Source organism: Ailuropoda melanoleuca, chromosome X, assembly GCF_002007445.2.
Source record: "Ailuropoda melanoleuca isolate Jingjing chromosome X, ASM200744v2, whole genome shotgun sequence".
Taxonomy (NCBI): domain Eukaryota; kingdom Metazoa; phylum Chordata; class Mammalia; order Carnivora; family Ursidae; genus Ailuropoda; species Ailuropoda melanoleuca.
The window spans coordinates 84,479,362-84,551,450 of NC_048238.1; the positions used below are offsets into that span (position 1 = coordinate 84,479,362).

Here is a 72,089-nt window from a genome sequence, read left to right on the forward strand (position 1 = left end):
CCTTCATACTTAGAATAAAATTCAATCTTCTTAATATTGCTTCCTAGGCCATTGCAAGATGACCCTTTCGTTTATGTTTCTAACATCATCTTATTCTACTCCCTCCCTAACTATCAGGCTCTTGCCACACTTGGATCTTTTCTACTCCTTGAAGATTTGAAAAATTTCTGCACCAAGACTTCTGCCACTGGAATTCTGGGTCTCGGTTCAAATGTCCCCTTGTCATAGAGAACTTCCCTAAACTCATTATTCACAGGGGACAACCTCAAACCCCTATATAGTCTCTTATTTCTCACATCAACTTATATATTAACTTGATAGCACATACCACAATTTACAATTAGTTTGCTTTATTTATTTACTTTTTTCATTTATTATTTCACCGGTGGGACATAAATAGCAGGAGGGCTGGGAACTTTTCAATATTTTTCACTTTTTGTCCAATGAGCCTACTATGTGTCTAATAATTATCTGTCAAAGGAAGAAAAATGTATGGATCTGATGATGATGAGAAAAGTCTAAGTTGAAACTTCAGAGCTGTGATTTGAAGCAGTGTTTAAAATTATGGGCGTGGATAAGCTCATCCAAAGACCAGGGTTCTGAAGACAAAACTGGGAAAACACCAACTTCGGGGCTGTGGGCTGAAGAACAGGCAGTTCAATGAAAGATAAGCCCGAGAGCTGAGAGGAACATCAGTAGAATTTGATATCACAGAAACCAAGACAGTATGGTGTCAAGGAGGGAATGGTCAACAGAATTAAACACTGCTGAAAAATCACGTGAAAACTAATTTTGGGGGCACCTGGGTGACTCAGTAAGTTAAGGGTCTGCCTTCGGCTCAGGTCGTGATCCCAAAGTCCTGGGATGGAGCCCCGCCTTGCAGCTGAGCAAGGAGTCGGCTTCTCCCTCTCCCTCTACTCCTCCCCCTGCTCCTTGCCCTTGCGCATGCGCGGGCGGTCTCTCTCCCAAATAAATAAAATCTTTTTTTTTTTTTGAAACTAACTTTCAAAGTATCCACTTGCTTTTGTGCTGAAGTAGGGACTGCTGGTAACCTTAACGGAGAATTTTCACTGGGGTTTTGGGAAGTAAGAACCAATGTGCAGAAGGCTGAATGGTGAAAGGAGCACGATGACGTGGACAGAGGGTAGACTATTTTCTAACGGGAAGAGAGAAAGGGCAGGATATAGGGTCGAGGGAGGAAATTATTCTGAGCAGAGAGGGAACTTGAACAGGTTTACTGTATGGGAGAAAAAGATCGAGTAGCACAGGAGGTGCTGGGGAATACGGGGGGCAGGGTTAAGATAGAAGATGTATTGAAGTGGCTGAGGAAATGGAATAGGAGGGACTAGGGTCTGGGGCAGGAAGATAGGGTTGAGCAAGGAAAGCTGAGGGACCTCACGGCTCAATCACTTGATTTTCTCGATGAGAGGAACTCCAAGGTCATTTGCTTAGGACGAAGAGGGAAGAGGGCGGACAGCTTGGGACTATGGACAGTTCGATATCGCACCTGCGAGTTATGGAAGAGGGCGCTGAACCAAAAAGAGCTCCCCCTGCACGCACTCACCCGACCCCCGGGTCAGAAATTCATCCCGCGCGCCTCTGGGTGCTGTCCTTCAGAAGCTCTCGGGAACGAGCGGCGTCTCTGGGCTCATTGCAGTTTCTAGCACAGTCGCCCACCCGACCCGTCCTGTAGGTGGTGTTCGCCAAGGAAAGTGGGCAGAGCGCAGTGCAGCCGCCAACCTGCCAGCCAAGTAGGGGGCTCTCTCCCGAGTGAGGCAGGTCCCAACAGGCCTTGCGGTCATGACTCAGAGCCCTACCTCTGATGCGCTACACAGCCGCCCCGAACTAGGCTGGTGTGGTGAGTCGGCTCCACGCTTTGTTAGGAGAACCAGTGGGTGAGAGAGGAAGCCGGCAGAAGGGGAGGCCAGGACTGGGCGAGGACTGAAGGCGGACTGGGTGAGGGGGGGGGGGGGGGGGGCGGATCCGTAGGCCGGCGTTGTTTCCAGCGGCAGGGGTGGCCGGATTGGCTGACTAGGCCGCAGCGGCCATGGCCTTAGATTTCGGGGACCCCAGGAGCGGTTTCCGCCACAACAAGGTGGTGGAGTTCATCAACGAAGAGGTGCTCAGTAACGGCGGCGGCCCCGACTTCTACCAGACCTTCTGCTCGAGGCCCTGGAACGAGATCGAGGATGAGCTGCTGTCTATCGTGGCCGACCCTCAGGTGCCGCGCGCCGTCAAGCGGGCCTACTCCTGGAGCGCGCTGGCCTTGAGTGTGCGGGCGGCCACCAGGCAGCGGGAGCAGCTGGAGGAGCGTGAGATCACCACGTGGGCTCTGGCCTCCCAGCTGCAGCTGCTGCGCCAGGAGCGTGAGCAGGTGGTCTCGCAGTTGCGGAGCGCGCAGCACGACCTGCAGCGGGCGCAGGACGAGCGCGATGCACTGCGTGATCAGCTGCTGCAGGCCCAGAGGCAGCCCCAGTGGGTCGGGTCTCGAGCGCAGCAGCTGGTGACAGAGATGTGGCCCCTGAATGCAGAGGAGCGGAACGAGGTGCTGGCCGCCGCCCGGTTGCAGCGTGAGCGGGACGTGGAGACCCGGAGAGAGGAGGCCCGGACGGCCTCCACGACAACAGGTGTGCTTTACGTGCCAGGACCGCCGCCGCCGAGTCCCTGGGCCCAGGTTGTTCAACCCTCTCTGCCTATGCCGTTCCTCATGCCATTCCAGGTGGCGTTTCCCTACCCACCACCTCCCCAACCCAGAGTAGTTGCAGAAGCAGCAGCAGGAGCAGCGTATCCACCCCAGATGCCTACCGGGATGGTCTACCTCCCCAGCACGTGGCCTCTGTTCAGGCCCCAGGGGGAGATAGTCGTGCCGTGGCACCAGAGGAGCCAAGGCCAAGGGGAAGGTCCTGCAAGGACCCCATTTGGCATAAACCCCTCAGGGCACAGCTGGAGCCAGGGAGACTCGATGAAGCAACAACTGCAGGGACAGATGCCAAGGCAACCAAATGGTAAGAAGGCCTTTGAATCCCAGCAAAAGGAGAAACCTGCCTCCGACCTGGGGAGGAGGGACGGGGACTGCCTGTGGTGTACAGCGTGATTAATTTTTCTGGACACTTGGCTTGTGACAAATGCAAGAAAATCTAGATACTAACTTTGACCCCAAACAAGCTCCTCACTGAATTTAGGCATGTAGAAAAGAGTGGGGACATATCCCAAAGAGAAATCAATTTCTGGAGGCCCCCTTCTGATCAAAAACTTTTATTTACATCATAGAAAAATAAAAAATGCCCCAAATTTTCAGTAGCCTACCATCAAGCAATAACCATTTTTAGCACAACACTAGAGCTATTTCCACAGGAAGATCTCTTTCCCCAGTTTCGGATTATACGTGTGTGTGTGTGTGTGTGTGTGTGTGTGTGTGTGTGTCATGTGTATTGCTTTAAAGAAAGATGAGACTCTCGCGAATATGTTAATGAATCGTTTAAAGGAAAATTTTTCCAACTGTGTTTAAGTTCACAGGTGGTGGGCTCCGGATGGCTTCTACCAATTGGCTGACTCCCTGGAGAGGCTGACAGGATGAAACATTCTTTTTCTCTTTTCTGTATTCTCATTAACCTCCTCTCTCCCACAGTAGCAGGTCTTTGGCTAAGAATAATCATGCTTTTAGAACATACGCACATTACATTCTAGGAACACCGCTCTTCCTTGAGAATGCTATTGCTATGGTGTAAACTGCAGCAGTGTTCGTATTTGTTTCTTGATTTGTTTTTACGAAATTCATAGCCGAGGGCCTGTTCTTTGTGTCTTTAAGCTCCAGAAACTTTGTATGAAGCCGAAGAAACTCCAGCTCCCAGTGTGTGAATGAATCCTCACAAAATACCTTCTGGCTCCCAGCAGGCTTCACCTCAGTGAGACCTCAACTGGCTGGAGCTAGTAGAAGTGTGAAGAAATCAGGGAAAAGGAGACATTCTGGCACACATCTTGAAACAGGGAAAGCAGACAATTTTGGTAGAATTTGATCCTTCTGTTTTGGAAAAGGGATTGACATTAGATTTCAAAGGGTGGTTGGGAGGGTAGTATTAAATGTTAGAGATTATAGCAAGTTTGTTGAATTTTGTTCATTGATTCATTGAACAAATAGTTATTGATTGCCCAGTATATGTTAGGAACAACAATTACATGTTATTCTCTGGTGCACACATTATAACTCAATTGGATGAGTTTGGTCAGATGACAGAAGAGCCTCATTTGGGATACCATGTACACCGGGGCTGTCTCCTTGGCCTAGCATGTAGTATGCCTCTTGGGTGAACCCACTGAAGTAACACCAAGATCTATTTGTGTGATGCTGGAGGCAACGTCAAAGGCACTTTCATGGAAGGACTTGAATGACGGAACCGCTTGGCACATCAGTCCCCACGGAGACAAACAGGCAGTGACAAAGATCGGGGAAAGTAGCCTCACAAAAGTATAGGCAGGACCTTCCCGAGACTCCTGCTGGTTTCCTCCCTTGAAAAGAACTGCTATTTTCCTGGTTGTCTGAAAGGCCATTGGGTCGTCTTGAAGGAGGAGAATGTTGGCTACACACTCGACCCCTCAGCTATGGGCCACCACCATCCCAAGCTCCTTTCCAGTCAAGATGGATGAAGAGCAAAATGATTCCAAGGGCGGACATCGTGCTGTGGATGGTGCTTCTCTTGGGAAGACTAGTTGGATCAAAAATAGAACTGGACTGGGACAAGCACTTTTGGGAATGTTCTCTTCCATTTGGTGTGTTCTCCGCAGGCTCTCTGCTCCCCCAAAGCAGGTGGAGCCCAGGGGTGGGAAGTTAGATGGTCTCCAGCGTGAACTGAAGTGTTCTCGAGTTCCCCCGTGAAATCCCGGCTCACCAAGCTCAGCCTGTCAGAGGTGTCCTGAGGCTAATAATAAAGAGTGTGCACTGGCCCGCTGTGTCTTCTGTGTGGTTTGCGTCTCGGGGAAGGTGTGCTCCGAGGCGGCAGTTTAAACTCACCCCTTCCCACCATCCCACCGAAGTGAAGGAAAGTTCGATCGCATTCGCTATCCGAGGGCCTCTCCTCTTCCAGCGAATTACCCAAGAATGGGAGGGGGATCAGCATCTATGGGGCCTTCGATCCACTGTGAACGTCCCTGCTCCCCCTCACTGTCCCAATCCATGTGGTCCCTTGAAGGTGGGCATCTCCGCTGCTCTTGGGCCTGTGAGGCCCGACAGATGAGGTGGGGAGGGGGCTTCTGTCTAGGCTGGGAGCCCGAACGCCTGGTGTCCAGCCTCCCTATGTGCACCAAGAAGCCACTTCCCTGAGGCCCTGTCTCCCTGAGGCCCTGTCTCCCAGACGCCCCAGCAGAAATCTCCCTCCTGCATTTCTGCCCTGCAATGCATGGTCCCCTCCCTCCTATGCATAATCCCATTAAGGTGCTCAGGATTCTGGAAAACAGCCAGGTTTAGACAAATGTTCCCTGAGGCCAAGGGTGGGGGAACCTGGCTGCCTGCTTGGTATACGGACAGGGATGGGGCAGAGAACTGACCCTGCCCCACCAGCTTCCTCTCTCCTCAGTCCTGGTAACCAGGAGGCCTTGCTTACTGGAGGGGGGCAGTGGGAGGAAGACCATCAGGGACATCAACCTCAAGCTAGGTTTTCTGGGTTAGGGGCTGGTTTTGTGATACTCCTGTGTGTGCCGATAGCCCCCCGGAATTCTGGGAGGATGGGGCACAGACGCGACTCAGGAATGTTATAGGACATTTTTATCTGATGGTTCTCAGTGTGGTTTCTGGACCAGCAGCATCAGGATCACCTGACAACTTGCTACAAATGCAAATTCTCAAGCACCTCCTCAGACGTGACTCCAGAAGTCCAGGGAGTGGAGCCTAATAGGTGTTTCTGATGCCCGCTGAAGGAACCTGTTTGTAATTCATAGTGTAATGTGAACAAATCACCCAGGATTTCATTATGGTTGGTTCATTTAGGGCTTCACAACTCACTCCGATGTCCACTGGAGTGTCTTTAGGTCTGAGAGCAGACTCATCCCTGAACATAGCTCTTCCATAGCCCAGTGTGATCACCCAATATTTCAAGGCTGCCTTTCTTCATAAAAAACTTCATAAATCTTTGGCTAGAATTACTGAGGCTGGCTCTCAATTATCCCTTCATTCTGGGCTGGGCACATGCATGTAAAACCAGGAAGTTTAGTTTACGGGAAGAGCCTGGGCTTTGGAGCCAGAGAGACCTCGGTTCATATACCTGTTCTGCCATTCACTAGCTGTGTGACCTTGAACAGACCACTGAATTTCTCAGATCTCCAAAAAGTGTTGGCTTCCTTCTCCTACCCTTGTTGCTCTGCTCTGTGATGATGAGGTAATGGGTATAAAGGATACCCACCGGATGCCTACTCATACACCTGAGTGCCTACCAGGTGACACTTTATGGCCATTATTCCACTGGTGACTGTCACAGGTCTGTGAAGTGTAATAGATTCCTCTGTTAATAGTTCTTCAAGGAGGATATCGTACTCCCATTTTACAGTTATGGCAACTCAATAACTTACCCCAAATCATTCAGCTGGGAGTTGGTGAAGTGTCGGTTCTCATCCCAATCTGCCCAGCACCAAATTCCATGCTCTTTCTACTATAATACCATAATACCTCAAACTTCTACCCTTCCCAGTTAATAGCAGTTAACAGGGGGGCGCCCAGGTGACTCAGTCGGTTAAGCGTCTGCCTTCAGCTCATGGGTCCTGGGATCGAATCCAACGTCAGTCTCCTTTCTCAGTGGGGAGTCTGCTTCTCCCTCTCTCCCCGCTCATGCTCTCTCAAATAAATAAAATCTTTTAAAAAATAGCAGTTAACAGGGTCTGTCAATGCCTTGACCGATAGAATGACTATAATGAAAGGACTTGAAGTCACAGAGGCAGTCTGATGGGGAGGGAAATGGGTGGGAGATGGCAAGAGTCAGGCTTTGGTGGCCGGGGAGTGTTGGTGATAGAAAAGAAGGTACTAGAAGAAGAGGATTGTGGACATACCTCCTAGAGGCGTCAGCCTGATGAAACCCGCAGAGACAGAGATACGGAAGACGGAGCAGCATGCAGTGGGGGGCTTGTTCCCAGCCCCACTGGCACAGAGCCCCTGGCCAGCCACACTTCTACTCCCGATCACCTCTGCTGCAGAAGGAATGGCTCCAATCCAACACTTTCCTGTGGGACTTCTGCAGGCAGCACGTGGAAAAGTGTAGAGATGGGGAGAGGCAGCTCTAAGATGTCCCAGGAGACGATGACAGGCCGATGGGAAACATGCCTCTGCATCGCTCTGGGGCTGGCAGAGCTGTGCACAGAGCATGGTAAAGGCCGGGTGCCTGGACTAAGGAACAGCGTAAAACAAATGCATTTGTCTTTGAATTCAAACATGCTTCAAATGAGGGGGAAGTCCTGGTAGGAGTGGAGGCTTTGTCCTCTCACAGAGCTGGCGCTCATCTCGGAACAGAATGCCAGAGAGCACCACGGAGACTCCAGACCCACTCTCTTGGGGAGTTATCTTCCCGAGGCCCTTTCTGGTTATCGAAGCGAACTGGATTGACCCAAACAGAAATATCAAAAGCAGTTAAAACTGCCCACAATCCCAAAACCCGGAGGTGACTGCTGGTTAGACTTTAATGTATTCGTTTTATATGCAGACAGGCATCAGATCTACCGACCAGCATAGGGTACATGCTTTTTTTTTTTTTTTTTTTTTTTTTTTTTTTTTTTTTTTGTAGCCTCCTTGACTGCAAAAGTAGTAGTTCCAATCCGGAGCCCCCCCGCGGGGGGCTCTGCACCCAGCATTGGGGGAAGGTGGAATAAAAGGGAAAAGCACGTCTCGCGTCTTGCGTGGCAGAGGAGCAGTGACAGATAGAGATTTATTTACCGAAACAGAATCGTGGTACACCTTTCTTGCCAACACTTGCTTCTGACTTAACAACAGTAAGACATGAACTGTCTCATAGTCATATCGAGAATGTGATTTTAATTTATTTTATTTTATTTTTTTATTTTTTTTTTTTAAAGATTTTATTTATTTATTTGACAGAGATAGAGACAGCCAGCGAGAGAGGGAACACAAGCAGGGGGAGTGGGAGAGNGATTTTAAATGGCCGTGTAACATTCTGTCATGTCAACATTTCAATTTGCTTAACTAGTTCTATCTTATTGGGCATTGGGATTCTTTTCAATTTTTTTAANATTTTAAACGGCCGTGTAACATTCTGTCATGTCAACATTTCAATTTGCTTAACTAGTTCTATCTTATTGGGCATTGGGATTCTTTTCAATTTTTTTAAATTTTCACATTCAACACTGTATCAGTATGCACCATTTTCTGTACCATGGCCAAGAGTGAATGTCATCATGAAAAACATCCTAACTGGTTTGAAAGATCTCTTGCTTTAATTTCTATTTTTTTGCCTACCTGGACGATGGAACATTTTCTTCAAGTTACTTATTCAGTTTGTATTTCTTCTATCATGATTTAACTATTCACGTCCTTATTCAAGTTCACTCGTGGAACATTCATCTTATCTTGTTTTGTATTTGATAGTATTAACCCAACCTTTTGTCATACTTAAGATTGCGAGCATTTTCCCTTGTCTGTAGTTTGTCTTTAAATTTGTGCCTGGTGGCATTTTGATGATCAGAAATACCACATTTTTATATACTGAGATCTTTTCCATTGGCTTTTCTTCTTTTTCCTTTATTATTAAGAAAGTATTCTTTAGGGGCGCCTGGGTGGCTCAGTCGTTAAGCATCTGCCTTCGGCTCAGGGCGTGATCCTGGCGTTCTGGGATCGAGCCCCACATCAGGCTCCTCTGCTGGAAGCCTGCTTCTTCCTCTCCCACTCCCCCTGCTTGTGTTCCCTCTCTCGCTGGCTGTCTCTATCTCTGTCAAATAAATAAAATAATAATGGACTTTAATTCTAAAAAAAAAAGTATTCTTTATTTTGAGGTAAGATGTACAGCCATCTATATTTGATTGTTATCTTTTATAGTTTTCAAAAATTTAAGTAATCAATCTTGATTTTCGTACTTATTGTGAGGTAGGTGTCTAAATGTAATTAACCTTGTGTCTCAGCTTCAGTGTTTACTCTTTCCCCACTCATCTGAAAAGAACATCTTTAACACACACACACACTCTGTGTGTATGTTGCCTGTTAAAACTGCTAGTCTATTCTTATTCCCATCTAACATTTGATTCTGGCTTTATAACACATTTTAATAAATGCAGTGCAAGTTATCACTCATCTTTTTCTAAACTTTCAAGGGAGTCATCACCTGTGTATTCTCTCAGTTGAAGCTTCATAATTTAACCCTCTGTTCCTTTGAGTCCTGGATGTACTGCCTTCATTTGGATTCTGTGAGACTTACCCTATAACTTCGCAATTCACTCCTCTTTTTTTAAACCTACTTTGAGTAAATTTCCATTCCTAAGGTTTTATCTCAGCCCTTATCTATTTCCTGTGTCTGTGATCTTGTCTAAGCATTTGACATCTATCATCTTTAGAAAGAAGACCTTGCTCTGTATCATTAAAAAAGCCCACATCTATTGCCTTACTATGTATTTGGTGGCATCATGTTATTTAGTTCTCTTTAAAACCCTACAGGGGCGCCTGGGTGGCACAGCGGTTAAGCATCTGCCTTCGGCTCAGGGCGTGATCCCGGCGTTCTGGGATCGAGCCCCACATCAGGCTCTTCCGCTATGAGCCTGCTTCTTCCTCTCCCACTCCCCCTGCTTGTGTTCCCTCTCTTGCTGGCTGTCTCTATCTCTGTCGAATAAATAAATAAAATCTTTAAAAAAATAAAAAAATAAAAATAAAACCCTACAAGATGGGGGGCGCCTGGGTGGCTCAGTCGTTAAGTGACCCCAGGGTCCTGGGATTGAGCCCCACGTCCAGCTCTTTGCTCAGGAGGAGCCTGCTTCTCCCTCTCCTTCTGCCTGCTGCTCCCCCTGCTTGTGCTCTCTTTCCCTGTCAAATAAATAAATAAAATCTTTAGGAAAAAAAACCCTACAAGATGGGTAACAGTATCATCTCCATTTTACAGATGGAGAAACCTTGGCTTAGAGGTTAAGAAGTCCAAGGTCATATCGCCACTGTGTGGTAAGAGATAGGATTTAAATTCTGTTCTCACACACCTGCCATGCTCTACCATACAGCATTTAAAAGAAAGGAAAATGAAAGCTAAATATGGTTTGCTTTAAAAGCGAAAATTAGAGCAACCAGAGAGACAGACTTCTGTTTTAGGAACTGAAAATGACACAAGAACCAGTAGGTCACACCAGAGGGAGGCCATCACGGCACAGCGCTGAGAGGCTCTGGCTCCGACTGCCTGGGTCTGAATCCCAGATGCGTTCCATGGATGAAAGGTAGATGGTATAATCCACGTCCAGCACTCTCTCTAGTGCCTGGCATGTTATCAATTCTCAGATGCACATTTGTTCATTTGTATACCTTTGAAACCAATGGGGTTCTCACATTCAGTTTACCTTATTTTAAAAAAATATTTATTTGAGAGAGAGAGAATGAGAGAGAGCACAAGCAGGGGGAGGGGCAGAGGGAGAAGACAACCCCCCCCCACGCTGAGCTGGGAGCCTGATGCGGGATTCGACCCCAGGACCCTGAGATCCTGACCTGAGCTGAAGGCAGATGCTTAACCGACTGAGCCACCCAGGTGCCCCTCACAACCAGTGTAATTGGCATACTTATCTTACAATGGATGGCATCTTAGAACTGATGAAATAAAGTATTAAGCACTTAACGTTTAACTGTGACACAAGATGACCACTCATACACTCAGGAACTATTTATTCCGTGTGAACTATGTGCCAGGCACCATTCTCGGGACTGGGACAGAGTAGTAAACGCAGTAAAAACCCCTGCTCTCAGGAAGTTTCCCTTCTAGGGGGAGCCACACATGAAACACAGACTCACAAGTAAAATGTGTGCTTTGTCAGATGGTGCTAGGAGATGAGCCGTGAGTGAACAGAGGAAGGGGCGCGAAAAGCTGGGGCGGGAGTGGAGGTGCTCTTTTAAATACAGTGGTCAGGGAAAGCTGCACTGACTGGGAGACGTGTGAAAAGACAACTGAGTGGGATGACAGGGTGAGTCTTGAGGAGAGCTAGAGGAAGATCCTTCCAGGTTAAGGCAGAGCAGGTGCACAGGCCTCGGGCACCCACAGGGGCTTTGAGGACCAGCAGGAGGGCGAGTCTGGCTGGAGTGGCGTGAGTACAGAAGAGGAGTGGATGTGGGAAGAAGGGGGAGTCCCAACTTTAAGTATGTGGGTACAGATTTCCCGAAATCTTCTCAAAAGGGCTCTAAATCTGAGAGTAGGAACCACGTACCGGAGCTCAGAACCACCTAGCAAGGACTGCCAGCTGTCATGGCTACGCGGCACTTAAAGCTGGGGGACGGCTGCCAGGGGATGGCATTAATTTAGGCAAAATGAAGAGAGAGACAGTTCCATTTAGTCTCTTAAACACACTAATGCAAAGTCAAAATGATTCACGGTGCAGAACAGTTTGAGGGCAGAATGATAATGATATGTGATCAGAATAACTACATGAGGCTCCTCTGAAAAAAGTGACATTCAGGGCTTCCCATTACCGAGGAGACACAGCACAAACTGGCCTTGGCTTGATCTCCCAAAAGGCGTGTTGCCACAGCATCTGTCCGCCCCTCAAGTGGGCTGGACAAAACTCAAGTTATTTTAAGAATATTGAACATTTATAGGGTGACCACACACAGGATAGAAGAGTACAGAAGCCAGATTTCGCTAACCATTTTATATAAGGCATGTGTTTGTTTTTTTAATCTACTGTTCCTTAGAAACCACAATGCATAGTGGTTAAGAGCATGGTCTTTGAAGGCAGGCAGAGCTGAGCTCAAATGTCAGTTTCGTCACTGACTTCTTGTGCGACTTTGGTTAAGTAGCCAAGCTAGTGACGTCACCTGTGAACTGGGAACCAGCTGCGAGAACTCAACGAAACGACGTGGGTCAGGTGCACAGCTCTGGAACTGCTCACAGCAACTACAGCTGCTTTTTCCTGTTAAAAGTGCATCGTATTCCAAGAGGTCTCCTGTTTCTTACGCAGATCTCTCGAAACAAAGGGATTCAAATTTACACTGCCATCAAAATACACAGAGAGTAAGAGCAGAGAGAAGGAGAACATTTCCTCAGAGGTCTAAAGGCAGTTCTAGCATCCAGACCAGACACACTGAGCTTAAAAAGATGAACCTCCGCGCTTTTTTCCCAAGTGGACTTTTTGGATATACCGTAACCCTCCCTGCTACATACAGAGAACCACTCTTCTCGCTGTCGTCATGTTGAAGTGCTTCTTTCCACGCCCCGTGAGGTGCAGAATTGTGAAGTGGAGTCAGTGAAGGAGCTGAGACAAGAATGACGGCTTCTACTGAGAACCCCCTGGCCAGTCCCTCAAATGCAAGTAAGGCCTTCTTTTTTTTTTTCTTTTTTTACTTAACAGCCATCAAACGTCTAACAATCAGAAAGTGAAGCCCTATTACTGAGGAGCCGTAGAGCGCGCCAGGGTTCAATTCCATCTGCCACCCACAATGCACCCTACGTAAAAAGGAGTGTGTTGGCACTTAATCCGATGATAGAACATTTGAGCAGCAGAGTGGGTTATAAGGAATTTAAAGGAATCTGCAGAAAATGGGTGTCCCGTCCTCCGCCCTTGCCACATCCCCGAGGTGTATCTCACTCTGAATGGAATGAACTTCACCGATGAGTGCAGTTCATCAAGGAGAAACAGACACATGCTGAAAGTCCATTTATTCAGAAGCTCTTACATCTGTTAAGATTTCCACATTTTCTTTTCAGTGTTTTCTTGGCATTTTCACGACAACATAGGCCCCCGTGTTTGAAGTGTCTGTGCTAAAGGTTCCTAACGCCTTCTTCCCGGTGGCACTTGGTTAATTTGCAGACCGATGCAATCATATGATTCTGACTGCCAATTCAAGAGACTAGAATTTGAGGAGCTTAGACTATACAAACAATCCAAGCTCTTAAGGCTGAGCACGTGGAATAAAAATGAAGTTATCCATAGTGATATGGATTGCATAATCTTTATTATCTTTGAATCCACCGGTCTAAAAATCACACAGACCAGATTAAACAGGAATACCACAGTATGCTTTATTTTGCAGGTATCAATTAGTTCACTAGATTAATATATCCAAAACTTTAGGTCGCAGCAAGCATCAGTTCTTCCAAAGCAGCTTAGGTGAAAAACAATCCTTTCTATCCATGAGTTCAAAGTCCTAATGTCTGATCCACTGTTGTACTGACAGAAAAATGAACTCAGTGAGCAAAGCTAATTGAATCCTCAGTTCATGGATTTGGGGCTTCCCATATTTTACTGGAATTAAAGCAGTTTTTGTTTTAACTCTCCATGAATATTTTGTCTTTTAATCTTCATTCTCAAACAAGAATTAAACACGTCTGCTAATGATCTAAGATAAAGCCATGATACCTAATGAAGAATTAGCGCTAATAGTCTCCTACCCAGAAGGTAGAAAACTTTTAAGTGAAGCCTTAATTTTGAAAGTATCTGAATTTCCAGTTCATATACTTAGCAAGATCACAAGCTGATTTACATAATCTGGCTTTCCGGACAATCATCTCAAAAATATTTATTGAAATGAAGCCACTGTTCTTTATGGTGCCATCATTTTGACCAAATAACAAATAAGCAATTGTTTTCACAGGAGAACGTTTTAAAAGAAAACTTTCTTTCCATACTTAGCAAACAGAGGAGAGCTTGAATCTGCAAGGCAGAGCTAGAGTGTTCTCAAGAGAGATGTAATTGAGCAATCTGACTCTATGCCACGTTGGAATAGATGCTTTCGAGATGAACATACAGATAAAACAGTAAAGAAAGATCTTGATGAAGTTTCTTCCTTTTTAACAAAATGTTCTAATTCCAGTTACTGGCAAAGAGTTCTGGCATCAGCTAGCGGCAACAACACAGTGGCGAGCATCTGCATTGTGCGGAGAGGTAGATTGGGACTTAATCCTTGGATTTAATAGCAAACTAACTTTATTTAAGGTTTAGGCTTCATTTTTTAATCTGTGGAACATTTCTGAAGAGAAGACAGATCTTTGGAGACTTTTGTTTTTAGTTCGAGAGAAAACGGCTTGGTAAAATAAACATCTGCCTTATGCTAATAACAGGTATGCAAAGTAGCCACTTGGGCCCTAGAGAAATACAACACTGTGCTTCCAAATCAAAGGGCAAGGCAACAGCCTAGCCAACCAAGCAGGCCCTGGGACGAATGGTCTCTAGGACCTTACTCCAGAAGCCAGAGCCATTAGAGGTCCCTACAGGGATATAAGCCTCTATCAAGATAACACATTTACAGTATAATCCCAGTGCAGATTTGGCTAGGCAGCAATCTGACTGATGACACTTCAGGGCCCACTAGCCTCTAGGGTTAGCATTGCTGCTGCAAGAAAAAAGAAATCAATACATTAAAAAATGTCAATTAGAACTTATTCATATAGGGAATGGGAGAGTGCAGGAGGCCCATGATGTATATTAGTTGTTTTTGTTTTTGTTTTTGGTGGAGGATGAATTCACTCTCTGGACAAGTTAAGCCTCTGAGGAAAAAAAATTCTACATTATAAGCCTAAAAAACCATAACCCATCCTATATCAACGCTTTAAAAAAAAAAGCTGAAGATCTTAATTCATCCTTCAGCATAAATATCAAGTATGAGATAATCAATATATTCCAAACTCCAGAAGGAAAAAAAAAAGACATCCTGATTAAAATATAGTCATCACTAACTTAGGTAATGAAGAAAACAGGCAGACTTTTGCTATTAAGCACATATTGTAAAGCCATTTCTTTTTTCTTTTTCTTTTTTTTTAAAGATTTTATTTATTTATTTGACAGAGATAGAGACAGCCAGCGAGAGAGGGAACACAAGCAGGGGGAGTGGGAGAGGAAGAAGCAGGCTCATAGCAGAGGAGCCTGACGTGGGGCTCGAACCCATAACGCCGGGATCACGCCCTGAGCTGAAGGCAGACGCTTAACCACTGTGCCACCCAGGCGCCCCTCTTTTTTTTTTAACAGAAAAATACTAAACAGATTTAAATAATCCTGATCAGGAGGTGAGGAAAGAAGTCTTATTATGAACCAAGTTTTATGCTTGCACCAATGAAAAGGAATTCATTATGTTCTTGAATTTATTTCCCCGAGCAAGTTAAATTCTCTAACAGCTTTGATTTTGTAAATACCATCAACCAAAGTAGCAAAATACAAGTAGCTGCACATATAAAATTATTCTTCAGTAGAAATGCTTTCATAATTGAATCCAGAGGCTCAAAGTCATTATTTACTAAAAAAACATACTGTAAGCCACAATTTTTCTTCCAATTACACTTTAACAAAGGAAGAAAAATAGAAAAAAAAAAGAAATTGGTCCTAGTACATTTTTTTCTTAAATAAGTGCTACTCATGCCCAAGTTAGTTAGCAATTCACTGAGGTTAGTCTGCATACTTAAACAATCGATAGCACAGCATTTCCTGGCATCTAACCAATGGAAACGTTAACTTCTGATGGCAAAAAAAAAAAAAAAAGCACTAGGTTTAATTGATTACACAGACTGATAACCAGTACGACTTTTCCTTCTTCCAATCATATAGGAGATAAAGACAACAATTATAAGGAAGCCCAAGGCCACACCCACTGCAACGGGAATAAGAAAGTTGAGGTCAGAGTCAGCAGAACATTCTTCAGCTGTTAGAAAAGAACAGACAGAGAGCAAGGAAATTAGTAAGGAAGGCAATTAGGCAGAGACGAGCCAACAAGAAACAAGCATTTTGAAAGCGAACATAGATTAGTCTTTAATAGCATTACCTGTATGTCCCTATTTTCTGGATATCCACCCAAGTATTTCTAAGGAAACGATCCTCCGGTATCTCCCATTATTACTTCATCTCAAATCACACCTAATTTCCTCAGTACAAAAAGCATAAGGTAAGGGACGAACAAGAAAAGATTTGTGCTCAACTAATATGGGAAGATTTTATGTTTAATTGCCTAACGGCACCGAGTAAAAGAGCAATCGTCTACACTTAACACCCCGCCCACGTTTTCCCACTCCCTTTCTCCCTTATCACAACTACCATCAACATGGAAATAATTCTGTATCAGTAATAAAATTTAAGCTAAAAAGGACTTAAGATCAAGAAAATGCAGTATAATTTTCCCCACACACAGGCATTAGGTAGTTGTCAGGTTACACGTGATTATTTGTAGCTAAGCAGTGGCCGAGAACAACGGAATCCCATGCATCGTAGTCCACTCCTGGACTACCAGGAAGGCAGTCTGTAGGGAGATTTTGAGCTTCGGACTCAGAACCCACTTTGAATCTTGACTACTTCCGTAACTAGCTGAAGGACCTGGGTCAAGGTATTTACACCGGGCCTCATGTTCCTCATCTGTAAAAGGGGGATATTCATGCCTGTACTTCAGGTATTTGAGGATTAAACACAATTCTACTTCTAAAGCATCTGATACACATTAGGTGGTCAACACGTGTTCATTCCCTTCTCCTTTCCTGCCACGTCTGTGATCCCATCCAAAGGTTAGGTTTTGAAGTAGCAAATAGAGATCAAAAGCCAATATTCAGTACTTTCAAAAAATACCTAAAGCTGACATCATGTGTTACTGAAAGTACAGAATCTCAAAGTGCCCCCTTCTGAGCTCATAATTTCATGTTTAAACTAATTATACTAGTTAGTGACTAGATTTCCTTGGGACAACTGTTACCGAAATGCTAATAATGGTATTGCTGCCTACTGGATATGTAACCTCAGTGAAGTCACTCCCTTTTCTGTGAAATTATAGGGTTAGAGTCAATAATCTTTAATGTCCTTTCCCATATAAGCCTAACGTGATTAACAAGATGTGATATTTGGTGTGATTTATGATTGGGTGATAACTTGCACTTTTTCCTCTAATTTTATCTTTTGTTCCCCTTGCATTTTTGTCATTCATTAAAAACACAACACAAAACAAAACAAAATCAATTGCTAAGGTTCCGAGTACATGCATTTCAGTAATGACTGTAGCCTTTATTGGAAGGATTCAGCATATTTCACTGAAAGCCTTCAGAGACAGACAGATAGCTGGGTACCAAGATACTGTCATCAGTGAGTTACAAAAATTCTGAACAAGCCAATATATACACAGAATGAATTAATAAAATAATCACTTCAATATGAACATCTGCTCCAGTCCATTGATTAAGCTTCCTTCTTATTTGTCTATACATTCAGTATCTGTGCTGCACTTATGACAAGGAGTATGCTTCAACAGGGGCTGATTATCTAGCTCATTTTCATGCCAACAGCTTCTCTCTACCCCCATTCATGCTCTGCCCCATGGGGGCCTTCTTGAGGAAGCAAGAGCCTAGCTGCTATGCTTCACTGCCTCCCTTCTGAGATTGCTGGTAGCTTACATTTCATAAGTACCAGTCTGATGACAACACTAAATAGATTTTAATGCTCTAGAGATCAACAAGATGAGGTAGAGAAACACAACACAATCTGTCCTAATTAGTTCATAGAATATTTCTATCTTTCAATGCTAATCAGGCATCCAAAGAAGAGAAAAACACACGAAAAAAAAAGGCAAGTGGTTAAATATGCTTGAATCTTCGCAGTCTCTATCGCTGAAAAAGAATTTTTCGAAAACTCTAATTCTGAAGCCAGTTTAAGTTCTGTTGTGGCCTCTTGGGCTGTTTTTTACCTAGGGAAAAATCACAAGCCTGACATACTGACTTCATCCTCAAATCAAACTCAGAGAAAACAGCAAAAGTCACATAACCTAAAAAATGTTGATGGTTCTGAGGACATTTCAACTGAAAACCAAGTTTGAGTGTATCTGATGGGTGTTTATGTCACATCGATATTTATTTAATGAACTATATGCAAAAGTACTGTGATGAGCTTAAACCCGGATAGTTCTTATACATTAAAACAGAACACTGGTAGTGAAACAATATTTATTAATTCCATTAAAAGACAACTACATATTTTATTTTTATAATGGCCATGTTATAAGTTTAATTAAGGCATCTTAGGTTAGGATCAAAATTTGGCCGAGGCCTCTTAGGATAGACCTTAACGCGCTGCACACCAATGTGTTTTTAACCAGTTTGTCTTCAGGACCAATGAATACAGTATTTAATTTTCAGTTGAGAAAAGAGAACAGTTTTTATTCATAGAGACTTAAAGTGCTGGGACTGATTTAAGAATTAAAGTTTCAACATATCAATCTTAAAGAGCAACGTGTTTCAAAATGGAGAGGCAAGAAAATCTCATGTGCGTGTATTTTTATATCATCAATGAGACTGCAGGTTCTAAAATTGCTCATATCCAGCGTTATGGCGCTTGAGACCAATAAAGTAAGCCAGCAACACTAGAATAAGTACTCCTGCCAAGGCTGCTCCCACCGCAATGGGCACAAGGAAGTTGTCGTCATCTGCACTGCAGTCTTGAGCTAGACGTGGAGAAAGGACAATTGAGAACAGAAACAATGACACAATTTCAAAGCCGCAAATGTTAACACACATCTTTGCCTCTGACACCAGGTCACCAGGCATTGGCATTCCTTACCAGCAAATGAGAGATTCCACAAAAGTGATCCTCCAAGGAACCAAATCATACCGTTTTAGGTACCCTCACCCCCCCACCCCTGCAAAATACAGTCATTTTGGATGAAAGACAGATTATCAACCGATCACCTACTTCCCAGATTTCTTAAACAGAAGATAATGGATAAATATAATAAATCTTTCCTTGATCAGGCTGTGGGCTTTCAGGGGCAAACTGTTCATGGCACAGTGCCCCGGAACACTGCTGCTTGTGAAATATTAGTGAAATGAACTGAACGGACGACGACACAAAGCAGACATACGAACCCCACGCAAGGCACTCTGGGGTCCTTCAGTGGAAAAGAGAGAGAAGCTGGCCCTGATGGCATGACTGTGTGTGTCTAGTGTGAGTCAGACAAGAAAACCAGTGGTTATAATTTTGAAAGGTGCTGTCATAGGGGCAGGCAACGCGCAAAGCGTCACGAAGTGTTTCAGAGACACACTCAACTCAGCCTTGTTACACAAGACATACTTGGAAAGAGGTGACACTGGAGCCGAGTCGTTAAGGATGAGCAGGAATTAACCATGCAGGCCATGGGGGAAGGGCATTCCAGGTACAGGAAACAGCACAGACAAAACTACCCGGAGGGCAACGGAACCCAGCACTTCGGGGGAAATGCAGGCGGGCTGGCAGAGCTGGGGGGGATCGAGAGGTACTCGGGGCTGGAAGAGAGGCAGGACAAGGGTACCAGGACCAGCTCACAGAGGCACTGTAGGCTCTAGGCACTTCCACCTTACACTGATGGAAGGAGGAAGAGCACGGTGGGATTTCAGGCAGGATATTTGTAGAAGCCACGCCAACCGGAGGAGACTGGAAGTAAGGAGGTACCTCTATTGCTAGAGGCCAGAGGACCAGTAATATGGTCCTGACCTGGGTGAATGAAGCGCAGATGCAGAAAGGGACAGACTAGAGAGCCAACTAGAAGGCAGAACTGGCCAGATGGATACTGGGGGCGTGATAGGAGGTAATAAAATGGCTTCCAATTCCCCACTTGAGTGATTATGTAGATACTGGTGCCATTCACCCTGATAGGGAATACAGGAGGGAGAATGTATGCATTCCGTTTTGTTTGTAGTTGTGGGGGAGGGAGGGGCGGGGAGGGATATGCAGAAGAGGGAGATGTTCAGTTTTGGATCTTCTGGGTTTCAGATGCCTGTGTCCCTCCTAACCAGGTGGCTGATGAACCTAAGTGGTCATAAAAACCAGGGACACGTTTGTTTCTCAGCAAGGGCAAACAGAATCTGAAAAGGATCAGAGACAACCCTTGGGAACACTCATATCTGAGGAACAAAGGAGCAAGACAAAGAAAAGGCAAGTAGACAACCGTGCCACAGAAGCCACGGAAGGAAACGGTTTCCATTAGCATGGGAGAGGGGTGAGAACTATTAGAGAAGCCTGTTGGCTGTGAGGCAATTCACTGCAGGTTTAGGAGCAAATGGAAAGTGATCGGTTAGGAGATCAAGAACTTGGGATGGGGAACATCCGGGGGTCATCCCGAGAAGTTCAGAAGAAGAGAGGGCACGAGGGAGGGAGTCAGAAGGCGAATAGCGGCAAGGAAGGGTATCTTCAGGTGGAAGAGACTTAAATGTGTTTGTAGAATGAGGGCCAGAGCCACGGAACGATGGACTGAAGCCAACGGTGTGAGGTCTCCCGGGAGGTAGGTGACATGGGATTCCAGAAGCCCGGACCAGGAGAAGCAAAGCCAGGGAGAACAGAGCAGAGGAAGGGATGGTGCCTGCAGATGGAGGTCCATCTGCAGAAGGCAGGCAGCTGGGATGGCAGCTGGGATGCTGAACTACATTTCTGTGTGCTAGGCTTTTGCTAGCCTCTGGGGCAATAACTGGGAAAAAGATGCAATCCTGGAGTTTATGGACTTTATGGTATTGGCTTTGACTGCCAGCTCAATGAGCTTTTTTACTTGCTTCTTGGTTCCGTTAGAAATCCATATAGCTGAGATTGCCACGTGTGACTTGGGAATACTTGGTGTTGAGAGTACCCAGTTAGCTGACTCCTCCCCTTCAATTTCCCAAATTACCACCCAGCACATAAACTATCAGGTGACACGAACCATAAAGTATTATGCCTTGGATTTAATATAACTTGGTTTATTCATTAGTAGATTAATTTCTTATTCTGGCAACGGATTCACAGTCCTCTCTCCCAAATTGGGTATTTGACCTAGTACTGAAATGACTTTCATAAATACTGCCAATAAGGCTTTCATGTAAGACAAATATTCCCAGAGTAGATCAAAAAGGCAATTCCACTAATACAAAGATCTTTCTAGATGCTGTCACTTACTTAAAATGCTCTCAATTAGTATGTGAAGTATTAATTTATAATAACTATTGATTTTATGAATTCAACCTTTAAAAATTCTTTAGGTAATGGAAAGACATTTTGGAAAACAGTAATTTTAATAGGATTACATCCTGAAGAAAAGAAAATCTCATTCTGTAATCATTTCTACCTGATTTATTTGCATAATGTACACTGGAAACCATATTGAAAATATCTGGGGGGGGAAGGAACAGTGTGTATGTGGAAGAACTTAATGATTACAGAAGCAGTGAAGATTTTTAAAGATAAAAAGTTTCGTGGCCACTGAAATGTCAATGTAAAGTTTCACGTAGATCAAAAATACTGTTAATCCTCATGTTTCTGTTAGCTCAGAAATTTTTCAGATGCAATTTTTAGTGTGAGTTGGAAAGTCGAAATATAGATTTGTAATAAAATATAAAACTCATCTTAAATACCAATTGTGTCAAAATCCCTCTTTGGAAGAATCAGCATTAAGAATCATATTCTTATGTGACACCCTATTATATACCTTTTAGATCTACAAACTGTTTGAAGTATATCACATGAACCTGAAGATACTTGAAGCTACTCAGTATTACCCAAACATGTCTCTACCAGTTTCAAAAACAAGATACGGTAATTACTGATGCAGAAAGTTACCAGAGTAGAAGAGATGGGTGCGAGAGAGACAGATGAGCCCAAGACAATGTAATCTTATAAATATCTGAGTCTTACAAGAATTCCTCCTGAAATGTGCAAAAACTTCAAACGGTGTATTTTACACTGTGTATAAAGCATGTCCTTGATTATAACTAGTAGCTTCTTACCAGATTCCTTCTAAAAATACTCACATTTTTGAAATGGAAACTATCACTCACAGAAATTAAGAGGAACAGGATTTTAAAGCCCTCGGCCCTCAGACGGAGAAACTGAGACCCCAGAAGTTAAGTGGCTTGGCCAAAGTCACATGGCAGCTAGTCTCAAGAGTTGGGAGTTGTGATGATTAACTGGCAGTCACTAGCTTAACGTGGGGTAATCCAGACGAAAGTTACTAGCAAGGTTGCCAAGTTTTTGTGTGTGCGAAGCTATGGGAAAATTGGAAGGTTAGAGTATTTTAGGATGATCTGAGAGAGTGACTGCACACAATAGCTATGTATACACACATACGTACCAGCCTCAACTCAGAGGGGTCGACAAAAGTGAACAAAGAGATACTCAAGCTTTTCCTATGAAATGCATATTCCAGATCACTGGTTCCCTGATTGGCTCCATACCAGATCCCACTGGGGAGCTTATTCACGCACACGTGCACACACACGCAGGCACATGCGTGCACGCACACAGGCCCAGACCTGCTAAGTGAAATCCTCTAGGAACGGAGCCTGGCATGTGAATTTTTCTAACAAGCTTCCCAGGTGATTATTCTGTCGCCAGCCCAGCATCAGTACAGACCTATCTATGTATGGGACCACTCTTCCAGATGGTAATACACAGAATATTCTAGAAATAATTTAGTTCCACTTCTAAGCTTTTCAAAAGTTCTCCCTTTGGGAAGAAATTGTCATTATGTAGCATACAGAATTTTTACTTTAACCAACAGGAAAAAATGTGAGCAAATTTCCTTAAGAAATAAAAGAATCTTTATTGTTTGTTTTAGAAGCAATATGTTGAGCAAATGGACAGGCAAATATCTAAAGAGCAACACCATACATCGACTAGTGGTTTAAACATTTGAGGAAAAAAAAAACATGAGAAGTATTTACATGGACCAGTTTCTTTATACAAATAATAAAACATGAAAAACACCCAGAACCAAATAGCAATGTTAGACCATCAAGGTGTAAACCCAGTAAAATGAACAAAACTATAAACGCTACAAAGAACATGTGGCTACAGGAAATAATAGTGTATATAAACTGGCCCATGTAAAATACAAAAATATTCAATGGAGTCAGATTTTCTACAAAACAGTGCTAATTAGAGGTATTTTAATATGAATCCGGTATATAATCTAAGTGTAAAAACTTTTAGAAACGTTAACAGCATTAAGTTAGTGCCGCCCACTTGTGCTTCCAATTTTCATTTTCAAAAAAAAAAAAAAAAAGCTGCTTTGTTTCAACTCATGAGAACTAACGTCCATTTTCTTATAAGCATTATCCATTCATGTAAGGTTAACAATCCTACGCTAGAACATTATTTAAGTAAAAAATAAGTTTTAAAAATCAGGTTTATATTTAGTCTTCAAAAAGTGCCTTAAGCTGGCAATGCAGCTCAATGTAGCTCTAAGGGAAGGGCTGGTCAGGAATCGGATTTTGAGCCAGTAAGAATTTCAGGCTACTGTAAGCAGAGAGCAAATTTCAGTGGGAGAAAATATTTACCACTCCAATAGAACTCGAAAGATACTTAAGAGACACACACATGCTAACATGCGACTGCCTGTGTGTGTGAGGTGTGTAGAGCTAGACTACCCAATTAAATCAACATCAGTAATAGTCTGGAACCCAGATGTCCCATTCTCTAGTGACAATGGGGGCACATATTCTCCCACCCCCAAAACACAAAAACCTTCCATATGCAGCTGCATATTAACAACTCTTTAATATTTACTCAGCCATTCCAATACCAAAAAAAAAAAGAGAGAGAGAGAGAGAGAGAGAGAGAGAGCTCCTGGAAGCAGCAAGAAATACTTGATGTGTTAACTATCAAGCTGAAATGTTTTGCTTTCTCCTATAAACATTAGGTGCTGCACGGTAAATGGACAATTGGTGCATTTCCCCAGAGCACAAAACCGAACACAAAGTACATGAATTAATAATGATTCTACCATAATGAACAACAATAACGTTAAGTTTTGATTAGCACAGAACCATTTGAATGTGAAAGCCAAATTAGTAAGTGTTGTAAATATCAATGCAAGCTGGAAACAAAGAACCTTTTAATGGACTAAGAGAAGACCAAGACTTTTGGGTTAGGTGCAAGTTGAGTAGATGCGCTTCTTTATCTGGGTTTAGGACATTCTGGCATTTCTTCTTAAAGAAAGAGAAAAGGAAAGGAGAGAAAAGGAAGAGAAAGGAAAGGAAAGAAAAAGAAAGAAAAAGAAAAAAAACACAAGAAAAGAATATAACACACTACCGCCAACAAGGATACTGCAAAGCTAAAGAGAAAGAAACTACATTCATTCTAGCAGTGTACATGGAGGCCAATTTACAGGTACAAACGACTAATGCCTCATATTGGCATGGCCTAGCAATTATCTCTAAACCGCCTAGAAAATGGATTGAAATGCCCAGTTGGAATAGTCTTGTGTCTTGCCATTTTAAAGACTGAAAAATCCAGTTTTTTTAAAAGGATTAAACAAGATTAACACCTATTCCAAAATGTATACAGCTTTTATACCTTTCGTCATTACAGCCACGTTAAATACAAGAATATTCAAAAGGCATTAGAAAAGCATTCATTGCTAAGAACATAATACTAGACTCTGTTCAAATCTACCGGCATCTCTCTCATAGGTCAAATATGCAGCAATGCCAAAGTAGCTAAGTTAACCTGCAAACAAAATCACAAAAAAAACACCAAAGGAGCAAGTACAAATCCACTGTAGGGTACAGTCTCAATTTTGACTACATGCAGGAAAAAAACCTCTTTTTGAAAACTGTTTTTCCTAAACTGTATATTTCTAGTCAGAATACATAAAGTGAAAACACTGAAATACTAATTCAAGATAACAGAAATAGAACCAATGATCCAGGTGATTTTACACATGCTTTTTGCCGTAGAAATAACAGTTTTAAATTCCATGGTTGGGGAAACCAAAATCATGTGACTAATTTGTAGTTTATAGTTTTTAGGGTGTTTTTATTTATTAAGTTTGAAATCCCCCACACCATCCATTCTAAAATCAGAACTGCAACTAGATATACCTGAAATTGAACAGTATTGCATGTTGGAACTTGTACTTGCTTTATTATTTTGTAACAGAGATCACATATCGATTAGTATTACAGAGTCTGATATCCGGCATAGCTTTTTCTTCTGCCAATTAGGTAAGCAATCACTATAACGATAATCAAGCCTGAAAGACCAGCACCAACTATAATTGGTATTAGAATGGTGTCATCATCCAGCGAACACTCCTGGGCTGTAGGTGAGAAAAAGTGTGTAACAAATAGTGAGTATAATCAAAAATGAATGTCCAAAAGTAAAAGATGTTGATTCAAAAGTCAGAAATGCTCTTACAAAATCAACTTTAAGTAATTAAGACAGGTATATTTTAATGATAAAGCTACAGAAAATTATAGATTGTTCTAGAATTAAAATCCTAAAACTTTTCTTTTGTGTATGTATATTTGTATGTATGAATACATACATACTCATTTGTATCTATGAGTAAACACACACATATGTGTATGTGTTTCATATTCCAAGTCCTTTCCAAAATAGAGGAGTGAAGAGGGGCACCTGGGTGGGGCTCAGTTGGTTAAGTATCTAACTCCTGGTTTTGGCTCGGGTTATGATCTCAGGATCCTGAGATAGAGCCCTGCATCGGGCTCCATGCTCAGCAGAGTCTGCTTGAGATTCTCTCCCTCTCCCTCCACTCCACCCCCAGCTTACGTGCACGCACTCGTAAATAAATAAATAGATAAACAGAAAGATATAGATAGATAAATAAAATCTTTTTTTAAAAAAAAGACCGAGACCGAGATAGCGACAGAGAGCGATAGCGACAGAGAGCACGAGCTGAGGAGAGGGAGAAGCAGGCTCCGAGCTGCACAGGGAGCCCAATCTGGGGCTCAATCCCAGGATCGTGACCTGAGCTGAAGGCAGATACTTAACCGACTGAGCCACCTAGGTGCCCCAATAAATAAATAAATATTTTTTTTTTTTAAAAAAGAAAAGAAATGAAGAGAGCTAATTCTAACCCATCTCTACATAGCCGGATCAGCCTCTTAGTGCTAAAGTGATGTCTTTTGGAAACTGAGAACAGATCAGAAACATTTAATCATAGGTTTAGAACCATGCTGGCTCTGGAATCTTTCAGAGCAGAGAGCAAACTATAGCCTGGAGGCCAAATCTGGCCCAAGAGCTAAAAATGACTTTTCCACATTTTTAAATGGCCAAAAACCCCCCAAAAAAACAAAAGAAGAAATTTTGTGACACATGAGCATTACATGAAATTCAAACCTCCGTATCCATAAATAAAGTTCTATTGGAACCCAGCCACACTCATTTATTGATTGCCTGTGGCTTTTTTCGTGCTACGACAGGAGAGCTGAATAGTGGTGACAGAGCCCATGTGGTCTCCAAACCCAAAACACTGACTGTCCGTGCCTGACAAACAAACTGCACAGCCCCCGACCTAGAGCATATGATCTTCGTGGCTACAGAAGTCAAGAAACTTTCTATTTCCAGAGAGTGGTCTGATCCAGTAAAATCCACTCAACGTCTTTGACCTGACCGCAAGTCTACTTCCTCCTCCCGCATAGTCAAGTCTTAGCAGTGTGTTGTATCTACAGGTACCCAAGGTCATGAACAGATTACATGCTCATTACCAGTATTAAATATTACACATTCCTTTAGGCACCATTTTTAATTCGACATATATAAAAACCGAAGTTTCAAATTCGAGATAAATAATGCAGCTCATCGCGATTACAGCTGACTAGATAAACAGACTCAAGCTGGTATCACGCTGCAAAGGATTTTCAATTCTAATCACAAATCTGGACCTAAAACTAGGGTAATGGACGGGAGCTAGATAAAGACTCAAAAATAAAACTATGAAAGGATCAGAGTAATTGTACATAAACAAAACTGACAAAAGGGAAAAAGAATTCTTGAGAAAAATTTCTAAGTGTGATTAACCTCTCTAGTCACGAGAATGGTAGGGGGAAGGTCCCAACTTATTCTGGCCTAACCAAGTCAGGCTGGCGATCCAGCGCCACCGTGAAGATCCCGGCGGCTCACGGCGTGCTCGCTTTTAAACGCAGCTGCCACATTTCCTTCTAAACGACAGCATTAGTCGTTAAAAAGGATGTGCATGGTTTGAATAGCTCTGCTCGGCAGAGCTGTGATCCACAAACCCCCAATTTTAAGTCATCAGTTTAAAAGGACAAGTCAATTAAGGAAATTTATGGACTTTTTTGGGCCTACGTGCGTATTTTAATCTTGTAATGCCAAATGCACCTTTCAGATTTGTAGAAACACACTGCCATGAGCCCTCCACAAAAAGTTTCCTTAAAAATCTGATAAATACCATCACGAGCCCTCAGCGGATCCTCCGAAAAGCCTCATGCACACTAGCATATGCTTTTAAAACACCCCAGATCACTTCGGCTGGCCAAGACACTGTCCCTGCTATTTGAAGCTTGGCCTAACTGTAATCCTGTCTTAACAAAATAAGACCAAACTGCTTTTATCTGTGTATGAAAATATTTCCAATGAGAAGATGGCCCCCAGAGAACAGATCCCAGATGCTCAAACCTGCCATCCTTCCCACAAACTAAAACCTAGCGGGGAGTGTCTATGCCTTAAATAAAGCTCACTGAAATTTTCCAACGGTTTTAAGAACGTGGTTGCAAATGGGTTTCAGATCCACACACAAAAAATCTACTTTGAGCAAAATGATGGGCCGAACAACGGAGTTCGCAGAACTTGCTCAAGGCTACACGGACTCTCCAACAGTCACAAGAGGTGAATTCGTATTTCTCTATTTCAGTGCTTAAATTTCCATGAGCCAAAGGAAAAGCCAACTATTAGTCAACGTAAGAACATAAATTATTGATAAAACTTGCTCGGTTCTTACCTGTAGAATATTTTCCTTCCATCACATTGAAAGGCTGAACCCTTAGCTCAAAGGTATTTATCTGAAACGCTCCAGACACGGAAACAGTCTGCTCTTTGTTGCACATATAAGAACTTCCCAGGGGGGCATCCCAGTAGCTCAGATTGTTATTTGCGATGCTGAAAGCTTTAAAGAAAACAAACATGTTAGGAACTTTTTTTTTTTAAGTAGGCTCTACACCCAACGTGGGGCTCAAACTCTCAACCTGGAGATCAAGAGTCGCAAGTTCTACCGACTGAGCCAGCCAGGCGCCCCTGTTAGTAACTTCTTATTCTATCAACATAAGAAATGGGACAGTCCTCAGAATTTTTCAGTGAAGTATAGGAGCCTGGGGTACAGGGTCTACCAAAAAAAGCAATTCTTAAGACCACTAGGTTTCCTATCTTTCTATAGATGTTGCTGTGGTCTAAAAATCAGTCACATCCTTAACTATTATCCACCCTATTCGAAAATGAGGGAGACTGAAAAGATAAAACACTATGGTTCTCAATTACTGATGTTTGGTTGTGGTCAAGGTACAATTTTCACATAGATTCTTCTGTTCCATTAAATAGAAGGCACTACTTGGTAACAAAACAACTATGGTTTCTATTCCGTCAGTGTAACCCACTCTCTTCCCCCAAGGCCAATGCTGTGCTTACCAGAGCCATTAACCAAGTACATGCTGACATTCACCTCCTTCAGATAGAATCGGTTTTCATTTTTCTGTTAGAAAAAGAGCTTCCAGTTAATCAACACATCACAACTGTCCACAGGTACAGTTAATATCTACAGACGAAAAGCAATCTAATACTGTTATCCAGAAGATAAAACCATGGATTAGACCCGGACCAACAGAATAAACTGCAGCTAAGTAAGATGTGACAGAATCCTTTTTTCTTCTGCGTTTTGTTTCCAATTTTTGGACCAAGGGCATAGTCACGTGGTTCCTTGACACTCAACCATTCATTCCCTCATTTTACTCCTCCTGTCACTTGCTGAGCCCTTGCCTTCTCTAGCCTGGATCATGACAGTCTCTCTCTCTCTCTTTTTTAAAGATTTTATTTATTTATTTGACAGAGAGACAGCCAGCCAGCGAGAGACGAACACAAGCAGGGGGAGTGGGAGAGGAAGAAGCAGGTCCCAGAGGAGCAGGAGCCCGATGCAGGCTTCGTTCCCAGAACCCTGGGGCCATGCCCTGAGCCGAAGGCAGACACTTAACGACTGAGCCACCCAGGCGCCCCTGGATCATAACAGTCTCTTAGCTGGGCTCCCTCCCTGCCTGGCAGCCTCTCCAGCTGGGAGCTTTCCTTCGCCACTATTATCTTTGTGAAGCATGCATTGATGAGCCAGCCATTCTAATATGTTAGTGCTTAGCACGTACAAGGCAACATATCTCAGGGCTCCAGGGAGCCAGCCCAATGAACCGGGCTTGGATCCTGCCCCCACCGTGTCTGCAATCTGCCAGCGAAGATAAGATAAATACATAAAGAAATAGCCATATTGCAAAAAAGACAGCGATAAATTATAAAAATTAAAAGAAGATAGATGACTTCCAAGTAGGGGAGAAGCAAATCGATACAAGCTTAGGCATGCTCCATTTGAACTGGGCCGAATTCAATTAGGAAATAAGTAGGAAAGGGTATCCGGGAAGGCAAGTGCATGAATAAAGGTAGCCAGAAAATAAGCACCATCACAAGTACGCCAGAATTTGAAAACTTAGTACCAAGCGATATTCTTAAAACTTCACGTGAGGGCACCTGGGTGGCTCAGCCGGCTAAGCGTCTCCCTTTGGCCCAGGTCACCATCCCAGGAACCTGGGATCGAGCCCTGCGTCAGGCTCTCTGCTCAGTGGGTAGTCTGCTTCTCCCTCTCCTTCTGCCTACTTCTCTCTCTCTGTCAAATAAATAAATAAAATCTTTAAAAAATTTTACATGTGAGGTGTCACTGAATAATTGTAACACCCCATTCTGGGATGGGGTGCTCAAAGTATGGCGATGTTAAGTGATTCTCCCCAAGGCCGTAAGGTTAGTGGTCAGTGAGGTGGGATCTGAACCCCGAAAGTCTGGCTGCAGGGCCGACGCGCTGGTTGCTACTGTGCTCTCCTACCTCACGGACCGCAACGTGCACAGGGCAACCTGAGAAGGGAAAGGAGGGGACATAAAGCCGGATATGCAGGTTCAGCTGCATGGCAGGGGGCAGCAGAGGGGGAGAGACTTGAAATAACCTGCCCTGGAACTGAGAGGTTATCTTGTTGGTAAAACAGAACAGCTGAAGCTTTCTGAGGAGGAGCTGTGCTTCGGGAAGATTAAACCAATGCAGAAGAACACCGACGGAGGAGAGGAAGAGGAAGGACTAGTTGGGAGGCTGGGCGGTAAGACGTCATGCAGGCTGGACTCAGGCAGAGGCAGTGGGAAACAAAAACGGAGAGGACAGATGCAGAGAAATGTCAGGAGGAAGCACAAAGAAGGACTTGACCACCTCATTACACCTCTCCTCGCCTGGCATTCAAGGCTCCCCTCAATTTGTCCCAACTACTTTTCCACACCTTTATTTCCCTGAACATGCCACGTGCCCCATTCTCCCAGCTGGTCTTGACTGTGTTCCTTTTTCCAGAAATAACCTGTACTTTTCTGCTTACTCCCCTTATCTCCATTTGTACAAACCTGACCCATCCTTGAAGGCCCAGCTCAAATGTCATCTCTTCCGTTAAACTTTCCTGACTCTCCTCCACCCAGAATTAACCACTGCCTCCTCTTTGTATTTTCTTCTGGTCGCTCACTCATCCCACCTGGAATGCACCTTCCACGGAGCTCTAACTGCCCACAGAATCCGGTTCAAAAGCCTTAGCACAGCATTCAAGGCCTTCCACAAAAATGGTCATTACTTGTGTATTTCTATCTTTACCACTAAACTGTGGGCTTTTTTTTTTAATTTTTATTTATTTATTTGACAGAGAGCATAAGCAGGGGGAGAAGGAGGCAGAAGGAGAAGGCAGCTCCCTGCTGAGCAAGGAGCCAGACCTGGGGCTTGATCCCAGGACCCTGGGATTGTAACCTGAGCCGAAGGCAGATGCCCAACTGACTGAGCCACCCAGGTGCCCCTGGGCTCTCTATTAATACAGGCCTTCTTCTTTGAATCCCACCATGGCATCCTGCACTTGACACACTCGAACTTAATAAATTCTCCTTAGAAGTGACAGGGTTAAAAATGGGCCCCAGTGAAGTCTGGTGATGTTACAGGTGTTTCCTAATTTTTTGAAGTGCCTAGAGCATGGTTAAAATGTCACTATTTAGGTTTTTTATTTTTTTTTATTTTTATTTTTTTTAAAGATTTTATTTATTTATTTGACAGAAATAGAGACAGCCAGCGAGAGAGGGAACACAAGCAGGGGGAGCGGGAGAGGAAGAAGCAGGCTCATAGCAGAGGAGCCTGATGTGGGGCTCGATCTCACAACGCTGGGATCACGCCCTGAGCCGAAGGCAGACGCTTAACCGCTATGCCACCCAGGCGCCCCAAGGTTTTTTATTTTTTAAAAGATTTTATGTATTTATTTGAGAGAGAGCCAAAGATAGCAAGAGACAGCACTAGTGGGGAGGAGAGGGAGAAACAGACTCCCCACTGAGCAGGGAGCCAGATGTGGGGCTCGATCCCAGGATCCTGGGGTCATAACCTGACCCAAAGACAGATGTTTAACCGACTGAGCTACCCAGGTGCCCCAACATGTCACTGTTTTGAACTGCATTTAAAATAATCTGTTGGGGGAACCTGGGTGGCTCAGTCGGTTAAGCAGCTGCCTTCGGGTCAGGTTATGATCCCAGGATCCTGGGATCGAGCCCCACATCACTGGGCTCCCTGCTCAGCGGGGAACTGGCTTCTCCCTCTCCCTCTGCCTGCCGCTCCCCCCTGCTTGTGCTGTCAAATAAATTTAAAAAATGTTTTTAAAAAAATGGTCTGTTGGGCAAATTAAATATTGTAATTATTAAATATTTCCCCAGAAAGGTCAGAAGAAACCATGTTTCTTTTAGGACCCGACCACAGCTAGAAAGAGCAAACTCAATCACTCCAAAGGGAAGGAACCTAAAATATTACTTTCTTCATTCTTACTTATAGTATAATCCCTATGAAATAACTTTAAAAGAGAATATGTCCAGGGAGGCCTGCTCTTACCACATCGAAGAGGATGAGCCTGACCAGATGTTTTTAATACTAATCCTCTGGTCATATGTGTACTGTAACAGAGGAATGATTTCAGTGCTGGTAAAGGGAAGATTTTTATAAACCTTTCTCAAATGTAATTGCCTGATATAATCCTCAATTATTCTGCATATATTCCATAGAGAAAAAAGGCTTTAGACTAAAGATACCAAGTTCGGACTTGAAACAAACACCACATACCTAATTTTTTTAATATATCAGATGTTGAGACTGTTTCCCCATCCCATATATAATAATCTGATTTTAAAGCAGAACTGTTTTTTAATCTACCTATACAATAACTCTTAGTTTCAGAACTGCTGGCAGTTTAACATTTTCCCTCATTGATGGCTGTCCCCTTTCCCATTCCCATTGCTAGAACACGTACACACACACACACCCTCAAAAATTATGGGGGTAATAACTGCTTCTGAGAAGGTAGAAATAAAAGTCCTCAATGATGAATTTATGCTAGCAAGAAGCAGAGCACATATGCTTAACCTGGAATATTCTCTTTAGGGTTCAGCCCTTCATGCAAGCATGAACAACAAAAACCCAAATGCTACCATTATAAACTATCCTGATTTCATGAATTTATGCATGTTAAGTACTTACACAGAGCCTTGTAGATGGCAAGTACTCAATAAAAGTTAACTATTATTACAGTATAGCCCCCAAACCCTAAAATATTAGAGTAAACAAACACGAGTTTTCTTTCTTTTTTTTAAATTTATTTATTTGACAGAGATAGGGACAGCCAGTGAGAGAGGGAACACAAGCAGGGGGAGTGGGAGAGGAAGAAGCAGGCTCATAGTGGAGGAGCCTGATGTGGAACTCGATCCCAGGACCCCGGGATCACGCCCTGGGCCGAAGGCAGACGCTTAACCGCTGTGCCACCCAGGCGCCCCAACAAACACGAGTTTTCTAACCAGTAATAGAGAAACATATTATAGAAATTACTTTTTATCTTTTGTAATACATAATATGTAAATATATAGGCTTTATTATTAAATATTATTAAATATTTCTATATCGGACAGATTAGAGAGGGTTTTTTTTGATGTGGGTTAATTCTTGCTCCTACCCCGAAGTCTATATAATGGCAGAACAGTACCTTTGGTGAACACGAATCTAAGACAATGCAAGACCACTGAGGTGACTCTGAAGGACTAAGAGGGATCAACGGACTCCACGTTATAATTAAGTAGTGCCAAAATGGAAAACAGAGCTAAATCCCTCCCTACGCACACATAGCTACTCAGACTTTCAGATGTGTGTCTAAGAAAACGAACCTCATCTTAGAGAAAGCGGTTACTCACCACAGCAAAGACGAAGTCAAGATACTTGATGTTGCTGCCGTTCAGCCGAAGCAGGGCAGTCTGAGGCTGGCAGCTGCCGGTGAAGTCAGTCGTATTGGGGTTGATGTTAATAACCGAGACAACCTGTAGGGGAAGAAGAGGGACAAAGGTACAGCTTAACCACAGGAGTCCACTGCAAAACCTTATACTCTTAGTAAGCAACTTCGGTGGAGAACAAAAAATCCTTTTGTCTGGATACTTAAGTTTATGGTGTCTTACTTTCAAACAAAGTTGGCCCAGGCCCTCAAGCTATGACTCAGACAACTTAAAAAAAAAAAGAAACGAAAAACAAGAGGGAAGCTTCCTCAGTAATGAGGCAAATGAAAAGACACATTTTTATGGAGCATAAGAGCCATCTGTCTAGCTTATTGAAGTCCAAGACTCTGGAAACGGGATCTGTCCGTCGGCACGCCCCCTGGAGGCTCCGTGGAACACTGCAACCAGAAGGGCCGCCGCGGACTTGAGCGCATCGCTCCCGTCTGAGTCAGCGAGGAGAAACAGCTGCACTTGCCCGTACATCAACCTACACTGCGGTGCAGATACAAATGTGAAGGAGTTCTATTTTAAACAGAGATAAAAACCAACTGTCTGTACTCTGAGCTACTGACGGTAAACAGAATCTAAACCCCAAAGAGTCCCTGAAATGGCTAGGTTTCCCGCTGGCCAAGACAACCCCTTGACAGGGACATTAACTCTTCGTGGTTACAGTAACTCCAAATTCATCAGACCTCAACAAGTCCACATCAAATCTACTTAAAACAGAATCAGTCCAGGGGTGCCTGGGTGGCGGCTCAGGTCATGATGGGGGCGGGCAGGATGGAGCTCCACTTCAGCTCCCTGCTCAGTGGGGAGTCTGCGTCTCCCTCTGATCCTCCCCCTGCTCGCACGCTCTCTCTCTCAAATAAATAAATTTTTAAAAATCTTTAACACAGAACCAGTCTAGTAACACTACTCTTGGGCCAGAGGTAGGATATACCATATTTGAAAGGCCATACGAGAAGAACGCATCAATAGAAACAGAGAACAATACCTTATTGTGTGTGAAGTTCAGCTGCAGCCCCATGGTAGCCAGAAGGCAAGTACCATTGCTGTTATTAACCGAGTAGGATCCCACCTCTGGCTTTTCCCTTGGAGCGGGTGTTGCAGTAGGGGATGGTGCAGTGGTGGGGACGAAAGGCACCACAGTGGTAACAGTTCTATCCTTTTCACACAGAAACTCTAAAGAAACCACCAAAGCACAAAATAAACCAAAGTGGCCCTTTTCTTATTTCATAAGGCGAGGAAAGAGCAAACTATTTCTCACAATAGAAGTCCCAAGGGTTATATCAGGGGAATCAGGCAGAGGTTCCCGAACCGCTGCTTCAGATGCCGACAATCTCTAAGAGTTATGACACACCAGACACATACAAACGCTTTACCGACTTTCCACTTTACCTACCATACACTCATCTCTTTAGACCCTGAAGTCCCCTTATTCCCAAAGAATGTCACCTGCCCCTGATGTGAAAATGAGAGATTTAAGTTTGAAAACATTTCACTCCTGTCCTCTTCTTTCCCACACACACCATTAGAAGGAAGGAGAGTGTTTACCAGAAAAATGTTTAGAAATCATTAAAGGGTTTAAATACAAATGAACCTTTTATTTGTATCACCCCTTCAGCAAATCAGAGGCATGACAACCTCTTCCTAGGAAGTGCTGGTAGGTTTTCGGAGCTGGTGAAGGAGAAATTATGACGTTTCCTTAAGGTCATATATAAGTTACAAAAGCAGTTTATAAAATTCAAGATTCAAACACAAAAATCTCATTCCTAAGCTGCGGTCTTGGATCATCAAATGCTAAAGAGCTGATGATCAAGCTATTTGAGGATTTGCTCAAACAAAGATTAGGTTTGACCAGCTGAAAACACTATAGGCCGAGCATTTGTTAAAACAAAAACAAAAAACAACCACCCCACAACGTGTATATCATCAACTTGAAACTGCAAGTTCCAAAAGAACAAGAACTGTGGTTATTTACAAAAACTTACAGTCCAGTGTAAGCTACGAACACGTCTTAGTACAGAAATGCTTCCAGATAACAACTTCAATGACAGCCAACTGGTACACTCTAATCTTAAATTGGGATCCAAGTATATATACTTGAAGAGCTCACCTTTTGTGCTCACTGTGCCATTCTGGACAAAAGCCTGTACGTGAACATCCCAATAGTGCTGGACGACATCATTCTCCTCTAAAGTTAATAAACTATCGCACCTGAAGATGTTGTTCAAAGGAATTCTGATTCCCACAGACTCACGGACGGTCAAAATTCCTATAAAACAAGATGAACACGAGCTGTTTCCAAGAAGGTAGGAGAAGAGCGATCACGTAATTTACCTGTAGACTTTCTTCTCCTTCTGTCTGCCTGCCTTCCCCCATCCTCAGGTGACACAGGACATGGCAGGTTCAGGCAATGACAAATTCACTGGTGCTGAAACACAGGGAGTAAGAAGAAAGACGTGATGGGGGTGAGGAGGGAAAGCGGAGTGGCAGCTGGCCATGCGATGAAGGAAACTGGAGTTGAGGACAGGTGAGGCTTTATTCTGTTAGCAGTGGAAGGTCAGCTTCCGTTTTTAAAGCTGGAAATAAATCACACACATATAGTTTATTCTAAAGGAGATGGCAAAATTGTAGGAGCTAGGCAGGGGAAAAAACTCTTTAAGGAAGTCATTTAAGAGGGAAAGTAGTTAGGAGGCTGCTGCTCTGGTTGAGGCAAAAGGTGAGGGGGCTGCCTAACTAAATTAAGATGATGAGAAGCGGCAGAAAGACAGCAAAGAGGCCAAGCTGAAAACACAGCTAAGGTCCGGTCAACAGGGCTTCATGACCAAAGGAGGAAGAAAGACAGATTCATCAAGGACTTTAGAGTAAATCCTTCTCTTTGTGCTACTACCCCCAAGTAAGTTACAGTTACTAAAATGAGCTTCTGGAACCTGTTCCTGGATAGCATTTCAAGACTACTTCGTTTTAGGAAATCTTCAGAATGTGAAAGGAGTAAGTTAAAGTCAGTCTGTACGGAGCTTTTATTATCATGCTTATGGTGAGACCTCAAAAGACTGTGATCACAATTCCACCCGGATGGCTTAGTTTCTTTCGGAGAAGCAGCAAGGAAGGAAGGGATACAAGGTCCTTAATTTAACGGGCCGCCTTCGGGGCCTCTCCATCATGTCGTAAGGCAGCCCATTAATGCTGTCTTGGCACCCCCTAATGGCCAAAGGGAAAAAAATGTAAACCAAAGAACTAGAACATTTTTTCCCCAAAACGGTTCCTCACCGTTAACAGAAGTGAAAAGGTATTTGAACTGTCTTATATAGACAGACCTCAAAAACAATCTACAGACATACTGGAGTTCTAGGAAACGATAATTTTTTAAACTATGTGTTATTTATGAACATGTACAGATTAGTCAAATATAAACACACTGATAGGAAGGCTCCACCCCCAAATTCCTGAGAATGGCTGCCTCTTGGGAGGCAGAGAGGAAAACCGCTCTGGGAGTGAGTACAAAGGAAATCTCAAATGTATCCGTAAAGTTTTATTTCTTTAAATAAATAAAAAGATGAGGCAAATATGAAAAAATGGCATTTATAAATTCTGGGTAACGGATACACATAGGTCTATTATATTATTCTCTGGACTTTTCTGTATTTTAATCATGAAAAAATTTTTAAAAGAAAACAGCAGCTTTCAAAGTAGCTTCAGTTATCAGATGCCTAAAAATAAAACACTAAATTATTTCAAAAACAAGTCCGTTTAAGAAAAACATTTTAAATTCCAAACAGTTTCAAATATCTTATTACATAGATGCTAGTAAAAAAAAAAACTGCATCCGCTCCTCATTTAAAATAAAGAGGAGGAGAGTGAGATGTTAATTTTAGAGTCCAGAGTTTTTCCATTCCAATCTGTCAGATCTGTCCTTTTACCGCCACCCCCTTGGTCTAGGCCCTCACTGCATCATCCCTTGGTTACTGTAACAAACAGCCTTCACTTAAGCTGGCATCTCGGCCTGCAGTCTCCTCACTTCCAAATCAATCCTGCAGAACATTCTTTATAAACTACTATCTCTGCTTTTGTTATGTCATTCCCCTGCTTAAAAACCTAAAATGGTTCCCCAGTGTCTACCCCATCAAGCTAAATGCCTTTCCTTGGCTTCCAGGACCCCCTATAATTTAGACCCCTTGCACCCAGCCAACTTGATTTTCCTTCTGCTACACCGGCGGCCTCCATTTTCATCAGGCAGCTCTCTAGCTACTGCTGCACATGCTAAGCTTCCCCCTGCTGGAAATCCTCTGCTCATATTCTCCGCCTGACTCAAACTCCCCCATTAGCCTACTTTCAGCTCAGGTCTTTCTCTACACCAAGATTTCTCACTCCTCCAGCACCCGCCGCCATCTCCTTTCTCTCCGCTCCCAAGCAGACCACTGGTGAGGACACATTCACATCAGGCACTCCTTAACCACAGGCACTCACAGACGGGCTCAGGAAGTGTACGCTATCTGCAAAGTTTGCTCTGTACCCTGAGAGAGACGGTGGACAGGCTTCCCTCATGTCGCCCCCCCACAAACAAAACCCCACGACGACAACAAATCACACTGATTTCAGTGCTTTCTACTTTTGCCATCCAACTTGGAAAAACAATTTTGCTCTGACTCCCCAACTTGTTTTCAAACTCCTTGAATGTGAGGGGCAAATCGTAGACTAGTTCTAAAGGACAATGTAGGGCACAAAGCTAAATATATCAAGTAAACCATAACAGACTTGCTTTGGTTATCCTCTCAAATGAAGAGATTAGGAAAGAGAAAACTAGGATTGATTTCCAAGTCTCCGTCCATGTTACCTCCCCAGTTTTGCATGCACTCATTCACTTCTGGGTCCTGAAAATAGGATCTTTTGCTATCCATACCTCCGAATTAGCCATTCATCCCCAGGGCTGGCAAGTGAAGCCCATGTGCCTGTGTTTCTGGGGTCCGAATGAAATGCTATCTGTGAAAAACGCGAAGCTACTACGGACACCATGTTAACCCAAACCTCAACAGAAGGAAGAGAAAGTATTGTAGCTCTGACAAAATTAAAATCTCCACTATCCGTGCCTTCAAAACATTTAGTACAAAAAAATAAATCTAGTACACATTTCAGTTCTAAGAGTGACAAGAACGCCTTACTTCCAATGCTTTTCTAAGTTTGTTTTGACCTGAGATTGTCTCGAAACAGCAACGAATGTTGACTTCATTCTGCCTTTAATTAATCGTTTACTTTTCAGTCCAAATCCTATCTAAATGGTAAGAAGATCTGAAGATGAAGCATTTCTGCTGATCTCAGGTTACTGAACTCATACAGATCTAAATAGCCATTGGTAAAGGATTTTCTCATTCAACATTTGTTGACTACCCACTGTGGAATAAAATAAATAATAATAGTGAAGTGCACGGAACTCTGTAACTTAACAGACTTTATTTCAAACACCAGCTCACCCACTGACAAGCTGTGTGACCTCCAGGAAAATCATTTAATCTCATCAAGCCTCATTCCCTTTACCTATGAAGCCGAGATAACATCTATTTCCCGGGCTTGCTGTTAGGACTGAGACGCAGCGAGTCACACACTTAGGGCACCCCGTGGTACAAAGTAAAGCACTCAAACGATGACAGCAAATATCACCATGTCGAACACTGCTGTACATGGGGTGACGAGGATACAAAGACATGAACTTTCCATCCTAGTTAGGAAGACAAACACGCATGAAGATGATTTTTTAAATTATTTACATCTGTATTATGAATATAAAGCAAGAGAGGGGTGCCTGCGGGGTGCAGTCGGTTAACTGTCCAGCTCTTGGTTTCAGTTCACATCGTGATCTCAGGGTCATGAGATCGAGCCCCATGTCAGAGCAGGGAGTCTGCTTGGGTTTTTCTTCTCTCTCCCTCTGCCCCTCCCCCCGTGCTCTCTCTCTCTAATAAATAAATAAAATCTTAAAAAAAAGAGCAAGAGAACATAACACAAATCTAATTGGTAAGCTTACCTTTATCTTTAGCATCAGGAAATGTGGTGTTATCACTAATGTTGTAGGAAAACGAGATGTCATCAATTGAGTAAGTATAAGTAGACTCCTCCTTCATAAAATTCACAGTCCAGGAAAAGCCAGATCCAAACTGCATCACTACTTTGGGATTGTTCTGGTCATCCCCACAGATGCTTCCATTGTATGTTGCAGTGCTGAAGTCTGAAATGGTTACAGTTTTCTAAAAGAAAAAGAAGTTCGGGGGTAAGGAGCCAACTGGCAGTGATGGGCACCAAGCATGTGCAGAGGATGCCCCAATTCAGTCTCCGTCACCCCCCCCCAATGGCCAGGCTGCCCACTGCCTGGCCCATTGTGTAAACCAGTCTCAGATTCTTCACCTCCATACCAGGCCTCCGGACAAACTCATATATGTCGGAAAGGAAAAGGAAAACTGGCATGAACTTCTGTTCTTGATTTAAAAAATAAAATCAGGTTATAAGCAGGCAAGACCTTAACTAAAAAAAAAAATAAGAAGCCAAAAGGATTGAGAGGATACCCCCCCAAAAGAGATTTTAACAGCAAACTATAAAAAACGGGAACGCTTTGATGTGTACAAGTTAAAGCATTACAGATGCAGTCAGACCTGAATGCCAGTCTTCGGATCATGTGCCCTTTATCAACTCAAGAACAACTCCAAAGAACCCATGAAATAAAATACTCCTTCCAACACTGAGCAGAATACCTTCAGGTATGTATGTTTTTTAGAAACCTGCAGAATTTAGGTGTTAAGTCAGTTAACATTATGAAATCTTATTTATATAAATGTATACAAAGGATAAAGGGTAGAATGGAGTTCCTACTGGAAAACTCAAAAAGAAAAGCACTTACGTAAGTTTTGCTTGTAGTCTCATAGTGTATTGTGAAATTCATCTGCCATTTTGCATAGAGGCAAATGGCTTTTTCTGAGTCTGTCACATTAAGTTCCAATGCATAAGACGAGACCGCTCCTACATTAGAAAGAATAAGATTGTAAAATTGTACCACAAAAACATACCTAAAATAAAAAGCTCTTATCCACCACTGCAGTTCCACCAGCTGTAAAATGAAACGACTTTGAATATATATGGTATCTTGGTGATGGTTTTTCTTTATATTTTTAGCGGAATCCTATCGATAAAGTTAGCATCACCCCTTCCGGAAGGAATGGTTACTTGACCTAGGATGCTTAGGTAATGGCACAGACCAGTGACATTTGCCTTTTGCCACCTAACAGTCATACCCACATTCATCTGTGCCTTGCTAGTTTTGCCTGTCAGGACTTCTGTTCTTAAGGTAAATGAGCTTAAGGGGAAGCCTGGGAGGGGTGTTAAACTGTGTCTCTCATTTGCAACAAGGATGAAACTAGAAGGTATTATGCTAAGTGAAATTAAGTCAGAGAAAGACAAATACCATATGATCTCACTCATACGTGGAATTTAAGAAACAAAACAGATGAACATTGGGGAAGGGAGGAAAAAATAAGATGAAATCAGAGAGGGAGACAAACCATTAGAGACTCTTAACTGCAGGAAACAAACTGAGGGTTGCTGGAGGGGAAGGGGCTGGAGGGATGGGGTAACTGGGCAATGGGCACGAAGGAGGGCACTTGATGGAATGAGCACTGGGTGTTATATGCAACTGATGAACCACTAAATTCTACCCCTGAAACTAATAATACACTATATGTTACCTGATTTTAAATAAAACAAAACAAAAACACAAAACCCTGTCTCCCCCAAACCAGCCAGTGGAACTTTGTCAAAATTATGACAGGCTGGATGTTCTAAGGTCTTGCTGCTTTCAATTCTGTCACAAGCTATGTGAACTAGGACACACAGATGTCTGGGCAAACTATTTTATTCTGATATGAAGATGTGGGATAGCTCTTCGTAAGCATGTGTACCATGTGACCAAAAGAACAGAGTTTCAAAGGTTAATTTTTTATAAATGTAACATTCATCACTTTGTTTTATTTTAAAATCCAATTGATTAGGAAGGCTGATGAGTGTTTTGACATGGACTCAAAGTCACTTCCTATGTTCTCAACCTCCTACCTCTTCAGGCAGAGAAACCTTACAGGGACAGAAAAGCCTCGGGACTCTGGAGCTAACCTGGCTCTGATCTACACGAGGCTGAACACAGGAACATTACCCATTAAACTGAAGAGCCCGGGGACTCAAAATACTATGTGCCAGCAAACACGCCAGCAGCATAAACGACGGACAACCATTTAAGGATTTTCTTCATTGTCTCACACATTACTCAAGGGGTGAGCCTGTTTCCTGTTAAGACAGATGCGTATCCTTTAATGATACCTGAGCAGTCCAGCGTCATCTGCAAGTAGGGACACGCCACAGACTACAGAGCGTGAAGTCCGGAGAGGAATCCCAAGAAGGCACGCCTCGGCAACAGCTTTCCAGTCATGCACAAAAGCCGATGGACGTTATGCTCCACAGCCCAGGCTGCCTTGCAAGGCTGAGGATTACGCTAAAGCCTGTGGTCACTAAGTGCCTAAATGGACTGGCCAAGGCTTGAAACGACCTCGTGAGGCCTAAGTAGGTTTCGTAGCCGTTCTTTTCTAAGTACGATATGGAATGGAGGAGCTGTCGTGCCTGACCCAAGGCTATCCTGCAGCGGTGCTGAGAACTCTGGCTTCTAATGTTTCCTACCGCCTGGAGGCCTGCTTTTCATACGCTGTCTCTCTCGGTCTCATTCCAAGTCCCTAGCTTTAACATAACCTCCTTGCATGCAAAGGATTCAAAACGGCTGGAAATAACCAAGAAAAGCCTCACACGGGTTCATCGTTTACTTTCCAGAGATATTAAAGTCACAGAAGGAAAATGGCAGAAAATGGTGACAGCACCGACATGCCCCCGTGGGAGACCTCAAACTTCATGAAGCAGAAGGCACAAGGTGTGGTTCAAATTTACTACTACACCAATTCAAGAGAGCCTAGCTGACCTGAAAACAGAGAACTGAGAAATGCCCTGAGGGCTCCAGCACTTTCTGTTCTGGTGCCTTCCCCGCCTTTCTCCCAGTGGGAGCCACCCCTTCCCTCTACCTCTCCCAACTGCACCGGAAAGCACTTTCGCTCAGTTATCTATCACCGCACCCTCAAAAACTCCCAAACTAAAACTCACTCTTCTGCTTCCTCCAAATGGTCCCCTTCTCAACCTCTCTAACTCTCAAGCAGTCATTCCCTTGGTGAGGTCCTATTGATGTGTTTCCCCCTTCAAATCCTCTCTTAAACCCAACCTTGGCCTTTTATTTCTATTCCCAACCCACCACCCCACCCCTAAATTACGACAGACGCCTCCTAGCTGTCCCTAGAAACGCTCCCTGATTAATGGTCCTTAAAAACGTCTTCCTCGCTGGGCACTTACTTAGCTGCTTTTACGAGCTCCAAAACTCCCATATTAAATTTAAATTCCTCCATCTGACCTTCAAAGTAATCCTTAATCTCATCCCACCCTATTCCTTCAATTTCTCTCAAACCATTTTCCCAGAACACACCCTTTAATCCGGTTGAACTTGTTCCACTGGATCCAAACGCCAGGCTCTACTTAATTTCTACCCCTAGGCTTCGACGGTCCCTAACCTTTGAAATTGACGGTTTTTCTACTGACCTCAACGTTCACTTCAGGAAGGATTGCACCCTCTGTTTGGCTGCCCCCAAACCTGAAACACCCCCTGACCCTGCCTCTTCCTAATAATTTCTGGCAGCTATCACCACTCACTTTAAAAGCGGAAAATGTCAGGTACTTGCTGTCCTGGCCTCCCTTGCAGCAAGGATGGGAACTCGTGCTGGGCTCCGCCTGACAGAGGCATCCGCCCCAGATTTTAGATAGGAGGGCGGCAGAATGGAGCCCAGAATGGAACTGCCTCCCTGGGGGGGGGGTTGCTACACCAGGATCAAGGTCCCAGGCAGGGAGGCCAGCAGCGCGCACGACCTGCAGTTTCACGCTCTGCGCTGTTAGTGCGGCTCAGTGGTGTGCTTTGGGAAACTCAACCAGGCTTCGAGATACACAGCCAGGAGCTCTCGAAATTGAGTTACCTGACAGACAGCTTTTCATGAAGTAAAATTGTACTGATGTGCGCCATACATACAGAAGAGTGCACACTATGACCCACGAAAAGAGAAAAGCGCCCGTGACATGAAGTGGCCAGCTCAAATAATTTTCACAAGCTGAATCCGCTTGTGTCAAGAAACAGAACATTCCAAGTGCCCCTGAAGCCCCCGCTGTTCCCCGTTCCAGGTACCTTTTTCCCTCCCAAGGGCAACCACTATCCTGACTTCGAACTACATCGATTAATTTCGCCTGTTTTTCAACGTGGTATCAATGGAACCATTCACTAGCTGGCTTCTTCCAGCCCATACTTTGCTTGTGAGGTTGACCCCGGATGGTGCAGCTGCTGTTTGTCCCTTCTCACTCTGTATGTGTAGCTTTCTGTTATTGGGTAAATACTCCACTACTGATCTATGGCGGATCACAGATGGCATATGGGTAGTTTCTACTTTGGTCCTACTACACATGGACACGTTGGCGAACACACATGGATGTGTACCTGCTGGGTATGCATCTAGGAATGAAATGATGGGATCCCAAGCCTATGCATATACCCTGGTATCTTTTTAATAAATTCCTTTTCTGCTTAAGATAGATCAGATTTTATTTCTGGTGCTTACAATTAAGAACCTGGACTGGGGGACACCTGGGTGGCTCAGTTGGTTAAGCATCTGCCTTCGGCTCAGGTCATGATCCCCGGGTCCTGGGATCAAGCCTGCTACTCCCCCTCTGCCTCTGCCTGCCGCTCTGCCTCCTTATGCTCTCTCTCTGTTCATTAATTAATTAAAATCTTAAAAAAAGAAAAGAACCTGGACTGATAAGCTACCCATTTTTCAGCAGCTGTTTTCTCCACCAAGATCTCCTTAACTGTAAAAGCCTCGAGGAGCAGTCATACATGGTGCATACCTCCACCTTTCTGTTAAATTTTATACTATCCTGAATTATTCAGTTATTTTATGCATGTAAATCCCGACTCCTATATTGTCACAAGCTCTAAAACAGCAGTTTTCAACTGTAACTTCACAACAAACTGACGTGTCATGGTAAATTATAGTATGCAGCAGGTAATTTGTTAACTAATAAAAAAAGGACCCGAGTCTGTGATTGAATGATATATATGGATTCAAGATTCCCCCTTCTAGTACTATCTCTGCAACTCATTTGAATTCCAATATTCTCCCATACCAACAGATGATCTAATCTATGCAGCAGCCCCTAGGAGCGTGCCACTTACATGAGTATCACCCATTACGGAGGCCATGGTCGGGAAGACCATGTCTATTACTCTGCCCCCATCTCCTATCATTCCTAATAGTGTGGAATACATATTAGTTTCTCAATAAATTCTGGTTGATCGTCTCAAGGTAAAGATACCCTGCAATAAGGAGCTGAAATATAGTTTAATCTAATTACAAAAAGGCCAGAGTTTCAGCTCTTCCAAATCATGAACCTAGCCTATCTGGCTTCTGGATACGCCCTCAACCCCCAAGTCAGTTTTCGCCTAATAAATTTTGACATGAATTTCAAGCTAGGAATAATGTGTTTCCCATAAGGCAAGTTGATAGTTGAAACATTTACAGTTTGCTAAAAAGTCTCAGGCAAACCATTTCCATCCTTAGTGCTGTATTTAATTTTAGCATAGCTAAACCATTCTTGTTTGAAAGTCCTCATGACATTAAAAAAAAAAACCCCACAGCTGTGCCAACTATACTCAAATTAAAAAAATAATTAAATTTAGTTAAATGATGTTTTTCAAAAGAAACCCCACATAGCTGAATATATACTAGAGTGTGTAATCATAGAGCTGAGAGTTTATTCTCCAAAGAAAAAGGCATGCCTCAAAATGAACTTTCTCAAATTTAAATATCCTCTCAATCTTATTTCCAAAAAGTTCATTTAGAGGTTCTTTCAGAACTCACAACTTATTTCGCCAAGCATGAAATGCCGCAAAAAGTGACCAGGTTTTTACAAGTCTATCTGATCCGGAAGTGTAGTTGAAAAATATGCATTTGCAAACAAAAGGGGGGTGGGGTGGGAACATAATAGTAGTGGTAAAACAAAACCAATAAAAAACAATGATCTAAGAGGCAATATAATGAGGCGATTAAAAGCCCCATCCCTGGCACTGAAAAGCTGGAATTCAAGCCAAGTCAGTCCAATTTACTAGCTGTGAGACTCTAGGCAAGTTATCCTTGCTAGGAATTGGAGTATTTCTTGAACAGTTTCTTTGAAAGTATGCAAGCCCTTCAGAGCTAAGAGAACTTTGCCAAGCAAGTTGGATACTCCAGCTTACAAGCTTCCCTTCTAGTAAATAAAGCACCTAAAGGGATCCTTCCCAAATTTTAGTTCTAGGTTTACTCTCATCATATTAAGTTATGAACTCCTGAACTCAAAACTCGTCGGTTCAGAATGATGTTGGGCAAAGGGTCTTCCAAAAAAAAAAAAACAAACAAAAAAAAAAAACAAGCACAACATAGGCATACAGTACCTATTTATTCTTTCTTTGCTGTTAATAGGTTTAATAAATCAGATTAACTGTTCCTCATTTACAAGTCCTCATTTATGCTTCCTAATATAGGTACAACCCGTTCAGTTGCCGATATTCTCGATTTCTGGTAAATCGCTTTTAAAAAGAAAAGTAATGAAATGATTTTAAGCTACAAAATAATTTACTTTTAAGATCAGACAGTGGGTAAGGAAGTAAGATTCAACACCATTCAACTAATGGAAAATGCTTATTGTTGAGTGAGTGGTGTTTGGCAGACCTCCAGAATTCTTTTGCAATGCACAGCACGATACCAACAAGTACTTATAAAGTACACTTTTGGACCTGAGGCGATCTCTGATCACTTTAATATGAAATTATGATCGGAATGCTTTTGTCACTACAGGAGAAGAGCAGGCTTCCTGCACCAAGGACCACTTAAGTCAGCTACGGTGCTATGAAATAATTGCTATGAAATAATTGTCGAAGGCAAATTTCACTCAAGGATATAGAAGCAAGCTGCACTCCTGGGAAATATTTGAGTATCTATAATCCTATCAGATGTGAGAACCAGTGACTAATGGACAAATAATAAGCCTGTCCTTTCAAGTATCTGTATGATAGCTAAAAATAATTTTAGCAGAACCTTGAAAGCAAAGTTATCAGTTTAAGGAAACGTGGTTAAGGTTACAGAGAGATCTCCTGCTTGCTTCCTCTCTTTCAGATCACCTCCAAAAGGAGAGACTGGTTCTTTGTGAAAACCTTATTCTCCTTCCCACCAAGGACTTCCCAGTTCTCCATGTTAGCCTTGCCTACTATGGAGGTGTATCTGAAGGGGTGCATTATGATACGGGATTATACATCAGTAAATTGGTTTATAATTATCTGCACTGCTTAGCAGTGATCGTTAAGTTCTCAATCCAAAGACACAAAAAACACTTCCTGCAAAACATAATTTAAGGTTTACAGAAGAAAAAGGAGACCAAGTTGGCCTAATTTAGTCATATCCCCAGTGCCCACCAATGAATACCCTCAACAAAAATCTACTGAGGGCTAACCATGTACCAGGTGCTAGTAGGCAATGGAAATAACGGTGCATAAGGCAGTCTTTGCTCTCAGAGACTAATGCCATAGGGGAGACTTGACTGGCAATGGGATTTTTAAAAAGAGTGGAAAATAGGCTAGCATAATAACCTAAGAGTTTGGGAACAAGATTTACTCCTATTCCTCCAGATGGTCACCTGGCTGGCCTCCCTGCAACATTCAGGTCTCTGCTCACCGGGCAACGGATAGATGACCATCTGTGGGAGGGAGGGCCTCCTACCAGTGAAGCACATACTCAGGGTATTTACAGAAGGTTTTTCCCACCCAGAAAAGCACCAACCCTATAAAAACCAGAAGTCAAACTAGTTGTAAAAATCAATAACCACAGAAGAATTCTGAAATCTATGATGTCACGAAGAAAAAACACTTAAGACAATGATGCTAGGAAATGATTTTCAGCCACTACTCCCTTTATAATGCAAAAGAAAAGCATAATAGCTTTTCTTCAGAAAGTCCTCTAGTCAGTTATAATTCATTCAAATAAAGAGCATAACTTAATCTCCGTGAAAAGGCCCAATACATAACCGCTAAGAACTCTTCTCTATACTTGCTCTAAAGCAGCTATTTTTAAAAAGTTTCCGTGAAGCTGGGATAAAGTTACAAAGTGAAACTGGCACAGCTTAAACACTCAAGCTAATGAGACTATAAATTCAGGACAGATCCCCCTTCCAACAGTACCCAAGAAGAGCACAAGATCCGCAACAGGTACTTTACAAATATTTACTGAGTTCTTAACCCATTCTTGGTATCCATTGTGATGTATGCAAAACCCACCAAGCAACACAAGACGGGCTCCAGTTTTGAGAGAGAAAGCCACAGGGAAGGAGTCTGAGCCCCACACTGAACCAGCAGCTGCCAGCGAAAGCAGCTGTATCGAAGAGATGATTTCTAGTTCATCCTGGTATCTTCTGAAAAATCTATTCTAGGTACATTGTGAACTTTTACTCCTCCAAATCCCTTCTAAACCTGGAAGTGGAGGAAATCGATCTTGGAAAGCTTCCAAGATGACTCTAGTTAGTCCCGATCAATACATGGCAAACTAGGAGATGAGCTGATGGGTTCTTTTATGTGCTTCTTTTTGCCTGTTTATTTTCTGCAATGAGCAAGCACTGCTTTTGTAAAAACAAAACAAAAAAGCTTTCATTAAAAAAAAAAAGAAACCAAAAAAATCTAATGACACAAAAGCCAACAAGTAGGACAACTATTATTTTTTTTCACTTCCTCTAAACAATAACCATGTTGTGTTTGCGCCGATTCAATTGGCAGTGAACTACTGATTAACAGATGCCTCGGTCAGATGTGTTCTAGTCACTGATAAGGTGCTTTTCGTTGTAAACAATCCTCTCTTAGGGTCACTGGCCCCTTAGTAAGTGCTTCACAGCAGTGTGACTTCGAACTGTGTTTGAGCGAAGTCTCCATGGCCCCCTTTCAGAAGGGCTATGGAGGCGTCTCCTGCCCTATGTGGACAGCTGCACTGGATCGGGGAGTCTGAAACATTTGGTCTCAGGACCTCTTAACTCTTATCCACTGGGGACTTCAAAGAGCTTTGGTTTACGTGCGTTCTATCTCCTGGCATTTGCCATGTTTGAAATGAAAAATGAGAAGTGAATGGAAGAAAACATCAGAGCCATCAGAGTGGTGATGTCACCACACATTATGAAGCCTCTGGAAAACTCCACTGTAAACTGGTGAGAGTGTGAGTGAAAAAGACAACTTGTTAGTATTATTTTAGAAATGAGTTTTTAATCTGACAGGCACCCCCTCAAAAAGATCCTTGATTCAGAATCACCAGATGAGATCACCAAGAACCCTTCCAACGCTATCACTCTGGAGCAAGACTGCTCAACTTTGGCACCACTGACTTTCTGGGGTGCTAGGCCTTTGGGGGGGCACTATACTGTGCACGGCAGGACATTTAGCAGCATCCCTGGCCTCTCCCCACTAGATGCCAAACGCAATCCCCTGTTGCGACAACCAAAAATGTCTCCAGACATTGCCAAATGTCCCCTGTTCGAGAATCCACTATTTTAGGGTGCTGATTTTACTCTACTGAAATGTGAATTAGGGAATGTGCAGCTCCCACTGCCTTCTCGGACCCCTAATATATCTCCTCTCCACTCCCATCTGGGTCTGTTCCTTCTGTTTATTTGGTCACAAACAGCAAGTCGGTGGAGAGCAGCAAGTACAGGCTCAATCAGGTCAGGAAAAGACATTCTGGTCAAAGGTCACCTTTCAGGCATTACAGCCCTCGGGGCACTAGTGATCTTTGGGGGAGGGGATATAATACCATCAGCCAACATTCATCCAGTCATTCTTTTGACTTGCTTACGACCCAGTCTTTGGCAAGTTACCTATCTTTTTCCTCCAAAAATGAAGTAAGGCCAGTTGTGCCACCGAGAAGAAAACGAGCTTCTGAAGGCAGAGAGGCAGTATACCCGACTCAGATACACCACCCCCAAAACCTCACATCTGGGAGGCCCTCCCAACCGAAATACCTGGAGACTTTTAAGGCTTTTTTAAGTTGTTGTTTTAATCAGGATCTGGATGGAAATAGCAAAACTGATCGAAACCGACATCCTCAACGCCTCCAAGTCAGATCTTCACTCCCCACTAAAGTTCCCTTCATCCCTTTAGTCTCCAGAGGTTAGGTCCGAGTTTTCTCGCTTGGAAATTGCCCCGGGCCACCTTAGGTCCCTACCCCTCAAAACTCCAACTACCAAACTCAAACCCAGCATCATTCCTCATCTCTTTACTTACCCTTCCTCCACGGCATCGAACTCCCACCCACAAACCGCCCCCAGCCCTCTCACTGTCCCCCTGACTCTACTCGTACCCCCACCCCTCCCCCAAGCTTCTTCACGCAGGCCACAGTCTCTCCCCCCTAATTTTCGCTCTCATCCCACAGTTTTCCACCATCTTCAAAACTCTTCCCTGATCCTAAGAAACCAGGACTCTCCGAATTGTCTCTGCCACCCCAGAATCGCACGTACGTCCCTCCTACACTCACTCCTCAGTATCTTCCCCAAGTTACTCTTCCTACCCAGATCGGCTCCACTCCTCACTCTCCCCCACCTACCCCCCCTTCCTTGCCCCTTCTCACTCTCACGGGCCCTTCTTCCCCGCCATCCCTCGGTCAGGCCTTCTCTAGGTCACGGCTCGCCTCCCCGGGCCAAGCGCCGCCGCCCAGTGGCAGCCGCTCAGCCTCTCACCCCGCCCCCAGCTTCCCCCGGACCAGTCTTTCAGGTTGTGGCCTTTGAACTGGGCTCCCCGGGCCCAGGCTGAGGGACAGAGCAGGAGGGCCCGACAACTCACCCAGGACAAGGCAGAGCAGAACGAGCCCGGAGCCCGGAACCGGGGAGAGGCGGAAGCACACCATGATTCCGCAAAGCAGGAGGCGGCGCCGGCTGGCGGGGGTGGAGGTGGCGGCGGCAACGACAGCAGCAACAGCAGGGAAAAGACTTGCTAGAACCGGGGCAAGAGCACCGCTGACTACCGACCACAGCGCTGCAAACGCCAGGACTCGGCGCTTCAGCGCGGGTCATAAGACTAGGGGGCGGGGCTCTTTCTTGCTTTTAGCCAATCTCCGCGCTTGAAAGCAGCGAGAGGGGTGGTGATGTAGGAGCCGGTGGGAGGGGCGACCACGCCCTGGCTTTTTGGTTCACGATCGTTCTTCTGCGCCCAAAAGGTATGTGCGGACGGCTTTTTCTAAGGTTTAAGAGAGAGGATTAACTTTTTGGGGTGTAGGTAGCAGAGTTCATTTCAGTTCCAACTCCTTGAGGAGGAAGAGAATAATTTTGTTCAATTAAAAAGGTTGCTAACGGACGCCTGGGTGGCTCAGGCGGTTAAGCGACTGCCCTCGGTTTAGGTCCTGATCCCAGGGTCTTGGGATCAAGCCCCACATCCTGGCTCCCTGCTCAGCGGGGGGCCTGCTTCTCCCTCTCTCTTTCCCTCTGCCGCCCCCCCCCCGCCTGTGCTCTCCTGCTCTCTCTCTCAAATAAATAAATAAAATCTTGGGAAAAAAAGGAATTGTATAAAAAAATAAAAATGAAAAGCTTGCTAAGCATCACAACGTAATATGTATAAAAATAATACGTAGTTATTCTACGAACACTGTTTTTACCCCTGCAGTTCGTGTGATTAAATGGATAAGGGAGCTACGGGGTAATGTGGTGTCGCAGACCACCAGAGCGAGACATGGCCTTGAAGTTCTCCTAGTTACAATACCCTGTTTTTCAGATGGGGGAATTGAACTCAGAAAGAAGAAGAATCTAATTTAAATACAGAAAGAAAGAAAATAGGAAAGAGAGAAATAGAATAGAAGGATAAGGGGAAAAAATAAAGATAATCCATCTTCCCATTACCCAGAGAGAGAGATGGTTATCTATCTATGCTTCCAGTTGTTTTTCCTATGCATATCCCCATGCGAATATTCTTTAATGAGTTCATACTAAACATACTATTTGGTATACATGACAATTGAACAGATGAAACCTTAAATAGTCAACAAATGAAAATATTCAAAAACTATAAAAAATCTCAAGTTGGGATAAAGCACTCATTCTCAAATGTTAGTGTCCGAAAGAATCATCTAGAGAGTTTTAATATCATACAGACTCCTATGCCTCATTCGCAGAGATTCTGAAACAGTATGTCTATGGCTGCCCTTGGAATCTGCTTTTTGAACAAACACCCCAGGTGATTCTGTGATTTCTGTGGTTCTTGGACTACACTTTGAGAAACACTAAAAAATAGAGCTTCAAAAGCATTTAGTCCAGGAGATGTTAATCTGGTGTCAATGGATGAACTTGCCTGGGGTGGGGGAGGATGGAGGGGATGGTCTGTGAAGCTCCAGAAATTACTTGCCACATTTATGTATGTGTATTTTTCAGGGGGAGGAGGGTTATAACCTTTACCAGTTCTCAGGTGGGACCTGTGAGTCCTCACCCTAACACCCATCTCTGCTCAAATATTAAGAGTCTTTGATGTATCCTGTCATTTGCTTTAATATGATTAATTCCTGAAAGTGAGAACACTTACTCATGACTGTCTTCTTCATGGGTGCAACTGAGTCATGAGCAGCTGACTTGCTCAATGAGGAACTAATGGACACTACAGTATTAGGCAATGCTTTTAGCAAAAGAAGTTCATTTGACTGTCCTCCCACCAATACGACTTGAAAGGAGCCATGTCCTGGAGAATCGTTGATTAAGTCCTTACAAGTTTCCCCACCCAGCCTCACTGATGGACTCTGTCCCTTCTCCCTGAACTGTAAATCACCTAACTATAATGTTCAGTGAAACCCTACATTCTAGAAGAAGACACGAAAGAGCATAGTGGAAAGAACATTGGATGGGCCATCAGAAAAGTTAGGGGTGAAATACCATTTACTGGCAGTGTGACCTTGGGCAAATCACTTCATCTCTTTTGTGCTGCTAAAGTGAGCGCAAGTCCCTTCATCTGTTTAACTTCTGTATTTTTATCCATAAAATAAAAGTGAGACAAGAGCAGTTTCTCAATCCTGGCTGCATTGGAATAACTTGTGGGACCTTAAACCTAACGTTGCCCCCAGCCCTTGAGATCCTGATTCAGTTGGTATTGAGTGCGGCCTGGGCATTGTAATTTTCTCAGAACTCCCCAAGACGATGTTAATGGGCCAGAGTTGACCTCTAAGGTGATCCCAGCTAAGATTCGATAAGAATAAATGTTCATTTATTGAAAATATTAGGAAACAGTGTCACAATTAGTCAAATGTTCAGTTTAATAAATGGTTGCCCTTAACTTTCCACAGCTATCATCAAATAAAAACATGGAAGACAGTGAGATACAAACAGCCTTATAAGCTAAATCTCTCCCTCACAACCTTTTCCCCTGACCAAAAACAAACACTAGTTCCCTGACTGGGACAGGAACTTCAAGAGACCGAACAATGTTTTTGAAGCGGTTAAGTAAATGGTGGGTGTGTTGTTAGAATGAATAGATTCAACATTCTCAAATCTTCGTTTGGTCTGAGCTTCCATACTCACCACCACTCAGAAACACTGAGAACCACTCCCTTTTGTAAGCAGTGTCCCATGACCCCAGCCCAGTTGAAGGAGCTTAGCCCGAGCTCTTCTGTATTGGAGGCAGAGCTGTATGTGGGACCAGCATCCATGTTTGAGAAACTCTGTGAGATCCCCTCCCCTCTGAGCTTCACATCCGGTGTCTTGATTGTTGCTACTGCTGCAACCAGAGTGGTTTTATGTGCACTTCCTCTCCTACCACACCGCCTGCCTCCCCAGTGTGCAGAAATCCTCAGCACACCCCTTCCCCACCGTCTACCCCCATAGGTGGTGTATGACTCTTTTTTTAAAAGTTTTTATTTATGTATTCATTTAAGCAATCTTTACATCCAATGTGGGGCTCAAACTCACAACCCTGAAATCAAGAGCCGCAATCTCGACTGAGCCAGCTAGGTGCCCGTTTTTATGACTCTTCAAAAAAAAAAAAGATTTTATTTTTAAGTAATCTTTACATCCAACGTGGGGCTCGAACCCACAACTCGGAGATCAAGAGTCGCACGCTCCACTGACTGAGGCAGCCAGGCGCCCCATGACTGACTCTTTTGAGCAGCTTTGAGAGCTCAGGACTTTTTGGCCAGGGAGCAGGAAATCGCTGGCAAACACATCCCGAAATGTGAACACTCTGAATAGCGTGAGAAATAATGGCTCTTCCAGATTTGGTAAATGGTAGACAATGAAATGTGTGGGTCAGAGGGAGGATATGGACATAAAGATACAGAGATTTAGAGTGGGAAAGTGATAAATGTTTATGAAACATAGGGGGTACAGCCGATGGTATTGTAATCATGTTGTACAGTGACAGACGGTAGCCACGCTCATGGTGAATGTAGCATAACATACAGATTTGTCCAATCGCTATGTTGTACACCAGAAACCAATGTAAATTGCGTGTCAACTGTACTTGAATTTAAAAAGAAAAGTTTTGGGGTGCCTGGGTGGCTCAGTTGGTTGAGCATCTGCTTTCGGCTCAGGTCATGATCCTAGGGTCCTGGGATCGAGTCCCATGGCCTGGGCTCCCTGCTCAGCAGGAAGTCTGCTGCTCCCTCTCTCCCCGCTCGCGCTCTCTCTCGCTATCTCTGTCTCTCTCAAATAAATACAATCTTTAAAAACATTTTTTTAAATAAAAAGAAACGTTTTCCTGGAAAAAAATGTTTATGAGATTCATGAACGAGCCGTCCTGAGGCGTCAGTGTCGTCTAACTGCGGTCCTCTGGTTGGTGTATTTGCACTCCTGCTCTGCGGTCTTTCCTTTCCCTACTCCTCCTGTAAGGGTCTCCTCCACTCCCTTTTCTGTTTCCACTCCAGCATATCCGCTTTTCTGGATCATGCCTCCAAACTCTGACAATATGGTCCTCACTCGACCCCAACAGAGAGGTCACAGTGGCCTGAAGGGGCTGCCAACCTTTGAGCTTGAGCTCTCTGGGTGAATGGAGACCTGCTGTTTTGAGTTCTTAGTTTTCTCTAGCGGGGTTCTTCTCGACCACCCCCCAGAAGATATGGTTTCACCTGCTAAAACGAAATGGTTGGAGCCCACATCAAAATAACTAAAGAACTTTTTAAAACACAGATTACTGGGTTTGAGCGGGTGCGGGGTGAGGCACAAGAAGCCGCTTTTCTAGCAGCTTCCCAGATGATCCATACTCCGAATAGTGAGGTCCCAAACTCACATCCGTGGCTACCTGTCCTCAGGGGAGTGGAATTAAGAGGTTGGCGGGGGGGGGGGGCAGAAGGGACTTTGATTGACTTCTGAAGTATTTAAATTTTTACAGCAATTGGATTGCTTTTGCAATAATGATTTTAAATTAATGAATGCCAATCATTTAAAACGTCAAATAATTTAAAAAGGGATAAAATCAAGAGGAAACATCCTTTCCCCTCCCTTAAACCCCAATTCCACTCCTCAGAGTAATAACTGTTAACACTATTTTTGAATACTCTCGGGAAAAAATTATGCGGGTACCTGCATAGGTATTTATATTCTTTTTTAATTAGACAAATATGAGGATGCTGTACACATTGCTTACTGCTTGTTTTTCTCAGTGGCATATCTTGAAGATATTTCTTAAAAGCCATATAGCTTTACCTCATCCTTTCAAATGGCTGCTTAATATTTAATCGTGTAGCTGTATCAGAATTCATAAAAGTACAAATACGCTTGAAACCTCTCCTTTCCAACAGATCCTAGATTTGTCTGCAGCATCACCTTGTGGTTCACTTGGGAATTGCATTGCAGAACAACGTCACTCCAAGGGAGTTTTAACAAACCGTTTAGACCGAAGTCGCTCCTTTGAAACTTGGAAACTTAGCACAAGATAAACACTGCTAGCATGGCCAGAGCAAAGTGCGGTCCAGCAGTTGTGATGCTGAAATGGGTTTTTGGAACCCATTCAGCTCTCAGATTCTCATGAGACCTTCAGAAGATCACCATGCTTCTTGTATCTGATAGCCCTCCCCATGCCCAAAGGAAGACTCTGGGCTGTCTCCCCCCCGCACCCCCGCCCCCGCCGACCCCAACCTGGAGGAGACAGGAGCGTAGTCAGCTGGCGGCAAGCAGTTGCTTCTTAGAAGAGGGCGAAGTGGAAACGCTAGTCGGTGTCCCGTGTGTACTGCTTGACTCTCTCAGAGAGGAGCAGCAGAGCCTGGCAGGGAAGAGCCAGACCGCTGGCCTGGGACTGCCTCTGTTTGATTCCCACGTCTTCCACTTCCTGACTGTGTGACATCTGGGCCTCAGTTTCCTCCTCCGTAAAATGGAAGTGATAACTGTAGTATCTATCACGTAGGATTATTGCAAGGATTAAGTGAGGTACGTGGAAAACGTTCACATACAGAAAGGAATTAACAAATATTTCCAATACCGCGATCAGTAGTGGTTTATAGTGTTCCCTTCCCTGCCTGCCAGCATGTCACAGACCTAAGGAAGTTCTCATTGGTGTTCACTGATTAAGGGAGGGCCATTGCCATCCTTCAAATTCTAAAATTCCTTTTATCTAAATGTAATATATTTCCAGTAAAACACTACTAAGCACAAAGAAACAAAATGTAAAAGCCCGTAGTCCTCCTTCTGCCTAGAACGTTCCTTCTCTTCCCACCTCCTCCAACAGCAGGCTGGCTTCTGCTTCTCCAGGTGACATGACTTTCTCCAAAGAAACCTTCTTTAACCAGCCAAGGCTGAATTAGGGGGGTTTCACCAACGTGCTCCCCCCAATATCCTGGACTTCCCTCATCATGGCACTCACCACACTGTAATTGTCTATTCACTGGCCCAGACCCCAGAGTTGCCTGTGAGCTTCCTTAGGGCAAAGGACATGGCCATTTTTTTAACCGATCTCTTCTCATAGTAAGTGCTCAGTGAATGCATATTGCATTAATGAATGAATGACAGATGTAAGAATAGGTTCCGGCTTTGGGAGACTATATGACCTAAGTGCTGAGCTGGAGGAATGGTCTCCCCAGCAGAATATTTTCCCAGTTTTTTCCATCTGAGTCACATCAGGGAAAGTGGCTATATGCCTTCTTTCCACTAGACCAACCAGCTGACCGTTGACAAATGTCTGCCTTCCACCTCTACCACTTTCTCCTCGTCTCTTGGTCTCTTTCTCTTTCTGAGTGTCTTTCCTCTCTCTCTCTCTCTCTCTCACACACACACACACACACACACGTGTGCTGGCCTTATTTACACCTCCCCTTTGATCCTCACATTCTCTTTCAACACAACAGATTATGCAGGAGAGTGACCCCCAGGACAGTACGACCCACAGACTGAAATGATGTATTGCTTAGGAAATAACGTCCCATTTCCCTTCCTTTGCAGTAGGGGTTCCCATTCAGAAATCCTTAACCCCACCTGGTGACAGTATTCATGATGACGATAACCTGACTCTGCAGGTATAACTGAGAAGGCGGCAGCCAGCTCTTTGGCACAAGATGGCAGCCCTTCGTTGCAGGCCGTTGATTTGAAATGATGGACATGTTCAAATCAGAAGAGCCCTCATCCGCTTCAACCTCTTCATTTTGCCCAGGGAGCTCAACTGACTTGCCCAAGTGGGCAGCCAAAAAGGGATTAGAACTCTCACCTCTGTACTTCTTGTCTAGTGCTCTATTCTTGGTTAGCTCAAACCCTGGGCTCTAAAAAGCCCCACTCATCAAGCTTCCCGTCAGTGGGAGAGGCCGGGAAAACACCGAGGGCGCTGTTTAGAGCTGGTACAGCATTGATCAGGTGGAGACCTTAGCACTCTTCGGAACTGAACTGTGGGAGTTTCCTAGCAACTTCCCTCTTCCAGATGTTCTTTATTCCCTTTCCCAGCTGACTGTTCACCTAAGCACTTGCTGGCTTTACAATGGGCTTTAAGGAAGGACAGCCCATGGGCCAACCACTTCATTAGGGATTTAACAGAAGTTGAGAAAAACAAGTACGCATCACTTCGATTCCATGCTTTTCTTTCTGCCTCTCTCCATCCTTTCTCCCCAGACACAGTGGTTTCTTCGAGCCAGCGTGGCTCCCAGGCATAGACACGTCTACCTGAAGACCTGTAAAGCAGGGTGAAGACAGCAACCCTTCAGATAAAACCTCAATGATGGGCTTCGCAGGGCCTCGCAGAGGTTTGACTGTAATGCCCCATCTAGCCCCCTGCTCCCACCACACATTCGCTCACTCTCCTCAGCATACAAAACAGGAAAGCCGGTTTCTGATCCCAGTTTGGCCACTACTCACTCTGTGGCCTCTTTAGGTCACACCATCTCTTTGGCCACTTAATCACACTTTACCGTCTAAGTGTTTGAACCCCCGTCAGTGTTTCTCAAAGTGTGTTCCATGGCATCCTGGGGTTCAGGGGAGGTATCTCAGAGCGAGTAAGGAAGACAATGGCTCCAGTTTTCTTTGTTTTGGAGCATAAGTTTTCGTGGCTCTGTGGCTAAAAAATTATAAGAAACACGGGATGAGAAAATTGCCATGTTCCCTTTCAGCTGTACTAGACTAAAATCCTAGGTTCTTTCTCAGTGTCCAAGATAGGCCTGCCTTATGAGGAAAGACTCTGGTGGATTTTGTTCTAAAAATAGAAGCTCAAATGAGAACACTCAAAAAACATATCCATGGCCGTCCTCTAGAATCATCTCTAAGCTGGTGACACCCAAAAAGGAATAATAGCTAGCACAGCCTATGTGCCAGGGACCGGGGAAGCCTTTTCCATGTACTATCGCATGAAGTTCTTGTGACAACTCTACACAGCAGGCACTGGTATCTCTGTTTTACCGATGAGGAAACTGAAGAGCAGAAAGTTTAAATAACGTGAACGTCTTTGTCAGTTTGAATCGCTATAATGACTTATTATAAGTTTTCAGTCATTTAGTACAAATGCTCATTAGGTCTGTGGCAGGCATGGCTTGTTTCCTACCGAAGAGTCATTCCCCCTACTTCCTTAGTGACACAACCTTGATTATGTTACAGGTGACAATGTGTTCAGCTCCAAGAGATGAATCACAACTGCTCTAAGCCAGCCATGCAAGCCTTTGCTAGTGATGGATATAAAGGTGACTAATGAGACAGGAGGAAGACCCCAAGGGAGCTCCGAAAGAGATTTTTCCTCTCTGAAAAAGAGACAAATGTGAGAAAGGCCTACATCCACCTATGGCTTGGTATACTAGAGTCAGGATGCAATGTTTGGTGCTGTGGCAGCCATCTTGGAACCACTAGGGAAAACATCATCATTGTACTGAGGATGTCAGAGCAAAAAAGACAAAAATATTTTTAATATAGCTGAGTTGCTACACAATCCCTTCCAGGACTGCCCACCCCCCAACTTCTTATTGAGTGGGATAATGCATGTTCATTTAAACTTAAGTCACTCTTACTTGGGGAACTTTATTGCCTGACTTGAAGTCATCTGAACTAGTATCCTTCATCCAGGAAGCTGTTTCACCATCGGTTCAACTCTTCTTTTTTTTTTTTAAGATTTTATTTATTTATTTTACAGAGAGAGAGAGACAGCCAGCGAGAGAGGGAACACAAGCAGGGGGAGTGGGAGAGGAAGAGGCAGGCTCCCAGCGGAGGAGCCTGACGTGGGGCTCGATCCCATAACGCTGGGATCACGCCCTGAGCCGAAGGCAGACGCTTAACGACTGTGCCACCCAGGCGCCCCCCCCATCAGTTCAACTCTTGAAATGTTTCTAAGATGCACCTCAAACCCTACCTGCAGACCTCACCAACCTCTTTCTCTGTTGGGATTCTGAACTAGTGTTTACCATGTGTCCTTATAGTTCAATATTTCATTATGATGGGGTTTTGTATGACTTTTCACTCTAGGTTCTCCCGGGTTCATTTGGACTCTCCAGCTAGACTAAGTTCCTTGAGGAACATGCCTTGTAGTAGCTGATTTACCCCCAGCACTGCCGGCAGTACGTAACGCTGTGCTGCGTATACGGTAGTCATCAACCTTCCTTGTTGGAATAAAAATGATGGCAATTACGATTGACGTTTTTAGTGCCAAATAAGAGGCATCTCGTTTCTCTCCTAACAATAAGTTCATTTTTACTCTCAGACAAGTAACTCAAGGTCTAAAGTAAACAGGCGCCATTTTATGAGCTCAAAGGGATTTCTTGAGATTTGACAAGTTGTTAAAGATTATTTGACCATCAAATCTATACTGGAGAACATAGAAATCAGTGTTTCTCAGTAATGGCTGCACATTAGAATCACCTGGGGAACATTTTTTAAACCTACAGATACCAGAGAGTCTGACTTAATAGGAGGTATGGTCTGGTCACGAGAGGTGTTAAGAGTTGAAACCCACCGCTGTGGAAGTCCTAAAGTGGGGTGCTGAAACTCTAGCGTCCATAAGACTGACCTGTGGTTTAATGTCAGGTGATGATTCCTGAGCCTCGCTACTGGGAATCTGAGTTGGGCCCAAGGGCCTGCATTTTTAGAAAATAGCCAGGTGAGTCATTTGTATGTGGTCTGTGGGCTACATTTTATAACCAGAAAGTTCTGTGGGGCATTTTTTATTTGCTTAAAAATACACTTTGGGGGCGCCTGGGTGGCTCAGTCTGTGAAGCGTCTGCCTTCAGCTCAGGTCATGATTCCAAGGTCCTGGGATCGAGTCCCACGTCGGGCTCCCTGCTCAGCGGGGGAGTCTGTTTCTCCCTCATCCCCTGCCCCTCTGCCTGCTTGTGCGCTCTCGCTCTCTCTCAAACAAATAAAAATCTTTAAAAAAATAAAAACACACTTTTAACAGAATTAACAGAAAAAACTAGCTGTTATAAATCAGATAGGGGAAGGAGCTCCTGGGTGGCTCAGTCGGTTGAGCATCCAGCCGTTGATTTCGGCTCAGGTCGTGATCTCAGGGTCCTGGGATCAAGCAAAGAGCCGGACTCCACGCTCAGCTCATGCTCTCTCACTCTCCCTCTCAAATAAATAATCTTTAAAAGAAAGAAAGCTCAAGTCAAAGAAGGTGTTATCCTGGTGAAGTCTGCCCCAGGGTCATATATTCAGTTCTGGGTACCACAGTTTCAGGGCACTGAACTAGAGAGCGTCCAGAAGAGAGAGACCAGAGTGAAGAGGAACCAGAAAATCTCCCCATGGGCACATGCTCAGGCTGGACAACAGAAATCTTAGCCGGGGAAGTGGTCTTCAAATACCTACAGGGCAAACACGGGCAAAAGAAAGACTGTTCTCTGGAGCTCTGAAGAGAGAATGGAAGGTTCGTTTGGAGTTACAAGGAGCCAGGATTCAGGTCAGTAGGAAGACTTTCAAAGAGTAAGACCTTAACAAGTACTAACCCCCAGTGTTTAAAAGAGAAGCCGAATGAGCATTCGTCCAGAAAAATGTAGAATGAGTTTCAGCACCGGCAGAAAAGTTAGATCAGATGACCTCTAAGCACTCTATCAACTTGCATCCCGCAGCTTTCTGAAATTCCTTGTGCCTCAGAAGTTGTTAGAGGAGGGAATTTACAATAAATGAAAATACAAAAGACTCTGATACCATGAAAGGAATGGGGCCCCAAGATAAGGAAGGCGGGAAAGCCTGTATAATGTAGAAGAGGCAGGGGAAAAGATTCTCCCCAGAGCCTCCAGGGGGAATGTGTTTCCTGCTGACACTTTGATTTTAGGACTTCTGGCCTCTAGAACTGTAAGATCATAAATATGTGTGGTTTGAAGCCGCCAAGGTTTGTGGTGAACTGTCAAAGCAGCCAATGGAAAACGACTAAAACAACTTCTGTAGGAAAGACTCGCAGGTTTTAGGGAAGGTGAGGTGGGTCCCTGAGTATTCTGCCCCTGAAGTTGGCATTTATAAGATTTCGGTGGAAAATGTACTTTGTTGTTTAGGGTTTAGGTCAGTTTAGTTGCTTCCCTTGCCACTTAAAAAGTACCAGAAGCAGGGGCACCTGGGTGGCACAGTCGTTAAGCGTCTGCCTTCGGCTCAGGGCGTGATCCCAGCGTTATGGGATTGAGCCCCAAGTCAGGCTCCTCCGCTGGAAGTCTGCTTCTTCCTCTCCCACTCCCCCTGCTTGTGTTCCCTCTNAGTCAGGCTCCTCCGCTGGAAGTCTGCTTCTTCCTCTCCCACTCCCCCTGCTTGTGTTCCCTCTCTCGCTGGCTGTCTCTCTCTCTCTGTCAAATAAATAAATAAAATCTTAAAAAAAAAAAAAGTCCCAGAAGCAGAATGAATGCTGGTTTTCGATGGTCTCCAGACAGGTTTCTCATCTAGCCTTCTAGAAACCTGCAGGTCTTGGCAGTGATTGTGGGGGCAGTTTGAGGCCATGGCTCCATTTCATGTGCCCTGTCCGCCCTCCCCACACCTTCCACTACTCAAACTCAATCCCAGGAAGCCTACCCAGAACCTCTGTCTGGTAACTTCGTTCCAACTCAGCAGCTGCTCAATCCCTCAGACCTTCAATCCACCGTGTGGTTGGGGTTGTTTTCCTCCTTGCCAACACCTTGCCCTGTAATCGGGTATCTAGCCATTTACTCATGTAAGCAATAAACTTTGCCCCGCTCCCTGTGTGTTAGCTGTTTTGCTGTTTGGGTACAATCAATCCCACTCCAGGGCTTTACCCTGGCTGTTTTCTCCAGAACATTCTTTCCTCAGATATCCGGATGATGAACTCTCTCGTTTCCTCCAAGTCTTTGCTTACCCGCCACTTTCTTAATGAAGCCTACCCTGACGACCCTAGTTAATACACACACACACACACACACACAAACGCACATGCACACACTTTCAAACTCCCTTTTCTTGCCCATTTTTTCTCAGCACTTGTCTCCTCCTAACATAAAATGTAATTTCTTTATTATTATGCTTATTGTTTAGGGTCTGTCTTCCCCCACTAAAACGCCAAGGACACCAAGCGCAGGAATCCGAGTCTTCTACCTTCCCTGAGATAGCCTAAGTGCCAAGAACAATTCCTGGAACATAGATACTCACTAAGTACTGTCGAATGCATGAATTTATACTCTTCTCTCTGCTCAAGCTGGGCCAGATCCTGGGGTAGAGCTGTAAAAGAGTAAGACATTGTGTGGCTCACAGTTGGCCTGCCCGGTACGGCACACAGGTTGGACCTCACTCTGACCTGCTGGGCTGTTAACACTTGGGGGTGCATGTCCGCCTGTGCTCCGCCCGGTCTCCCCTCCTCGGCACTGACTGCTGTTCTAGTGGTTGCCCATTCTCTCCACATCTCTCTCCTCTACTCAGTGGACAGGAATTAAGTGAGTTAAACCACTTCTTCCATTGATCTAGGTGCTTACAGATATACTGAAGCGCTTTGGGAAAAACACAGAAGTTGGTTAGAACAATAGTTCTGGGGGTTGTCCAACACACATTGGTAGGAAAACCTCAAACAACTGCCAAACTTAAGCAAAAGTTCAGGCGTGTTTCACCTTACGTAAACCCAATAAATGAGACCTCGAAAACTTAGGAAGGGGAGCAGGATACAGTACCCCAAAGTGTGTCACGTGGGTGTGTGGAATGGCTTGAGCTGAAGGCAATTAAAACCCAGCAAACCCAGGAAAAGCTTTTTACCTCCCCCTTCACCGCTTAAATGAATTGAGATGAGATGCCTGTACCTGGAAGAGAGCTATTACCAGAGAGAACTTTTTTTTTTTTTGAGAGGGAGAAAGAGGTGGGGAGGGGTTGAGGGAGGGGTAGAGAGAGAATCTTAAGCAGTCTCCACACTCAGCATGGAGCCCGATGTGGGGCGCGATCTCACAGCCCTGAGACCATGACCTGAGTCGAAATTGAGAGTCGGATGCTTTTTTTTTTTAAAGATTTTATTTATTTATTTGACAGAGATAGAGACAGCCAGTGAGAGAGGGAACACAAGTGGGAGTGGGAGAGGAAGAAGCAGGCTCATAGCAGAGGAGCCTGACGTGGGGCTCGATCCCATAACACAGGGATCACACCCTGAGCCGAAGGCAGACGCTTAACCGCTGTGCCACCCAGGCGCCCTGAGAAGCATGCTACTCTTGATGTCCAGGTTGCGAGTTCTAGTCGAGACCCACACTGGGTGTAGAGGTGACTAAAATAAATAAATAAACTTAAAACAAAATAAAACAATAAAAAAAGATTAAAATAAACGTTTAAAAACAAAAACCAAGCAAGCTCTGTATTCTAAAATTTTAATTTGCCCAAAACTTATCTGAATCGTTTTGGGGGTGTATCTCTGGGGGAGGGAGAAGAAGTTCCGGGACAACTGTTTATTAAGTCTTTATCTAATTCTCTCGTTTACTTAAGAATGGATCTATAATAATCCAGAACGAAGGTAAAATAGTGAGAAAAAAAAAACCCACAGAAAAGCTGGTGATCCTTTTAAGAAAACGCGTGGCAGTTGCTTCCGTGGGGAATCACTTAGGCGATTATTTAAAACCCCTATCTTCTCATTTTGCGAGCTTGAAATGAATTGGCTAAATGAATCAAACAGCTAATTTATTTGTTGTATCCAATGGGCGAATTCCGCTTCAATGTTCGAAATTGGTGGGTAGGACTGTACAAGAAAAGGTGAAGGCGGTGATGACAAACCAATAAATTAAAGGAGGCTGTTTGGAGAAATCGCTGAGTCAAGAGTCGGGCAGTCACGTGAAGTTTTTAATAAAACGAAACTAAACCAGAGGTGGTGAGCTTTGCCCCCCCTCCCCAGCCCTCCTTGGTATTGTTACGGGCGCGGGGAGCGTCGGTTTCACCCCCCGCGTCGGTTTCACCTATCTTTCGGCTCCTCCACCGGGCAGACCGGGCAGGCCGGAGCGACAGTGGGATGGAAGGAGGGGGGTGTGGGCCGGTCGGCCCGCCTTTGCACGTGTGGGTCAGCGTTTCGGGAACAGCCGCGCATCGATCCGGACGAGACATTGGCCTTTTGTGTCTCCTGCTTTGGGTACCTTTGGAGGGCCGGCTGTAGCCGTGGGAGGCTGTGCTCGCTGCCAGCGGTCAAGGAGACCTTGCTCGGCGAAGCGACTGTTGTACTTTGAGCTAGTGACTCCGGAGGCTTTGCCTCTTTCTAGGCATTTCTCCAGGAGCTTTCTCCCCCTGGAGGCCTAGCTTCTAAATGCAGTTTGTTTTTGCCGCGTGATGCTGTTTTATTCTTGGCTTTGGCGCCAAGAGTGAAATGCAATCCTTACCGGTTAATTACGGCCTCTTGGAGGAAAGACCAATAAAGTGCTGTCCTTTATGTCTCAAGTTGGTGCTTCTGAGTTCAATAGCGGTAGTTGCTTTGAAGTCTTTACCCGGCGTACTTACTCACCTGGTGTCCTTTACAAGCTCAAGAACCAGCGCCAAAGCCTAGCGCTCTCTTGGGTTGGCTCTAGCCAACTTAGACATGAAGAGACACCCCAAGTGTGTGACGCATATACATATGTCAAAACTCATCAAACTGTACACTTTAAATATGTGCAGTGTATTGAATGTCAATAATACCTCAACAGAGCTTTTAAAAAGGAACACATTCAGAGAAGTAATAAATGGTAATCAAAATTAAGGAACTGATAAAATACAAAAATATATTTTATCTATGTCACTGAGCAGTGAGAAAAATCATTATCTACTGCCTTTTCTTGGGGAGTTAACTGTTACTTATTTTAAAGCCTTAAATTTCTGTAAATATAGATGCATGGTTTCATCTGCAAAGTTTTTCCTAAATGAGGACATTTCATTAGTACTTTATTTACTATGGTTGTGACACCTAAGAAAACACAATGCCATCGGTCCTCAAGAACAGAAAAGAGGGGCGCCTGGGTGGCTCAGTTAAGCGCGTGCCTTCAGCTCAGGTGCTGATCCTAGGATCTTGTTCAGCGGGGAGTCTGCTTCTCCTTCTCCCTCTGCCCCTCCCATCCCACCGCTCCTCACTCTCTCTCAAATAAATAAATAAAATCTTAAAAAGAAAAACAGAAAAGAAACATCACTGCCCAGGGGCACCTGGGTGGCTCAGTCGGTTAAGCGTCTGCCTTTGACTCAGGTCTTTTTTTTTTTTTTAAGATTTTATTTATTTATTCAACAGAGATAGAGACAGCCAGCGAGAGAGGGAGCAGGGGGAGTGGGAGAGGAAGAAGCAGGCTCATAGCAAAGGAGCCTGATATGGGGCTCGATCCCAGAACGCCAGGATCACGCCCTGAGCTGAAGGCAGACGCTTAACCGCTGTGCCACCCAGGTGCCCCCGGCTCAGGTCTTAATGGGGTTGAGCCTCGCATCAGGCTCCCGGCTCGACGGGGAGGCTTCGCAGGGAGCTTGCTTCTGGCTCTCCCCCTCCCCCTGCTGGTGCACTCCCTCTCTCTCTCGAATAAATAAAATCTTAAAAAAGAAAAAGAAAGAAAGAAAGGGAGGAAGGAAAGAAAAGGAAGAAAGAAAAACAAAGAAAGAAAGAGAAAGAAAGAAAGAAAGGAAAGAAAGAAAGGAAGAAAGAAAGGAAAAGAAAAGAAAAGGAAAGAAGAAAAGAAAAGAAAAGAAAAGAAAAGAAAAGAAAAGAAAAGAAAAGAGAAAAGACAAGACATCACTGCCCAGTAGAGGTAACACATACCAGCGTCAGGAAACAGGCTAAGGAGTCAGACTGGCCTAGGCTTGAACTCAAACTCTTGCCCCTCAGCTGCGGGAGCAGAAGTAAGCCCCTTCTTTTCTCAGAGCCTCAGCTCCCTCACAGGGTCCTGAGTGAATCAGGGTCAGCAGAGGAGGAACAGAAAGAGGGATCATCTGGCCTCTATTCTGGGGGGGTGGGGGGCTCAAATTTCACAGAGAGAAATCTTACCAAACGGACTTTTCTGAATTCTTTTCTGTCTGCTGTCCCTAATTCACAATATACTGTCGTTATCTGTGGTGGTCGCTCTCTCCCTGGAGCAGCTCCCCTATCCCAACCCTTTCAGGCAGTTACACAGGGAGGTCAGCGCTTCTTCTTGAGGCTTTTGGGTCTCGTTTTCAGCTCAGAATAATCTGCATGGCAAAGGAGCACATCTTGGGGAAGCCCAGGGCGGGCAAGCTAGGTTGGGTCACCTGGCGTGGAGGTCGAGGCGAGCATCCCAGTTTGCACTGAAGTGTTGCCCCAGCCTTTGGGGACTTAGGCTGTAGTTGCTGTAAGGGCAGGAAGGGGGGTGTGACAGATTGGGTTTTCCAGAGGCAGATGCTGAGGTGGAATTTGGGGGGCAAGATGTTTAGAGATCAGTATTGGTGAAAGAAATGGGTGGAAGGCGGGATTGGGCAGAGGGAGAAGTTTAACAGGGATGCCAGTCTAAAAAAAGCCTTGGCCGACTTCACAGGCTGATCTGGAACAGATCTTGCCCATCAGAGTATCCCACAACAGGCCTTCGTTCCCTCTCTTTCAGTCACGGGATGTGGCCTGTCCCAGGAAGAGCGTGACCTCACGACCTGAAGGCAGTAGGTCCTTCCTCGAATGGTGATCAGAATGGTATATTCTCTGTGTCTACCACACTGGGGGCGGTGGTAAACCAACAACGTAGTAACACATACCAAGGAGATGTGGTAAGGAAAGGACAATCTGAATGGGATCCTAAGTTACAGAAATAAATATAGGTATACTAGGTTTTCTCCTAGTCAGTGTCCTGAGCTCCCTGACTCTAAGCCAGGAGTCCTTAACCTAGAGTCCGTAGATGGAGTTCAGAGGGGCTCATGAACTGGGATGGGAAAAAAGAACATCTTTATCCGAGCCAGTGTTTTACTGAAATTGAGGATTTCCTTAAACCATGGATATAGGCAACAACTCACAGTAAATTTAGCAATACCTATGACTTAGTCACCAGCAGAAACCGTGGCTGTGTTTTCTATCACAATGTTGTTACTTTTTACAACTCTAGATCTTGCTATTTAATGTGTTAAGAGAGAAGCACATATATTATTACATCACATATTATTAAATATTTTAATAATTGTATTTTGATATAATTTGTTTCCTTTGTAAATATATATATATATATATATAATTTTATGCATCTAAAACATTATTCTATGTCAGGGTTCATAAACGTCATCAAATTCTTAAAGAGGTGCATGGCACAAAACACATTGAGAAGTCTTGTAGTAGAAAAGTCTGTATGGCTGGTGGTTACTTGCATTAGGTAATTTATACACAAACTATCCCCCAACCCTGTACAGCACAACTACTCCCAACATTGCTCCCTGTTATTTCCCAAATAAACACATAGAAAGAAGGAGAGACAGAACATTCTGCTTCTGGACTTTTAAGCTGGGTCATGCAGTTATTTCATTCACTCACTCACTCATTCATTCATTCATTCCAGCAAATATTTATTGAGCACCTATTATGAGCCAGGCACTAAGTATGGTGGGGACTGAGGATATGGTGATGAATAAGACAAATATTGTCTCTTTCCTCGAGTTTACATTCTAGTAGGGGAGACTAGTGAGAATCAAGTAAACAGACAAAATAATTTCAAGTTTTATTGCTTTATGAAAAAGCAAACAGGGGATAGAGATAATAGCCAACATTTTACTGAGTGGAATGTTTAATACGTCCCAAATATTGTTCTAAGCTTTACATTGACTAACACAACTCTACAACGTCCCCGGGGGTTTAATATTCCCATTTTAGAGATAAGGAAATTGAGTCACATCAAAGCAACCAATAATACATAGCTGGTAAATTTCAGAGCCGAGATTCAAATCCAGGCAACGGTTCCTTTCTAGACGTTTCAATTTTGAAATGACTCTAAAACATCCAAGCGGATATGTTGAATAGGCAAGTGAGGCTATGAGTCCGGGTCTAAGGGGAAAGCCCAAGCTGCAGATAGAGATTCAGGAGCCATCAGCACAGAACTGGCTTTTAAAGCCATGGACCCAGATGAAGACCCCCTAGGGAGAGAGTGCAGCTAGAGAAGAGAGGCAGGCCCAGGTTTGAGCCCTGAAGCCCTCTAACATTTAGAGCTTGGGTAGACAAAGAGGAACATCAGAATTCTGATGAAACTCTCCAGAAGCCATGAGAGAGAAAGACATTTTAAGGGTAGTGTAATCAACTAAGTCAAAAGTTCATCATCATCATGATCATGATGTCATTACTCTGGGACATTGGTTAAGACCATGTGCAGTTACTAAAGAGGACCCGATTTAAGAAATGATAATCTGGTGAGAAGTAGCGTAACCAGGATGACCATGCATTCTCCTTTTGTCTGGGACAGTCTTAGTTTACACCTGTTGTCCTGCATCTCACCCAATTTAGCAACTGTCTCACACTTTAAACAGTTTCCATTTTACATTGAAGTATAGCTGACATACAATATTGTATTAGTTTCAGGTGTACAGCGTAGTGATTTGACAATTCTAGACATTACACAATGCTCCCCACGGTAAGTCTAGTTACCATCTGTCACCATACAAAGTTATTACCATATTATTGACTATATCCCCTATGCTGTACTTTTCATCCCCGTGACTCATTTATTTTATAACTGGAAGTTTGTACCTCCTAATCCCCTTTATCTATTTGCCCATCCCCCCCTAGCTCTCCTCCCCTCTGGCAACCACCAGTTTGTTCTCTGTATTTATATGTGCTTCTGGTTTTTTGTTTGTTCATTTGTTTTGTTTTCTGGTTTCCACATATAAGTGAAATCAGATGGATTTGTCTTTGTCTGACTTACTTCACTTAGCATAATACCTTCTAGGTCCATCCATGTTGTCAAGAATAACAAGATTTCATTCTTTTATGTGGCTGAATAATAGTCCTGTGTGTGTATCTCACATCTTCATCCATTCATCTATTGATGGACACTTGGGTTGCTTCCAGGTCTTGGCTAGTGTAAATAATGCTGCAATAAACACAGGGGTGCAGGGCCGCCTGACTGGGTCAATGGGGAGAGCATGCAACTCTTGATCTCAGGGTTGTGGGTTCAAGGCCCATGTTGGATGTAGAGATTACTTAAAAATAAAATCTTAAAAAAACAAAAACAAAATCATAGGGGTCATACATCTTTTTGAATTAGGGTTTTCATTTTCCTTAAGTAAATACCCAGAAGTGGAATTACTGGATCGTATGACATTTCTATTTTTAAGCTTTCGAGGAACCACCATACTGTGTTCCAGAGTGGCCGCACCAGCTGATGTTCCCACCAACAGTGCAGGAGGCTTCCCTTTTCTCCACATCCTCGCCAACACTTGTTGTTCCTTGTCATTCTTAGTCTAGCCATTCTGACGGGCATGAGGTTTGTCTCATACTTTTCATCTTTGAACCAGGTATTGTAATTAATAGCTGTGCCAAAATGATTTGGTTTGGTTTTAATAGATTTCCAGTTTCTACAGTCAGTCTCACAAGCTATCAGCTCACCAGGGTCAATGGGAGATGTGGGAAATTATAGGTTAGGTGTACATGAAATATGTGTAGGGAAGGGCGGCTAAGCAGCCCTGCCACACAGTGTATAGAGAGAGTGGTCTGAACATTCTTGCAACAATGGTTATGTAATTTATGCATGGTATAAATCTACAACTATTTATTTTACTGACTGATAATGCTTTTCTATTTTGTAATAAATCCTCTTCGCAGTAATGAGCACAAATAAATGAACATATGTGTTTATGAAAATTTAGGTACTGAATTTAACGATTTACATGTAACTCACACAAAATGTCTGTTGATGTCTGCCACCCATGCGGCCACAGTGATATAACCGATCACACAAAAACAGAAGACACCTACCTGCTGACGAAACATCAGCAGCTACCTCAGAAGTCGGTAGTTATTTCACAATGGAATATTATTCAGCCGTTAAAAAGATCCAAATCTTGCCGTTTGCAATGACATGGATGGAGCTAGAAAGTACAATGCTAGGAAAAGCAAGTCGGTCAGAGAAAGACAAATACCATATGATTTTGCTCATTGTGGAATTTAAGAAACAACAACAAAAAGAAACATGAAAAGGAAAAAATAAAAGACAGAGACAAACAGACTCTTAACTCTAGAGAAGACCCTGCTGGTTACCAGAGGGGGGGGGAGGGTCAGGGGATGGGGGAACTAAGTGATGGGGATTAAGGAGGGTACTTGTCGCGATGAACACCGGTGATGTACAGAAGCGTTGAATCACTAAATTGTACACCGGAAATTACCATAACGTTGTATGTTAACTCTACTGGAATTAAAATAAAAAAGAAGTCGGTAGTTATTTTAATAATGTGCTCAAGGATCACAGGCAGATGCAGAAGATTTACATATAACTTTTCAAGATCAAATGGTTGTTCTTCTAAATTCATTTTGCTTATTTTTTATTCTAAATTTCCTTGTGTATGTATGAAAAATGACGCGGTAGCTGTTAAAGTGTTGGCTGAATTTGGCGAACAAATGGTTCCACGACACCCACTTTACAACTTCAGTTCATCATAGCTCAATTATTCCATCCAATGTGTCAAATCGAATAACAGTTTTGGAAGTTAATACATTTATTTTTTTTTTCAGTGATAATATGAAAATTATAAATTCTAACAGAGGAAAATGTTGTGGTAAAAATAACATTATTGAGATTGGTTATAGTACACATGATTGATAACTGTATCCAAACAAACTGCAAAAGATTTATTTATTTATTTGAGAGCGAAGGCATGCGAGAGAGAGCGAGTGGCGGGGGCAGAGGAAGAGAATCTTCTCCCAGACTCCCCGCTGAGTGCGGAGCCCGCAGGCAATCTCACGTCCCTGAGCCAACACGAAGAGCCCCCCAGGCGCCCCCAGACAAACTGCAATATTATACCGACGGACAAAGCTGTGGCGTCAGATTTACCAGCATATTTTTTCTATAGCCACAATTCAGGTCCGGACGTTTTTTATGTGACAAGGTTCATGGTGACTACCCACCAAAATAAGAAAAACTTAGCACGGCAGCGTCAGATTTTAGAAACATCTGAGCTGCTGAAGAACTCCTTTGTTACTCTACCTAAGTCTTTTTTCTAAAAAGAGAGTTCTCTAAATTTCGGGTTCTTTCGTTCACCATCCCTTGGAAATAGTCAATCAAAATATTCAACAAATAGAGTGCTAAAAAAAAAATCCCTTTGGCTTTTGAAGCTTTTAGCGAATTGCAGCTAATGAAAACAGGAAGGCATTAAAATGTCTCCCTAAAAAAGGATTGGAACAAATTACAGCGAACAACAAATAGGACTAAGAAGCTGATCGAATCATGTAAGTCATTTATAGCTTGCTTTAGTATACACAGATTTTATTTTCATTTTTTTTAACAAAGGAGTTTACTTTTGACTGGTTTTTGCACACCAGTGAAATTAATTTCGGTGAAAGAATAAATATTTCAAAAATTATATAGTTATTTTTAGAGCCCATTCACTTTCCAAAGTGTCTCAGTTTGAATTAGTGGCTATAGCATACAAAGTATATTAGTGTTTTCAGCAGTCAGCCAGGGCTTCAATCCCAGCTTTGCAATTGAATAGCTCTTTTTTTTTTTAGGATGTCCAACTTTATTTTTATTTATTTATTTTTTTAATGA

At 43.7% G+C, this 72,089-nt stretch overlaps 1 protein-coding gene across 2 annotated transcripts; it reads right to left on the reverse strand.

The window, feature by feature from the left end:
• Positions 1-17,108: 17,108 nt before the first annotated feature.
• LAMP2 (lysosomal associated membrane protein 2) lies at positions 17,109-50,654 on the reverse strand. Of its 2 annotated transcripts, none has more exons than XM_002922544.4 (9): positions 50,438-50,654; positions 40,319-40,437; positions 39,452-39,671; positions 35,549-35,707; positions 34,427-34,614; positions 33,358-33,480; positions 28,504-28,567; positions 27,824-27,988; positions 17,109-18,562 (listed from the first exon to the last, which is right to left on the reverse strand). In XM_002922544.4, exons 1-9 carry the CDS (start codon positions 50,499-50,501, stop codon positions 18,423-18,425), a joined length of 1,242 nt encoding a protein of 413 aa, XP_002922590.1. In that variant the 5' UTR covers positions 50,502-50,654; the 3' UTR covers positions 17,109-18,422. The 2 variants fall into 2 exon arrangements, with proteins under 2 accessions (XP_002922590.1, XP_011227400.1); XM_011229098.3 differs by lacking the exon at positions 17,109-18,562 and adding an exon at positions 22,641-25,159.
• Positions 50,655-72,089: the final 21,435 nt, after the last annotated feature.

Coding starts and splice junctions, on each gene's coding strand:
- LAMP2 (XM_002922544.4), bottom strand. CDS start 50,501: ATGGTGTGCTTCCGCCTCTCCCCGGTTCCGGGCTCCGGGCTCGTTCTG. Junction 39,672..40,318: donor AGACTACAAGCAAAACTTAC/GTAAGTGCTTTT, acceptor TTTTTCTTTTAG/AAAACTGTAACCATTTCAGA. Junction 27,989..28,503: donor GTACTTGGTTAATGGCTCTG/GTAAGCACAGCA, acceptor TTTTCTTTAAAG/CTTTCAGCATCGCAAATAAC.